At 35.3% G+C, this 72,089-nt stretch overlaps 5 protein-coding genes and 2 pseudogenes across 15 annotated transcripts; 2 read left to right on the forward strand and 5 right to left on the reverse strand.

Annotated features, from left to right (window-relative positions):
* Positions 1 to 38: 38 nt before the first annotated feature.
* Positions 39 to 2,838, reverse strand: LOC133317130 (nucleolar protein 12-like; the record flags this gene model as incomplete). The annotated part of the gene is made up of 6 exons (XM_061518956.1): positions 2,157 to 2,838; positions 1,983 to 2,041; positions 1,609 to 1,678; positions 1,368 to 1,493; positions 1,142 to 1,270; positions 39 to 204 (listed from the first exon to the last, which is right to left on the reverse strand). Coding segments are annotated over exons 1-6 (1,090 nt in total), but the record flags the coding sequence as incomplete, so codon positions are not given.
* Positions 2,839 to 8,152: 5,314 nt separating this feature from the next.
* LOC133317250 (uncharacterized) lies at positions 8,153 to 10,837 on the reverse strand. Of its 2 annotated transcripts, XM_061519102.1 has the most exons (5): positions 10,743 to 10,837; positions 10,275 to 10,512; positions 9,970 to 10,166; positions 8,947 to 9,134; positions 8,153 to 8,448 (listed from the first exon to the last, which is right to left on the reverse strand). In XM_061519102.1, exons 1-5 carry the CDS (start codon positions 10,835 to 10,837, stop codon positions 8,153 to 8,155), a joined length of 1,014 nt encoding a protein of 337 aa, XP_061375086.1. The 2 variants fall into 2 exon arrangements, with proteins under 2 accessions (XP_061375086.1, XP_061375094.1); XM_061519110.1 differs by lacking the exon at positions 10,743 to 10,837 and having other exon boundaries at positions 10,271 to 10,312.
* Positions 10,838 to 14,620: 3,783 nt separating this feature from the next.
* Positions 14,621 to 17,095, reverse strand: LOC133317185 (1-aminocyclopropane-1-carboxylate oxidase homolog 1-like). Of its 4 annotated transcripts, XM_061519040.1 has the most exons (4): positions 16,945 to 17,071; positions 16,511 to 16,881; positions 15,304 to 15,625; positions 14,621 to 14,980 (listed from the first exon to the last, which is right to left on the reverse strand). In XM_061519040.1, exons 1-4 carry the CDS (start codon positions 17,050 to 17,052, stop codon positions 14,729 to 14,731), a joined length of 1,053 nt encoding a protein of 350 aa, XP_061375024.1. In that variant the 5' UTR covers positions 17,053 to 17,071; the 3' UTR covers positions 14,621 to 14,728. The 4 variants fall into 4 exon arrangements, with proteins under 4 accessions (XP_061375024.1, XP_061375018.1, XP_061375006.1 ...); XM_061519034.1 differs by having other exon boundaries at positions 16,526 to 17,095; XM_061519022.1 differs by having other exon boundaries at positions 16,511 to 17,095.
* A 3,004-nt stretch (positions 17,096 to 20,099) lies between these two features.
* LOC133317210 (1-aminocyclopropane-1-carboxylate oxidase homolog 1-like) lies at positions 20,100 to 21,972 on the reverse strand. 4 transcript variants are annotated; one of them, XM_061519063.1, is made up of 4 exons: positions 21,859 to 21,972; positions 21,425 to 21,795; positions 20,686 to 21,007; positions 20,100 to 20,351 (listed from the first exon to the last, which is right to left on the reverse strand). In XM_061519063.1, exons 1-4 carry the CDS (start codon positions 21,964 to 21,966, stop codon positions 20,100 to 20,102), a joined length of 1,053 nt encoding a protein of 350 aa, XP_061375047.1. In that variant the 5' UTR covers positions 21,967 to 21,972. The 4 variants fall into 4 exon arrangements, with proteins under 4 accessions (XP_061375047.1, XP_061375041.1, XP_061375033.1 ...); XM_061519057.1 differs by having other exon boundaries at positions 21,440 to 21,972; XM_061519049.1 differs by having other exon boundaries at positions 21,425 to 21,972.
* Positions 21,973 to 32,367: 10,395 nt separating this feature from the next.
* LOC133317263 (1-aminocyclopropane-1-carboxylate oxidase homolog 1-like) lies at positions 32,368 to 34,520 on the forward strand (annotated as a pseudogene).
* A 73-nt stretch (positions 34,521 to 34,593) lies between these two features.
* On the forward strand, positions 34,594 to 36,278 carry LOC133317236 (1-aminocyclopropane-1-carboxylate oxidase homolog 1-like; annotated as a pseudogene).
* A 3,021-nt stretch (positions 36,279 to 39,299) lies between these two features.
* LOC133317159 (1-aminocyclopropane-1-carboxylate oxidase homolog 1-like) lies at positions 39,300 to 42,820 on the reverse strand. 4 transcript variants are annotated; one of them, XM_061519012.1, is made up of 4 exons: positions 42,651 to 42,820; positions 42,229 to 42,599; positions 40,311 to 40,632; positions 39,300 to 39,770 (listed from the first exon to the last, which is right to left on the reverse strand). In XM_061519012.1, the coding sequence occupies exons 1-4, from the start codon at positions 42,768 to 42,770 to the stop codon at positions 39,519 to 39,521; spliced, it is 1,065 nt and encodes a 354-aa protein (XP_061374996.1). In that variant the 5' UTR covers positions 42,771 to 42,820; the 3' UTR covers positions 39,300 to 39,518. The 4 variants fall into 4 exon arrangements, with proteins under 4 accessions (XP_061374996.1, XP_061374993.1, XP_061374980.1 ...); XM_061519009.1 differs by having other exon boundaries at positions 42,244 to 42,820; XM_061518996.1 differs by having other exon boundaries at positions 42,229 to 42,820.
* Between the last annotated feature and the right edge of the window lie 29,269 nt (positions 42,821 to 72,089).

Here is a 72,089-nt window from a genome sequence, read left to right on the forward strand (position 1 = left end):
TCTTCTTTCTTATCTCAGCAACAAGTGCAGCAGCCAACTTCTTTGCAACAGCTGGTATGGCCTTTTCACAGCCAACTTCTTTGCAGGGGTACTAGGAGCTGGTGATGGGTTTGGCCTTTTGGATGGGGTGGCATCCGCTTTGGCATGACAGCATGGATTTTCAACCATCAAGCTCCGTTTCTTAACAGCAAAATTAGCAGCTTCCTGCATTTACAAGACACAACTTTAATAAATATTTATAGACAGAATTCCTGGTGATAAGACTTGGAAAGAAGTTTTTGAACATTCTTTATGCCACTTTTTGCACGTGATAACATTTCCTTTGATGATAACAATCTAAGATGTCTCAAATTAGATCCAGTCAAACACCAATTTGCATATCAATACCATATGGTTTTATGCCAGTAATACCTTCAGGAATTCATTATGCAAAGCAAAAGAAAGAACTAATGGTTCCAGCGGTTTCAGCCCATGCACTGCAAGTGCACCATCACTAATTTCGCAGTTTAAAAGGTTTCTTCATCATAAGAAAATGTCCTAGAGGCATCATTCTTAAATCTAAAGGTAAAGTATTGAGAGAGTTTTCAACAATGTGGACTGAAATAGTCAGACATTGGTACCCAGGACCTGAATCAGATTTTCAAGCCCACATGTGGACTTAAAAAGTGTGATATGCAGCTTCACTCAACCATTACAGAAATTCAGTCCTATACATATCAGTCTCTAACCACTTATATTCTGAATGAAAGAAGCAACTTCCAAAAATAACATGTACCTAGTTACACAAAAAGACACAATACAATAAACGAAGCAGCCAATCTACACCAAAGTAAACAAACCCTACACTAGCAACCGCCCATTTCAATCCTAATGTTCTAGATTATATTTATATCACAAAATATATCTTTTCATAAATAGATAACATGCATTTCTAAAAGTAATCACACAAATAAGTTGGTTTCTACGTAACAAAACGAGGTCTTCATGGGCTTATCAGCCACAAACAGCCCTTTAGTTTTACCACCGAAAGGGAAAAACATGACAAGATGAATTATAACATGTTTGAGCTAAAAATGTAAAAGAGCACAAAGTAAGAAATTTTATCAAAATGCATAACTAATCTGGCACCAAAGCAGCATACCCTTGTTTTAAACAGCACATAGGCAATACCCTTTCCAACATTAAGATGAGGATCTCTAATGACTCTAACAGCTTCTATACTTGATTCCAGGTTGGATATACCACAAAATAACTGATATAGTTCTTCATCCTACACAAAAAGATACGTGAGATCCATTAGACAATACACACACAGAAATGATGTGGTTATGTGACCGCAAAAATAAATCCATTGATTGGAAACACACCTTAACATCAAATGGGAGGTTGCCCACAAAAACAGTTCTCTTGTTATCATAAAGCGAAGCAATCTTCACTTTATGTTTCTTGCGGGGTGGGCAAGCCCTATCAACACGAATGTGATTTCCTTCAACCTACAGTCAGATAATTAAACAATAGTATTAGAAAACTGTCAACTGCAGTCTTCACCAAAAATACAAAGCAAACACCATATTTGATCCAACCCAACTCAGAGGAACAAGGGCATACCACAGTCATGTTGTGGGACAAAGAAGCCTGAGCAGATTCCTCTGTCTTGAAAACAATGTATGCGTGAACACTGCAAAACACAATATTTGTCAATTAGAAATGCCTGAAAAAGGCTTCCTATGCATGAAAATGAATGTATTCTTATCAGACTGTCTGCAAGTCACTTAAGACCATTGGAAAATATAAAATCTAAGCATTAAATCAAAGCAGAATAATTTCTCCAAGCCCAAAACGAGCAGGCTTACTTGATATTGAATCCATAAAATCACACTAAAATGACAAAAAAATAAAAAATAACAGCATTCTCTCTGCAAGCAATTAACAATAATCACAGGAAGTTGCAATTCGATAATTGTTCAATTCAGACCCATTACCTATCAGCGGAATCATTTATTTTCTTCGAATGGATGGCTCCCTTCCTAGGTTTTTTGGTCTGGTTCATCAAGAAAAGTAACAAACATAAATTTAGCACCCAAAAAAAATAAAAATATATCGAAGCCTTAAAGAGTACCAAACGAAAGCAAACATTCAACAAAAAGAAAACCTACATCTTGTATTGGAACAGAACGAGTCACCAGAGACTCAACCTCACCAAATTTCTTAAACTCCTTCAACAAAGTCTTCTTTTTCAACTTGAGAGGCAAATTCCCAACTAAAATAGTCCTCAAAAGCTTATCCTCGTCATCATAACCTTCCTTTGAAACCAACATATCAGCTGGGTTATATATCATCTTCCTCTTGCTCTCAAGAGTTTTATTCCCAAACCTTTCCTTTTCATCTTCCTCTCCTTCCACCACCACACCATACTTCTTCTCCTCCCACTCTTTCTCAAGCTCTTCCCTTTTCCTCTTCTTCTCCTTCATCTTTCCCTCCTCACCTTCGATTACAACCTCGCCCTTTTTTGTTTGCGTACCCAAATTATGATCTTCCCCTTCCCCTTCCCCTTCCCTTTCATCGGAACCGCGTTTCCTCTTCTTTTCCGAAGCTTCAGTTACGGAATCCGAATCAAGAATGGGTCTTTCCTCCTTGTTATTCTTCTCCTCCCACTCTTTCTCAAGCTCTTCCCTTTTCCTCTTCTTCTCCTTCATCTTTCCCTCCTCACCTTCGATTACAACCTCGCCCTTTTTTGTTTGCGTACCCAAATTATGATCTTTCCCTTCCCCTTCCCCTTCCCTTTCATCGGAACCGCGTTTACTCTTCTTCTCCGAAGCTTCAGTTACGGAATCCGAATCAAGATATTTGATTGGTTATATGACTTATTATGGATTCTTATATGTATTAAATATAAATCATATTATATATATTAAAATTTTTATTTAATATCTAAACGTGTCCCAACGTGTCCAAATATGATATTTTTTAGAATTAACGTGTCGGCGTGTCGTGTCGTATCGTGTCCCGCGTCCCGTGTCCGTGCATCATAGGCGTTTCCTATAAGAGCATACTGTGCGACCTAGTTTCACTCTAGCAAGTAATAGTTAGGGATGACAATTCACTAAGGATTTGGATGCTATGGTTACACGAAGAATCATAATTATACAAAAAAAAGAAAGATTAATGATAATAAAAGATTAGGGAGAAAAATATTATAATAAATAATTATAGAATTATAACCGTTGATTTCTTTTTTTCTATGATTGTAATTTTTCAACATGATAATGTTATGTTTTTTTCTTTCATAAAGAGGATCCATTTCCATTCAATAACACATACACATCATAATTATTACTATGATTATACTTATTACTAATGCGATATGAATTTAGGATCAGTTTGAATTTTTTGACAATTATTTTATTTTATGAGTTGATATGATATAATATCATAGAATAATTTACAAATCCTAATTATGTAAAATATTATCCGGATTGACAAGATATGATGAGATGATTAAATTTTTTGATACGAATATGATTATTTTACTTTATGAGTTGATATGACATAATATGATACCAATAATTTGCAAATCCAAATTATGTTAAATATTACGTGGGTTGACAAAATATGACAAAATATAAATAATTTATTTATAATATGACATGACACAAATAATTTATAATGCAGATTAATTTTGGATTGATAATCATTTGATCTATAGACAGCATCGTTGTGGTAAAAGGGTTGATATGTAATACAAATTTATTTAAGTTAATTTTTGCCAACGCAAACATAATTCGAATCTAAAAATGGATGGACCTAAATATGATTTTTTGGTATCGTATTGAAAATTTTCACTCTAAACAATACTTATCAAAATTATATTCTCTTTTTATGTTTATCTCACACTAATAAAACATTGTAAAAGAGTTCATTTTCTATTATTGTTAAAGGGCTTTATATCTCTCATTTGATAGGAGAAAAGAGAATTTGTAGTTGACTCAAATTTTAAGTGGAATTCACCTATATTTCTCTCTACTTACATGTGGGCTTCACATGCTCTCTTATGTCTGTGACATGAAAAGAGTCCTTTTACAACAGATATATTTAATCCATTGTTAAATACTTAAATATCTAATTTTATTATGAAATAACGGTTTCTTACAATAAAGATAAAATGATTTCTTACGATTTTAAAATAATGTCTATTTTGAAAAAATTTAAAAAATAAAGACATTTTATAAATATTATGTGTGCTAAAATTGTAAAAGGAACGTTAAACTCATTTATTAATTATACTGGCTAAGATAAGAATAATAAAAATTTACTGTAACCAAGGTGGGTACGGTGGTCCTGACTGACTAATTATTATGCGGGTACAGTTGTACAAAATAAGATCCCTTGCAGTTGATATTTCACGGCACGCGGTTAAAAATGGTACCTTTATCGTAGTTCACTGCTATTATTACTCTTTTTGTTTTTGTTCAACAGTGCTGATTGTGTTTCTGAATAATGAACGGCTTTTTTCGAATGGAAGGGCACTATTTCAGTATTTTTATTTTTATTTTCTTTCTCACCCTTGAAAATGGGGAAAAGAAGAAGGATTATAAGAATGAAATTTGTGTTGAAATACGTGTTAGGAACACGGGAGTGGTTAATTTTTTTTTTTTTTGGATTTTATAAGAGTTATGTTGTATTAAAAGTGATTGTGTCATGTTATATAGATTCGTTTTCCATGCTTTAATTTTTTTTTTGCTTCAAAACAAGCGAACCTCATAAAATATTATGTGTGTAAGAAACTTTTTTTTCATGTTACATGAAGAATGCAAATCTCTTTTTTTTTTTATGTAATTTTGTTTTTGTTTTGTTTGTGAGATGTCTCACCACTCACCTGTAGTTGAAGTCAATGATCACCAAAGGAGGTGGGGATCTTGCACACGTTTTTTGTTTTAGCCTTTTAGGATAAGGCAACGAGAGTAATGTTTTTCTTTTATTCCGTTAAAAAAGAATAGGTTTTTTTATACTAATATTAAATTTTAAAATTTGATAACAAATTTTATCTGTTAATTTTGATTAATTAACTGTTATCATTTATTAATATTAATTCTCAATAAATGATAACCGTTGATTGATGGAAATCATAGGTTAGTATTTGATGTCGAATTTCAAAATTTGACACCTCAAAGAATACTATCCTTTTATATATATATATATATATATATATATATATATATATATAGAATCTTTTGACACCACCGTCAAATTTAAAGTTAGACACTTCATCAGAGAGTCATTATATCAAAAAAGATCAACGACTCTAATGTATAGGCACGTGACACCATTAATATTTTTTGATCTGATGGCTCTCAGATGAAGTGTCAAATTTTAAATTTAACACCAGTGTAAATTACACTCTTAATCTTAATCTTGTCCGTTGAACTCATTTATATCTAAGGGCTCAAATTTTTTAATAATGTGAGTCAATGGATACAAGTGGATCAATGGTCAAGATTGAGTGTAAGGCTTTTAACTTTTACATCGTGTAAGAATGTCCTGCCTATATATATATATGAAAAAAGAGGATCTATATATAAATATATATATGAAAAAAGAGGTAGATCCTTTGACACCTCATCAGATAATCGTTAGATCAAAAAAGATCCACGACTCTGATTTATAAGCATGTGACACCATTGATCTTTTTTTTATCTAATAGCTATCGCATGAGGTGTCAAACTTTAAATTTGACACTGGTGTCAAAAAATCCTACCTCATGAAAAAATGTTTTTCCTTTTAAATGATACAATTTATATTATTTTACTCTCACAAAGAGGTGTGACCCACGCTTTTTTAAATTGCGGTCTCGGTAGAAACTTACTTATAATTTCTAGAGTTTGAATTTGAATTTTAAAATTACTTTACAAGGAATTTTACCAAATCATTGTGATATTTGACTTGAAATTACTTAAAAACTTATTTTTCACAAAAAATTTAAGTCTAATTAAAATAAATAAGTGGACAAAATTAAAATTGACGCAAGTAGACTAAGTATATTCCTAAAATATATCCACACATTCTAAAAACTATAATACTTTATAACATTCAGAGAGATTTAATATTAAGCAAACAGATTGGCTTAACCGGAGACAAATATGTAACATGTTAATAAACAAAGGTGAAAAAAAGTAATCTATTAACACAATTTTCAATAAAAAGTAAAATTGAAGTAGTCCTGTATTTAACTGTTGTAAAAGAAAGTATTTTTTTCATTTTTCACATTACTGAAGTCCTTTGTCAAGCTTTGCAACGAATGTCTCAAGATATTTTAAATGCTTTACATCTAGTTTCAACTACAAAAGAGTTACTTCAGAAATTAAGAGAGACAGGTTGGGAAGCTTTCTTGGTTCATGTTCAAGAATTTTGCATAAAACATGACATTGACATTCCAGAGAGTGCAAAATATATTGGAAGGAGAGGTCGTGCTCGAAATGAATAAGGTGATTTTTTTACTAAAATTTTTTATATGGTAAATATCTTTTGTGCTACAATTGATTATCAATTGACAAAATTAAATAACAGGTTCAATGATAATACTGTAGAATTACTTGCTTTGAGCATGGCTTTAGATCCAAGAAACATGTACAAGTCATTTAATAGTGATGACATTTGCAAACTTGTTGATAAATTTTATTCTAGAGATTTCACAGAACAGAAAAAATTGCATTTGAAGATGGAGTTACAAGATTTTGAGCTTGACATTCCTAAACATCCAGATTTGATTAATTTATCAACTACATCATAATTATGTCAAGGGCTAGCAAGAATTGAAAAGTCCATCATTTACCCTCTTATTGATAGAGTGATTAGACTTGTACTCACTCTTTCAGTTTTTACAGCAACAACTGAAAGATCTTTCTCAGCTATGAAGATAATCAAGACCAGACTTCGAAATAGAATGGAAGACCAATTTCTTGATGATTCTTTGATTACATACATTGAAAAAGAAATTATTTTGAGTTTTAGCACGGATTCAATTATAAATGAGTTTAACAATATGAAAACACGTAGAGTAAGAGTTAAGTGAAGTGATCTTAATTTCTATAATAGATTTCTTTCAATTTTTTGCATATTAGGTCTGTATTGTATTTGAAGTAGTTTTATTTATGAAGAGGTACTTTTATTTTTTGCCCCTTCTCAATAAAATTCCTGGGTCCGCCACTGGTGCTACGAGTTCATCAATGTTGGATGTTTACCGAAGTTTATCGAATATCAACTGCTATTTCCCAATTCTAAACAACAGGTATATATATTGAGTAGGTATTGATAACGGCACAATGTCCCTTCGTAATGATATATCACATTTGTTTAAGGTCTATATGGTTATTGCTTTTGTGCTAAATTTGAAATTTGCTATTTATGTTAAGTTTAAAATTACAGGAATTTGATATTCATGAACTCATGGTTTACAAATTGAAGTTGGATGTTGTATTATTATTATTATTATTATTATTATTATTATTATTATTATATACATTCACGTGTGTTATATCTTGATATGGGTCTAACTAATTTACATATTGATTATGGATTTGGAGTTTTACGTTTGCCAAATCGATCAATATGATGATGGGTTGCTCTTTATTGTAGCCATTGGATGTAAGAAGAGGGGTCTCCATTGCCAAATTGCAAAATTAAGAAGATTATCTGATAGAAGAAACAACCATCAATCAGTGGATATTTATTTTATTTTTTTATACATAAAGGAAAACTAAAACAAAACAACTACATATTCCAAATTCTAAGGAGACTAATTCCAGTAATGTTATTATGCAAGAAACATGTGCTTGTCACACAACATCCCGGACACATTGAAAAGAGCAAGCCTAAAAGAGACACAAAAAAATAATCACATACAGTCCTTCACCCAAGTATGAATACAAAACTGGCCAAACAAAATTAGGTTTTATATACATTTAAGATGAGGAGAAATGCAAGAATATGAAGGGAAATCCTGAAATGATCTTTTGGCCTATTAAAGAGAACACTCAGGAAGCTCACATTTACCATTTTCCCAACTATGAATACAAAGAAAACTGAGCAAAGGGCATCTAAATCTGTTATAAGGACAAAGGCATATAACTTATAGGCACTTCCAAATGAACAAAAGCTACTTCGACTTCTTGGATTTCTTTACATGTTTAGAGGTTAGAAACTCAGCATCATCCTTAATGAAACTCCACCAGAGGTAGGTTAGAGGAATAGTAGTGGCATGCCAAAGAGCATGTGCATCTATAAGTCCTTGATATGGAGGGAAATCATATATTTCTAGGAGCATTGCAAGGCCACAAGCAAGAACAACAAAGCGGAGCTTCCACCGTGAGGGATGGCGACTAATAAAACCCCAAACTTGCCAAATGGTAAGTTGTGCTACAGCCATCGCTACACAAACTTTCATATTCCATCCTGTAAAGTTAGAATGAGAATGTCATAAAAAGATCACAAGAAGGGGGGAAAATAAATGGTATGAATAAGAAAAATCACAAAGACATAACGAAGAAAAACAAATTTTTTTTTTAATCTCTCTCAAATACAAATACAAATTCACCCATTATGATTCACCATGGAAACATAACTTCACTTTTCTAAAAGATGATAGCAATTTAAACCCAATCCCATCTATCCACTTCTCAAAAGTAAGTCTCACCATGACCACAAAAAATTCAAATAAACACACCAAAAGAATGGGTCGGATGAAAATATTTTTAAGCAAAGAATCCTGTCAATAATCTTGCAATGGAAGCAGAAGCCACGTAAGTGTATGGCATAGATAATTAACAAACAGTTCAAGGTGAATTTTTATCAGAAAGGGAAATAAAGAAAACATGGGCCCTTCATGTAACTCTTGGCCTCAGAATTAATTTATAATACAAAGATTACTTGAGGGATAGATATGTCACATACCGTAGTCTAGTTTAAAGACGTTGAGGAATAATATATGCGTGATCACAAAAGCTATCAAGGGAGCAGAAAGCATAACTCTGGTAGCCTCATCCCTTACATTGAAGCTTCGTAACATGGCTAAAATGAGGGAGTATCCAATGAGAGCCACCGCAGATGAGTAGTCTAGCCTCTCAGATAACTCAAAATCTCTGCATTTCAATTTAGGGAAAAATTTACGAAATATGCTACTATATTGAATGGATAATAAGACAGGTTGTTTCCTGTCTAATTGTTTAGGTAAGATTATGGGAGATATAGTTTTTAAAGAACAATAGGAGTATTAACATAAGTTAGAACACCATCAGCATTAGCTTTAATTATATATATATATATATATATATGGAAAAAGACTTCTCAGTGTTACATGAGAAGTCTCTTCTCCTACCACTCTCACTTTGATATCCGTGCCGGCCACTTTTCTATTTTCTATTTTTTTTCAAGGTGGCCCCCACTCCTTTCTCTCTCAGTAGGACGTTCAAACTTCTCATGCAACATGAGAAGTTGCAAGTCCATATATAGATATATATATATATATATATATATTATGGAGCGAGCAAAAAGATTTTTAGGTGAGGATTGTAATTTTCAAAGCAAACACATATACAATCATTACAATTTTTTAATGTGTCTGAGACCAAGCTGTAGCTTTCATTCAGTATTCAAAAGGTAGTAGTGGAGATAAACATATACTAAAATTTGACATAAGAAATACCAGTTTAAATATTTCACACTCATTTAACTGTGACTGAATTTGGGACACATAACGTGACTATGTGACCAGGAGATTCAGACTCAGTCCAATAGAAGAACAAAGAAATGCCACTTCATCAACCAACAACACTATACAACATGATTGGACCTTATCTAAAATCAATCACTCTTAAGGACAAGTACATTCTTAGAAGTTAGGATAACCAAAGCAGAATGACATTGAACATTTGGAATCAGCACAAAATACTGAAAATATCTGCATGAGTAACTTACCGAGTGTGGAAAACAGCACTCCAGAACCAGGAGTTCACTGATAAGAGCCCAAAGATATGCCACAAAACAGCATACTCGTAGGAGGCCTTCTTGCCAACTTGTTTATGAAACTTATTCTTCAGAAGAGTGAAAAAGGACTTCCAACCATAAAAATGCATTGCAAGATTGAGGGCAGAGAAAGCCACAGAAGCAGGCTCCTGAATAAATGGATGACATGTCAGATCTGTAAACAAAAAACTTTGATGTCATTGGACACCAATTCCAAAAGAAGGAGCATAGGGTGCATGGTTTCTTCAGTGACAAACCTGTATCCCATATATACGCTTGAAGGGCCATTTACCATGATATTTTACTGGACCATCATTAAATAACTCTCTCTCTTTCTCTCTATCAAGAATGCAGTTGTACCGGCAGTCACTTTGGCAATTCCATTTTTTCCATTGTACATAAAGTGATTCTAGCATGTCCCTTGGATGATTAATGAGGACTTCATCTGAAGAAAATTTACAGTATCCAGTTTCCTCACATTGTCTTACACAACTCCTGATATCCAAAGCAAAGCAAGAAACAGCATCAAAACACTTTTATCCCAAACTAGTTGAGGTCGGTGACTGATAAATCCAAATGAAGAGTACCAAAAGATTGAGAGAAAAAATGGTGGAAATAAAAAAATAAAAAATAAAAATTTCAGCATAAAATGTGTTCCAAATACAATTAACTATTGACATGGACAACTTTCAGAAGAAGACTGGAGAAAGATTGGAGCTAAGTACCTATAACGTGGATCAGCATCACCAGCACTTGCATTTAATACCCCAATAGATGATGAAATCACCAAAAAGAAAGCAACAGCATAACGACCAAACATCTGATTACATAAGATTTGAAACTCAAAGGTTACAGCTTGATCAACAAAGAAAATGCAAATCCTAACAAAGTGGTACAGGTACATTTTCTGGTCAAGCACAATGCCATGTCATAGCATAAGAACATAATCAAAACCATAATGTTTAAATAATTTGATTTCATACGTTAGAACAATAACTGATTCCCCTCCTGCCAGAAGCCCTCAATAAAAAAGAAAAGAAAAATGTTGCACTTATCATGATCAAGAGATATATGCTTCATTCAAATCATAAAAAGGGAAAACTAAATTCAAATAATGAATTTGGCCATGCATTAGACTGGTATTGCCCATAAACTAAAGTGGGGTACGAAAAAGTTTGAAACTTTTTTCATCATTTCTTTCCCCAGAAATCTAACAATTAATATTACCATTTCTTATTTTTTCCTTCTAAAAAATTAAAAACCCATATCTGAAACCCCCTCAAAAAAAAATTCTCAGTATTCAGATAGCTTTTAAATTCAATAAATAAAGATTCTGAATACCTTAACAAAGGAACAAACATTTGAGAGAGAGACAGAGAGAGAGAGAGATTACCTTTAAGGTGGTGAGAATTGAATGCAGAAAAGAAAGTGTTAGTAAAAAAATTTGAAGTGTTAAAAAAACGAGTCCAGGAATGGCGGAAACAGAGGAAAACAGGGGAAGCTGTTCCTCTCATTTTTTTAGAGGATCTCAGCCATCCATGATTTTAAAAGACAATTCAACGGTGGCTAACTTACTGCAATCTATACGACACCGTTTTCCTTTAATTGGTGAAAAGTGAAAACTAGAGGCACGGACTTGCAAGCAATAATAAATATAATTTTGATTTCAAATTTATCAGAACCGAAATTGATTATCAATCTTAATTAATATATTTGGAACAAATAAAGAGTTGAGGTATAGAATCATAATTCTCAATTGAATTAGCATTTCACTGTTTAAATATTTTATAAAGAATATCTAAAAAATAATTAAATTCAATTAATGAATAATGAGGAGAAGAACAATGAAGAGATATTTTAGAAAGAGTGGAAAACAATGAAGAACCACTGAAATATTAGAGATATTTCCTCTCTTTATATATAATAGGGTTATATTTATCTTATGTCGTAAGAAAATGGTTATCTCATATTATAAAAATAAAATTATAAGTGGGACTCACATATAAAAAAAGAGAAAAAAAAATAGATATGAAATTCACCTCCATTTTATATGTGTAGGAAACTTGTTTATCTTATTTAACATAAGATAAATATAACCATATATAATAATGCATAAAATGTTGCTTTCACTTATAACAACTGTGAAATTTCGCGAAGGGAAGAATTAGTACAAGAATTATGACTCGGACCTAGTAAATTTTATAAGGGGACGAAATTATAATATATATATTTTTCTTTTCGATTATTTCTATGAAAAATAAAATAAAAATAATATCCACAATTAAAAGTTTCTATAAATTTCGACAAGTGATCATAAATTATGTGAAAAAAAAAAATCAGAAATAACACTTAAACTTAAGCTAGTTAGTATAAAATTGAGGGGGTGATCGTCCCTCTCTTGCTCAATACTATCTATAACATATAAATAGAATATCATGGATATGACAAACAATTGGTTCACCCCTTGTAAATACTACGGTTGGCAAATGAGCAAATTCGTCGAGTTGGCGTGTAATCAGTCAAAAATGAGTTGGTTTGAGTTTGTAAAAATGAGCTGCCAACTCGTGACAACCCAATCCGAGTCTCGAGAAAAACAAGCCAACCCGCAAGTCAAATGGGACACCTCGTGGGTTGAGAAATACAATATATAATATAAAAAAAATGAACAAAACCTACACCTCATCGCCTTTTTTCCTTCTCTAAACAACCTAAGTCCCTAATCCTCTCACATCGCTGCCATTTTTGTTCGAACTCTCACTCAGAAATTGAGACGCAGTCGCCAGCCACCACCGTCTACGCTCCGTCAGCCCTGGCTTCATCGCCTTAGCTGCTCAGTCTTGGCCTTAGTTCCTGCATCGAAAGCTTCTTGTATTTTTGGTTTTTTGCTTTTCATTTTGTAACCCTTTTTCTGTTTTGCTTTTTTTTTTTTTTTTTTTTATAAATCATTCTGTAAGACCATTGGATTGTTTAAGCTGATAGAAGCCACATACTATAGGTTCATTTAAATGGGCTCAAAACGAGCCAACCCGCGAGCCATTTTGAGCCAACCCGCGAGCCAATTTTCAAGCCAACTCGTGACCCATTTTTTTAAGCCAAACAAGCAGTCATTTTTTCGAGCCAACCCTAACTCGACTCGGGTTGGGTTTTCTGGCTCAATTTTTTTCGAGCTAACCCTAACCTGACTTGTTTGGATTGCACGCAAATTGGGCTGGGTCGAATTGGGTTGCCCTATTTTTTCAACCCTAATAAATATCAAGTAACGTTTTATAGCAATATGTACTCTTTTAGCTGCAGGTTCCTATAACTTATTACTTCATTCATCCTATAACTTGCTTTTTCTGCACTTCCCCGCTATCACTCTTTAAAATTTGCATAATTGGTATTTTGTTCCAGTTTTAATTTTTTTTATTATTTTTTTTTCCTCTTTTGAATTATATAAAAATTTGTCACTATTTAATCAAAGTTTGACCAAACCCTAATCCTCGGTAACAGGGGCGGAGCAAAGGGAGAGGTGTGGATAGGTGGTATGTAAATGGGCTAGGTTGGTCAAGAGAGGCTTACGATTTAACCGATATTAGGCTAAATTCGACCTATTAAATATAGTTAAATAGAACAGATCTAGATTTTAAAAAGTCTATTTAGAAAACAGGCCCTAGTTTTTTTTTTTTACATGACGAGCCTATAAGCTTAAAGCCAGCTTATATTATAATATTATTTTAATAATTTTAAATAATAAAGTAATGTTATTTTAATTATTTTTTAATTATTGAATGTTTAATAGATTTAAACAAGCTAATAGGCCTAGGCCAATATTTTTGTTTTTTAAATATAGGTCAGACTAGACATATAATTTGGGCCAATATAAGGGTAACATGCTGGGCTAGCCTAAAATATTTTACATAGACCTGAGCTATTTAAGTTAAAGCCTAACCTAACCTATTTACGCCCTTAATCACTGGTCACCTCTCCTAGCTTTTCCCTTAAAAACACTTATGATATTTAGTTTTTTTTATTAGTTTTAATAATATTTGTAACTTTGATATTTTATTTTTGCCCCTCGTCATAAAAAATACTGAGTTTATCACTACTTGATAAGTCATTTACTCCGGTAAGTACCGGTCAAATTTTGATCAAATAAGATAGATTAATATATAATTTGAGAAAAGAAATATAATAATGAAAGAAAAATATTTGTCCTTTTAAATAATGATCATTTTAGTTAAAAGTAGTGTTTTTTATTTAAAATTTAAATTAAAAAAAATAATCCACTTTCTCCTTGTATAATTTTCATTGTATATCTCTTTCTCTAACTTAAAAGGACACAATTCTATATCCTTTAAAAGGACAAACTCCAAACTCTAATAATATATAGTTTGGAAAAATAGATAAAATAATATTTAAAAAAAAATAAGAACAAAATTGTCAATGTGGTAAAACATTAAATTCACTGGGCGTTGCTTCATATGATGATATAATCAACGCAAGCAAAGAATTCTTGTTTCACCTCACGTGTTTTAAAACCAAGCAAATGATAGAAACAGGGATGTACATTTTTTAATATCTCAGTTGCAAGACATAGGCGATGCAACAAATTTTAGTCCGAGAATAAGATAGATAATCATATTGAATTTGATATAAGCTATTATTTTCAACTTACATAGTTCATTCATTTATTGTGCTAAATAAACAACCTCAGTCCACATTATCCAACTCAAATCCTGAAATGTTGAAGAGCAGAGGTCCCATCAAGGCCTTTTGCAGTGAAGTAGGCTACATAATCTGTAACTGTGGTTTCTCTATATTTGGGAGGATTTTCTTCTGATAATAATTCTTTTATAGGTCCATAGAGCTTCGATGATGGTTTAGCATCTGTGCTGAAAAAGCATGCAACAGATATTCTTGGACCTATGTGATTTGCCAGAACTCTGTGTTGCACACTCTTGAATCTGTCATTTGTTACAAGCTGCACTTCAACAAAATTAATAATTAGCTGTATTTATATAAGTTCATTTCACATATCATAAGAATTTGTAAAATTTCAATTTCATACACGGCTTTTGCTTTATACCGGATAAAAATATTAATGCAAATAAGTATTGTTCCATAACTTATACTAGCCAATTTAATACAATTTCATACACCATAAGTCCATAACTTATACTAGCCAATTTAATATAACCATGGTAAAATTTATTAGTTTGTGACAATGAAGCTGCAGTTGCAATAAGCATTCACAATAATTGTAGCGGGAAATACACACATGTATATAAGCAACAGAAAACTTGCCTGCAGAAGATCACCAATATTAACTATAAGAGCCCCAGGTTCTGGAATTATATCAATCCACTTGTCCTGGTAAAGAATCTGGAGGCCACCAATATGGTCCTGGAGAAGCACTGTGAGAAAAGAATCATCTGAATGCTTGGTGACTCCCATAGTTAATTCAGGTTCAGGGCATGCAGGATAGTAATGGCAAAGTAAAAGAAGTCCCTCAGCACAACCCATGTCTTTTAAATGGTCTGAATGCAGCCCAAGAGCTTCTGATAGTAATTCAATGAGTGTAATCCCCAGTTTCATTACATTTGTCCCATATTCCAATAGTATATCCCTACAAGAAGATGCAATCAGGAAGCAATGAAATACCCTCTGGTAGAAATAGAAAGTTTAACTTTGGATCTTCTTTCACTTTGTAACTTAACTTGCATTGGCTTGTATAGCAGTTTGCCTAACTTCATATTACAACCTTGATTCATAATTCTTCACTTTAACAAAAGTGGGAGACACACTTTATAGTCTATTGTGCTACTTTGAGGTTCTTAGAATCTTTTTCATGAACCAAGGATGATTCTTTGTAGATTTCATGTGTATTAATATCATACAAATATAAACTTCTGAAGCTAAATATACCTCTATCTAAGTGGCCTAAAATTTTGGTTAGTGTCAAAGAAATATAATATAAACCTATTGATGAAGTGAAGTTTAAATTATTGAGTTGGATTGGTTGCTTATAGGGGTGTAAATTAGGTTTTGGATTAAATAAGTTATGTCCATGTAAAATATTTTAGGCCTGGTCTAGTCTGTTAGTCTTATATAAGCCTAAATTATAAGTCTGGTCTGACCTATATTTAAAACTTAAAAACCTAAGTCTAGGCATGTTAATCTGTTTAAGTCTATTAGACATTCAATAATTAAAAAAAATTATTAAAATAATATTACTTTATTATTAAAAATTATTAAAATAATAATTTTATTTATTTTATTTAAAATAAATAATATGATATAAACCACCCGTAAACTTATAGACCCGACATATAAAAGAAAGCCTATAACTTAATTTTTAAATAGATTTTTTTAAAAATCTAAGTAAGATATATTTAATTATATATAATAGGTCAAATTTAACCTAAATACTTGGTCATAGATAGCCTTTGTTAAACCCTGCCTATTTACAGCACTACTTGCTTATCACTTTAGTATACAAACATGGACTAACCTGCATACTACCGGCAAGTCTTCTGGTTTGGGAGTATTAGGAGCCAGGTAACATTCCAAACTATCCCTCCAATTGAGTGCTGATGAACTATACAGATCAAAGTTGCTATTATAAACAAAAGGCCTAGTCAGATCACGGGTATATAGCTCTTTTTTCACCTCACTATCTTGTTCATGAAACCTTCGCACCCCATCTTTTATGTCCTCTAGAACAGTCACAGGGATGCCATGATTAATAACCTGAAAGAAACCCCATGTCTCAGATGCTTCCCTTATTCTGCCTATGATTTCTTGGCGTGTACTTTGATCTTTGCCAACACCTGCAAGGTCTATAACAGGAATTATGTGTTCTGTGTTGCCTAAATTTGAGGCCTTCACAAATTTATCATTTGGTTGATGAAATAAGCTTGGGATCTTAGTAATCCCTTCATCAACAAGGCCTTTCACACCAGCTTTAGTATCATCAAATGCTTTGAGCTCACAAAACCTATCAGAGACTTGCTTAACTGTTCCTGCAATTTCATCTTTAGTAGAAAATTCCATATTGTTTCTGTTTCAGTTGAACCTTCAGAGCAGAACAAGAAGAGAAAAATAACCAAGAGAAAAATATCATGTAATAATTATAGACTTGGCTCTAATGGGACTTTTGACTTTTACATATGTGTACTACACACACAAAGTGAAGTGTTGCGTGGTCATCTTGGTGGCTATCCTTTTGTTTGCATGTTACCTATTTATACATCACTACTTATACTTTCCTCACTATGGTGAAGTGCATCATGAGGATAAATTTGTCCATGAAAATAGCATTTGAATTTAAGGAAAAAGTAATTAGTTTTAAATCAATTTAAGTCATTGCCAGTTGTTTTTCTCTGGTTAAATTTATTTCAAGATGAGTCACCCTTTGCCACAAGGTTATGTTGAATGCATGACTTTGAAGACTAGAGAAACCAATAATTTTGTTTTTTTTAAAAAGAAAAAATATTTGTTATTTTAAAGAATATAATTTTGTGTCATTTTAAATGAAACGATTGTAATTTAGTGTATATTTGTTGGTTCTTTATATGGAAAAAAATATCTAATGTTACTTTAGATAATTTTGTCTAATGTTCACCAAAACGATGTCGTTTTGAGGTTGAAAATTTAAAAAATTAGAATGATAAATACTATTATAACCCTGAAATAAATTAAAATTATAAATACGTCATGATTTTCGTCCCAAAACGACGTCGTTTCGACGAAAATTAGATAAAGTTGTCTAAAGTAACTTTAGAAAAAACGAACCCTCTTTATATTGTGTCTCATTGAGAATACTTTATCTCCCCTCTTCCTAATTTTGTGGAGGTAAAGAAATATAAAGCCCAACAAATATTTACTAAATTAAGATTATTTCATTTAAATATTATTAAATTGTGTATTTTAAATGACAAATATTTTTCTTTTAAAATAAATTAATAAAAGATTTCCTTTGAATCCAACCAAAAGTCTAGCAACAAATTATTGGCCTTAATCTTGAAGGCCTACCCTCAACAAACCCGATTTGTGTCCTGCAATAAGGGAGTAAGTTTTAATAAATTTATAATTTATTCAAAATAACGTTTTTATTTTTTAATCGTTACTTATTTGCCTTACCGTTATTTTTTTAGTTATTTGAATTAGTTGTATAAAATATTGATTTAAAAACCTTTGAAAATTTAAAATTTAAAATGAGAATTGTCGTACTTTTTTTTTTGATACATAGAATTGTCTTACTTATATACGTACCATTGTTTAATTCGTTCGTATTTATATACAAATTCACATCTGGTTGGGGAATTGAGGGCTTGTGCCGGATTTTGTTCAGCCCAAACTTGTCTAGTGGTTAAAACCCATTTTTGCAAATATATTAATTTTCTACTCAAATTTATTTATTTTTTAATTATTATAATTGAGTCTTTTGTCAAGTTTATTCTATCTAAAAATCTCATATCATCATTCTTTACTCAAAATATAAACGAAATTACCAACAAAGCTGGACACAATTGATAAATGGTTGAATCCTTTAAACATGTTGAGAGAGGTTCGATTTCTGATAATGTATATGAAAAATGCTTTGTTGGTAGAGAGACAAAACTCATTTCGATGATCTCTACATCTTGAAAGGATTAGTCTTCGACTGTCGGCCGAAAAATACCTTAAGGAAACTCAATATATATATATATATATATATATATATATATATATATATATATATATATATGGTTTATCGTTTCTCAAGCTGCTTGAGATAATCTTATTCCGGTTAGTAAATCACAACCGTACAAAGATGGATCAATGGTGATAAAAGAAGAGAGAAAAAAAAAAGAAATCATAACCATTCAAAGGTGAATTAATTAATATAAGGAAATAAATAAATAAAACGACGTAGTTTTGGGATAGCCGGAGATAAACTTATCTCAAGCTGCTTAAGAAATATTTTTCCCATATATATATATATATATATATATATAAAAACGAAACTAATAGATTTTTTTTAACTTAGGCTTGAAACCTGCCAATCAAAACATCGTTTTTGACCTAAAATTAGAAAATTTCAAATTTTTGTTTTCTTTGAAATCTGGCCCCACTTCTTACAAATTTTCATATTCTAAACTATTCAAATTATTTCTTATCGCAAATTCATCGTAAACCCTCAATTATTTGAGTAAAAGTTATTGGCAATTGCTGCTCGAAGACATAATATTACTATGAAAAGTTGGCAGTTCCAAAGGCAAGCCAACAATTTGTAGTAACCATGATATGCAATTTACATGTTCTTAGTCCAAATGCACTATTATGGAAAGAGAAGGGTTTTTTTTTGACTCTTTTGTCCTCATCAATTAAATAATAATCATTTTGCTCCTCCTAAAATATTTTACCCATGTCTAAATTTTCAGTGACTTTTCTAAAAAAAAAATTATCAGAACATAATCACAGTTAAATCTCTCCGTCTCTTTCCAAATATGGTTTTGTTTTGGAAAAATTGAACTCAAATTCTTTATCCGTCTACTGAGTTTGTGTTTCCAATTAAAATACACCCATTAGGTAATTTATATCTTTTTTTAAATTATATATCAATATATTCCAATTTGATCAAAATTTAACTAAACTTTAATTTTTGGTAAGTTATTTCCTTGAATAAATGGCTTATTTACTCAAAGAAATATTGATCAAACTTCGATCAAATAGACACATATTAATATATAATTTAAGAATAAAAATAGAATAGTATATAATTTGAAAAAATGGAGGAAAAAGTGGTAATTTTTCTAAAACAAGGACAAAATTATCAATCAAGCGCTATATGTGGTAAAACATTAAATTCACTGGCTTAGCTTCATATGATGATAAAATCAACGCAAGCAAAGAATTCTTGTTTCACCTTACGTGTTTTAAAACCAAGCAAATGTTAGAAATAGGTACGTACATTTTAATATCTCAGTTGCCACAAATTTTTAGTCCTAGAATAAGATCCATAATCATATTGAATTTGATATATGCTATTATTTTCAACTTACACTGTTTATTCATTTATTGTGCTAAATAAACAACCTCAATCCACATTATCCAACTCAGATCCTGAAATGTTGAAGAGCAGAGGTCCCATCAAGGCCTTTTGCAGTGAAGTAGGCTGCATAATCCGTAACTGTGGTTTCTCTGTATTTTGGAGGATTGTCTTCTGATAATAACTCTTTTATAGGTCCATAGATCTTCGATGATGGTTTAGCATCTGTGCTGAAAAAGCATGCAACAGATATTCTCGGACCTATGAGATTTGCCAGCACTCTGTGTTCCACACTCTTGAATCTATCATTTGTTACAAGCTGTGGATCAAGAAAAATAATAATGCAAATAAAAGGCTTTTTCTTTAGAATTTGTAAAGTTTCAATTTCATAAAAGGCTTTTTCTTTATACCGGGTAAAAATATTAATGCAAATAAAGTACTGTTCCATAATAGATTTGGTTATTCTCCTGTGACCTGAGATAAAGCTATATTTTGCAACCTAAAATGAGCACCACCATAACTTATACTAGTCAATTAAATATAACCATGGTAAAATTTATTAGTTTGTGGCAATGAAGCTGCAGATTCAGTAAGCATTCACAATAACTGTAGTAGGAAATTACACACATGCAAAATAGCAACAATGAACTTGCCTGCAGAAGATCACCAATATTAACTATAAGAGCACCAGGTGCTGGAGTTATATCAATCCACCTGTCTTGGTAAAGAATCTGGAGGCCACCAATATTGTCCTGCAGGAGCACTGTGAGAAAAGAATTATCTGAATGTTTGGTTGTTCCCATAGTTAATTCAGGTTCAGGGCATGCAGGATAGTAATGGCAAAGTGCAAGAAGCCCCTCAGCACAACCCATGTCTTCTAAATGGTCTGAATGTAGCCCAAGAGCTTCTGATAGTAATTCAAACAGTGTAATTCCCAGTTTCATCACATTTGTCCCATATTCCAATAGTATATCCCTACAAGAAGATGCAATCAGGAAGCAATGAAATACACTATGGTAGAAATAGAAAGTTTAACTTTGGATCTTCTTTCACTTTGTAACTTAACTTGCATTGGCTTGTATAGCTGTTTTCCCAACTTCCTATTACAACCTTGATTCATAATTCTTCACTTTAACAAAAGTGGGACACAATTTATAGCCTATTGTGCTACTTGGAGGTTCTTAGAATCTTTTCCATGAACCAAGGATTATTCTTTGTAGATTTCATGTATATTAATATCATACAAATATAAACTTCTGAAGCTAAATATAACTTGATCTAAGCGGTCTAAAATTTTGGTTAGTGTTGGGAGATATAATATAAAACCATGATGGACGTTCACTTCTAAGCTTAAGCTGTTGCTTATCAGTTAGTATAGAAACATGGACTAACCTGCATACTATTGGCAAGTCTTCTGGTTTTGGAGTATTAGGAGCCAGGTAACATGCTAAAGTATCCCTCCAATTGAGTGGCGGTGAACTATACAGATCAAAGTTGCTATTATAAACAAAAGGCCTAGTCAGATCACGGGTATATAGCTCTTTTTTCACCTCACTATCTTGTTCATGAAACCTTCGTACCCCATCTTTTATGTCCTCTAGAACAGTCACAGGGATTGCATGATTAACAACCTGAAAGAAACCCCATGTCTCAGATGCTTCCTTTATTCTGCCTACAATTTCTTGGCGTGTACTTTGATCTTTGCCAACACCTGCAAGGTCTATAACAGGAATAATGTTTTCTGTGTTGCCTAAATTTGATGCCTTTACAAATTTATCTTGTGGATGATGAAATAAGCTTGGGATCTTTGTAACCCCTTCATCAACAAGGCCTTTAACACCAGCTTTTGTATCATCAAATGCTTTGAGCTCACACAACCTATCAGAGACTTGCTTAACTGTTCCTGCAATTTCATGTGTAGTAGAAAACTCCATGTTGCTTCTGTTTCAGTGGAACCTTCAGAGCAGAACAAGAAGAGAAAAATAACCAAGAGAAGCACTCTTTTAGTCAGTGTAAGACACAATATCATGTAGTAATTACAGACACGGTTCTAATGGGACTTTGACATCCACATATGTGTAATATACTCACAAAGATAAGTGTTGCATGGTCATCTTGGTCTATGAAGCACCGATACGCATTTTCGATACGTTCTCGATGATACAAGATGTCAATTACCAAAGGATACATGTCCGATACGCGTATCCGATACGTTGAAAAAAAAAAATTAAGGAGTATCGGTGCTTCATAGATCTTGGTGGCTATCCTTGTGTTGAAGTTTTTGTTTGCATGTTACCTATTTTTACATCGCTATTTACCCTTTCCTCACTTAATCATCAATGGTGAAATGCATTATGTGGATAAATTTGTCCATGAAAATAGAAGTAGAATCTAAAGAAAAAGTTATTAGTTTTAAATCAATTTAAGTCATTGCCAGTTCTTTTTCTCTGGTTAAATTTATTTCAAGATGAGTCACCCTTTTCTGTTTTTACCGGTTGCCAGTTGGTAAGCTTTAACACTTTGCATTCTTTGCCACAAGTTTATGTTGAATGCATGACTTTGAAGACTAGATAAACTAATAATTATTTTTTAAAAAAAGGAAAAATATGTGTTATTTTAAAGAATATAATTTTGTGTCATTTTTAATGAAATGAAGGTAATTTAGTATTTATTTATTGGTTTTTTATATTCTCTTTCTTTCATAATACTCTCTCTTCCCTTCTAATTTTTGTGAAGATAAAAGAATGTAAAAGGCTAACAAATATTTACCAAATTAAAACTGTTTCATTTAAAATAATTTAAAGTTATGTTATTTAAATTGACATTTTTTCCTTAAAATAAAGATAAAGGTTATAGTTACAACCTATTTTCGTTTACAACCTCTTATAACCCTTATCTTAACCGTTGATTTCCGTCAATCAATGATTAAGATTTTCGCAAATAAAATTTATTAATTAATTATTAATTCGCAATAAACGATAACCGTTGATTGACAGAAATCAACGATTAAAATATGATTGTAAGAGGTTGTAAATGAAAAGAAGTTGTAAATGAAAATAGGTTGTAAGTAAGTATAACCTCCCCTAAAATAAATTAATAAAAGATTTACTTTGAATCTAACCAAAAGTCTGGCAACAAATTCTTGTCCCTCAATCTTGAAGGCCTACCCTCAACAAACCGGATTTGTATCCTGCAATAAGCGAGTAAGTTTTAATAAATTAATTAATTTATAATTTATTCAAAATAACGTTTATATTTGTTAATTATTACTTATTATCCTTACCCTTATTTTTTTTTTTAGTTATTTGAATTAGTGGTATAAAATATTGATTTAAAAACCTTTGAAAATTTAAAATTTAAAATGAGAATTGTCTTACACTCTTATATTCATACCACTGTTTAATTCATATGTTGTTTACAAATTCACACTTGGTTTGGGAATGAGGGTTTGGGCCAGACTTTGTTTAGCCCAAACTTGCCTAGTGATTAAAACCCACTCCCGTAATGTTCAACTCAAAGTTTTTTCTATCTAAAATTCTCATATCTTCATTTTTTACTCAAAATAAAAAAATACTAATATTTTCACCAAAAAAAAATAAATACTAATATAACATTTTAAAACTCCTAGGCTTAAAACCTGCCAATCAAAACATCAGATTTGACCTAAAATCAGAAAATTTCAAGTTTTTATTTTCTTGGAAATGTAGTCTCCTTATAAATTACTTCAAATTTCATCAGATTTTAAATTCTAAACTATTCAAATTTATTTGTTATCACAAATTCATCGTAAACCTCAAATATTTGACTAAAAGTTATTGTCAATTGCTGCTCGAAGACATTATATTAATATGAAAAGTTACTTGGCATTTCCAAAAGATCAGCCATCAATTTTAGAAGCCATGATATGAAATTTACATGTTCTTATACGTGAGAATGCACTATCACGGAAGGAGAAGAAATATCTCTAAATTTTCAGTGGCTTTTACAAGGGGAAAAATCTTTTGTCAAGGAAACCTTCTAGGATATGTAGACCTATTGTGTCTCGGAACCCGACAATTTTGAGCCCAGCTTTAGATTCAATTAGTTCGACCTTCTTTAGGTCGGCTTGCGGAAGCATTGGTGAACAATAATAGCAAATCAAATTAAAAAATAGAGATAAGGAGGAAGAGAACACCAAGAATTTTAACGTGAAAAACCTCTTCGATGTGAAGAGTAAAACCACGGGACTAAGTCCAGAAAATCGTCTACTATGAATAATGAGATTTACAAAAGATTCTCTCTGCCTCAATAACCAGAGGACTTCACTCTCTAAAGGATGGATCTATTCACAAGTGCCTCACACAAATGTTTCTCTCAGTAAAGGGGATAGAGAATTCTACTCTATAAGATATTCTTCTTCTATAGTGATGGCGTTGAGTTTCTTTCTCAGAGAATCTTCCTCTATGACTTTTGCTTTTCTCCTGCACGTTTTTTTCCTCCTTTTCTTCTTCTCTCTTCAGACGGCTCAACATCAAAGCATCTCTTATAAATAAGAGATTAGGGCACCCATTAATTTGGGCCGGATCCATCATGGGCCACAAACCCAACAAATCTCCCCCTCTGTTCCCATGAAGGAGGATATCCAAGCTTCCCTCATCCGGGGTATGGGGCCGAGGTAGTCAACCTGGCACCTGCACAGCAAACTTCAAACTTCCATATTGGAACCGTCTTGGTCATCATGTCCGACCAGTTCAAGTCGGTATGGACTTTGTCGAGCTGCAGAAACTTCTCTTCTATTATATCTCGGGTCCAATGGTACTACACATCTATGTACTTCGACCGTGCATGGAATGTTGATTTCTTCGCTAAGTGTATAGCACTTTGGTTATCACACCTTAGCACATACTTCTCCTAACTATGGCCGAGCTCTTGTAAAAAATTCTTCATCCACACTAGCTCCTTGCATGCCTCAGTTGCAGCAATGTACTCGGCCTCAGTAGTAGATAGGGAGACACGCTTTTGGAGTTTTGACTGCCAAGAAATAGCTTCCCCTGCAAAGGTAGTCAGGTAACCTGTGGTCGGCTACCTCGAGTCGTCATCTCCACCCAAGTCGGCATCCAAGTAAGCTTCTAACTCGGGTTTTCTTCTCCCAAAACACGAACATCTGTTGACCGTGCCTTTGAAATATCTGAATAGACACCTGACGACGTCCTAATGCTCCCTGCTCGGGTTTGACAGAAATCAGTGATAATTGATATTTATTACACTTATTTATTACTCTTGATTGACAATTTTAGGATTGTTTACTGTATTAATAATGGCCTTTTGGGCTAAAATGGATTTTTAGCTTTTAATTGGATTAAATTTGTTTTTATGCTAAAAATCCAGATTTATGATGTTCCAGTATTTTGGGCATAACTTTTGTTCTAGGTGTCTGATTAACCCTGTTCATGTCCCATTTTTCAGAGTACTTAGAGAGCTACAAATATTTTGAAGACATGAAAGCCAAATTCGGACAAAAAGGTGGTCGAAATTGGAGCCCAAGTCAGAAATGAGATTTTGGAGTTTTAGTTAATTAATTGGGCTTAAGTTTGGAATTGGGAACCTAATGTTTATGAGGCCTAAAGCTATTATTTATTATTTATTTCTTTTATTTCTTTTATTTCCTTTTATTCTGGATAGGATTTGTGAAGCCCGAAGCCCAGTTAGTAGGGGTTAAAAGGCAAGATTAGAAAACCTTGAGCCTGTTTGATTGTGTTCTGGTTTTTTTGTTCTTAAAACAGTTTTCTAGAATAGTTTATAAGAACTATTTTTCAGAATAAAAGAAGATTAAAATTCATTTGATAAAATTGTTTTTAAAAGAGTTTTAAAACTTAAAAAACTGAAAAATTTGCTTGGTAATTTTGTTTTGAAAACATATTTTCAAAGTTAGAAAATAGAAAACTTGTTTGATTACTATTTTTTTTGTCAACTTCATTTTATAATTTTTTAACCATACGTAAAAATTTAAATACATTTTAATAAAATATTTTTAACACCATGACAAATCGCATTATCATCATTTTGTTGCCACTATAAAATTCTCAGAAAATATAGTACCACCATGAAGGATATAATTAATTGATTTAAAAATATAACTCAAAATCAATTTGCCTGGAAGCTAACTAGTCAGCAGTTATGGGTCTATATATTGTTTGTCAGTATTTACTTATTCAAGCCCGTATCTGACTCATACCTTAATGGAAGTAAAAGCCGAAATCTAGCAATGAACCTAACCATTACCTTCTTCCTATAGGCTTAAATAGTCACACCAAGAAAAGATTTTAAAAAATATTCACCTTGAGGAAACATTGAGGTGGCGTTTGCCACTGGTCGCAGACTGTATTAGCAGCTAGGTTACCCAAGAGTGCATTAGGATTGTTAATTTGCTCTTGAGGGGGGGGGGGGGGGGGGGGGGGTCAGTCAGTCACATTGCAATTAATGAGAGAGGAGATGTTGGTGGACAACACAACAAAGGGTTGGAAGTTTTTTTTAGTGCCACATCGTTCAATTCTAGTATTATAAGATTCAATCATAATTACAAAGTTTCCATTAATGAAAACAAGAGTTCTCTGTGTTTTTCTTGTTTCCAAAACAGAGAATTAAAAAACAAAACAAAAACGCCTAATAGATGTTCTCTAATTCTTGTTTTAAAAACTAAAAAATAGATGCTGTTCTTAAAATTATTTTTCCAAAACACTCATTACCAAACAACTTTTTTTGTTTTTTTTGTTTTTAAAATTAAAAAATGATTCTGTAAAACAAAAATCAAGCAGAGCCCTTATTTTTCAGCTTTCATTCAGTTTGTGCTTTATTATTTAGGATTCAAGACAAATTTCATGTTCTTTCTTCTTTTCTTCTCTTTAATTTTTGTTTTGCACGTATCCATGTTAGGCTAAGCATTCTATAATCAATCCAAGAATTATAAATTCTATGTTTGAATCCAGAGGACCTGCGCCTCTTTTGCATTCAATTTGTTTCTCTACTTTTAACTCGGATCGAACATTACGCGATTGTGGGTGTTGAATCTGAGATCTGCGATTGCATCTTAAGAAAGAGATTAAATGTTAGATTTAACGTTTAGGTTGATTAATTCGATGATCTTAAGTCAAATGAGTTGATACTTCGTGATTGCGCAAGTAGACGCGTCGTATTGATCAAACCCTAGGCATAGTCTAGAGAGGGGTTCCTTGTACTTTTTGTTTTAGTTTTTGTTTTTAATTGAGCGATTTAGTACCTTGCAAATTCCTTGTGAGAGACGATTTAGGTTGTTCCTTATATTACAAATTCTTATTTTTATAAACCTGGTAATTTGAGTGAGTTCGACGGCTTAAGTGATTTGGCGTACAACCCCAACTGCATGAGTAAGTTCGAGCCTTGTACATATCTTGGCATGCATAAGACTGCCTACAACTGACTTATATGGGACCTTTGACATCTCTACTCTTTTTTCATCACTGGTTGGACCCTGCTTCTGGCTTAACTTGAAGTGTCCAACCACAGGAGTATTGACCGTCTTGGATTGATCCATATTGAATCTCTTCATAATTTTCTGTATGTACTTCTCCTGAGATAGCCACAACAACTTCTTTGAGCGATCCCGAACAATCTTGATTCCGAGTATCTATCTTGCTGGGCCGAGATTCTTCATATCGAACGACTTGCTCAAGGATTTCTTGAGGGTATTAATCTTTCTCGTGTCTTTTCCCACTATTAGCATATCATCTACGTAGAGCAAGAGAATGATGAAGTTGGCTTCATACCTCTTGATAAAAACACAATGGTCTGCTTGAGTCTTCGTTAAGTTGTGCCGAGTCATGAAGGATTCGAACTTTCTGTACCATTGATGAAGTGCTTGCTTCAGGCCGTACAAGCTCTTCTTAAGTCGACATGTCAGATGTTTTTTAGTTGAAACTTCAAAACCTTCGGGTTGCTCCACGTATACTTCATGAAGGAAGGCTATCTTCACATCAAGCTATTCGACCTCTAAGTCTTGAGCGGCCACTATGTCGAGAACAGTTCAGATTGATGTCATCTTCACTACTAGTGAGAATATTTCTTCAAAGTCTATACCTTTCTTCTGATTGCACCCTTTTACCATAATCCGAGCTTTATATCTTGGCTTTGGGTTGTTATCCTCCACCTTGAGTTTGTAAACCCATTTGTTCTTCAAAGCTCGTGTGCCCTCTAGTAATTCGACCAGATCAAAGGTGTGGTTCTTATACAAGGATTTCATCTCGTCTTGCATGACTCTCTCCCATTCTTCCTTTTTAGCACTGGTCATTGCCTCTTTATAACTCTGAGGCTCTTCTTCTTCTGCAATGACTATGTACTCGTTTGCAGGATATCTAGTGGAAGGACATCTAACTCGGACGGATTGCTGAGTTTGTGGTTGCTCCTCGGAACTCAGTTCTTCTATTTCACCTCGGACTTCCATATGTTCTGATTCCATCTCACCATCAGTTGTGGCTCTTCCTGTTGTCCATCCTCCTTAGTGTTTTTCTGATTGGATTCTCCCCCTGCTTCAACTCGGACAGGGGAGACGAGGTTTTTATAACGAACAATAGTTCAAACCTTGGGCTTTTGTATGTCCTCAATAGTCTAACTCTCCAAGAACAATACATCTTAGCTCCTCATAACCTTTCTGTTGACGAGGTCCCAAAGACGATAGCCAAACTCGTCCTTTGGTGAGCCGAGATAAACACACTATTTTGTCTTGGCATCCAGCTTTGCTCGTTCATCCTTGGTAATGTACACAAATGACTCACATCCAAATACTTTCAGATGCTCATACTTTTCCTTCATACCAGTCCAGACTTCTTCTGGGATGTCTCCTTCTAAAGGACTTGATGGTGATAGGTTCATCAGGTCGACTGCAGTCTTAACGGCTTCTCCCAGCATACTTCGCACTCGTTCTTCAATGGTCTGGTTCATCCTTTCAGCTATACCATTCAACATAGGTGTCTTTGGAGGTGTCTTCTCTAGCTTTATACTTGCCGCCTGACAGTACATCTCAAATAGACCTAAGTATTTTCCTTCATTGTCAGCTCAAACGAACTTCATCTTTCTATCGGTCTCCCTTTCAACCCTTGCACGAAACTCCTTGAATGTTTGGAGTACTTGGTCTTTTGAATTTAGCAAGGTCACCCACACTCTTCTTATATGACCATCGATGAATGCGACGAAGTAATATGCATCACTTAGAGATTTTTCTTACATAGAACACACGTCAGTATGAACAAGATCAAGAGCATACCTCCTTCTTTCAAGCTGATCCGATCTCTTGAATGAAACCCGACATTGCTTGCCTGCTAGACAATGTGTGCATATCACCAAGAGTTGACCTCTAAAGCTTGGCAACAATTCCTTCTTGGCGAGGATTTGCAGAACTTTCTCACTCATGTGTCCGAGTCGTCTGTGCTAGAGCTCCAAACTTGGTTCATCTTGCATTGCATTGGTCTCTCCATTGCCGACCTTCCCTTGCATAACGTAGAAAGATCCTTCTTTCTTACCTCGGGCTACCACCAAGTTACTTTTGGAGAGTTTCCATCTTCCTCCACCAAAGTAGTTTACTAGCCTGACTTCATCAAGCTTTCCTACAGAGATGAGATTGAACCGCAAATCAGGAACATGTCTGACCTCCTTTAGAACTAGTCTACAATCTATGTCGATCATCATCGTGACTTCTCCAATTCCCACTATCTTACTGGTAACCTAGTTACCCATCTTCACGATACCAAAGTTGTCGCCTTGATATAATGAAATAACTCCTTGTGGGGTGTGACTTGGAAGGATGCTCCTGAGTCCAGAACCCATGAACAATCGTTATAGGCTACATTCAAGTAGTTATCTTCAGCAATCAGGAAGATATCGACCTCGACCTTGTCTGCTACAGCCGTGGTGCTCTGTTCTTCGCTCTTCTTCTGATGATATATTGCATCCGGCTTAACATTGCCTGTCCTTTGATCCTTCTTCAAAGTTTGACATTCTGACTTCCAATGACCCAATTTTCTATAGTAGAAGCATGTGAGAGTATCTAGCCTCATCTTGGACCGACCTCTAGACTTGTCACGACCTTGGCACGTCGTTCTTCCACGATTTTCAAAAACATTTTCGTCATTTTGTTGGGTTATACCTCGCTCTTTTCTCTTAAACTCTTCACTTAGCAGGATATCTACAACCGAGTCCAGTGTCATCTTTCCTTCTGGGGTCGAGTTGCTAAGCGTCCCCACCAAAGTATCCCAGCTTTCGGGCAATGAGTTGAGTAGCAAGAGGGCATGCAACTCATCATCTATCTTCATGTTAATCTTCGTCAGTTATTTTACGATCCCCTTGTATGTGTTCAGGTGCTCAATCATGCTTTGTCTGTCCTTGTAGTCTAGCTTCACAAGTCGGTGCACCAAGTATGCTTTATTGCGTTGCGTCTTCTTCTGGACTAAGGATTCCAGCTTCGTCCACAGCTCGTGAGCATTTGTGTAGGTTGACACATGCTCGAACAAGCTCTTATCATGTATTTACAGATCATAGCAACTGCCTTCCGATTGAGGAGATCTCACTCTTTATCGCTCTTCTCTTCTGGCTTGACCGTATAAATCCTTGCAATAAAGATGATCATCCATCATGTGTTTCCAATATAAGTAGTTCTCCGCGGTGAGATTGAACATGTCACCATCATGCACTACGACACCATCCATCTGTGACCTCACAGAGCCCTTGATCTAAGAGCTCTGATACCACTATTGTGTGTCGGAACCGGGTAATTATGAGCTCGACTTCAGATTCAATTAGCCCGACCTTCTTCAGGTCGGCCTGCGGAAGTGTTGGAGAACAATAATAGAAAATCGAATTAAAAAACAGAGATAAGGAGGAAGAGAACACCAAGAATTTAACGTGGAAAACCTCTTCGATGTGAAGAGTGAAAACCACGGGACTGAGTCCAGAAAATCGTCCACTATGAATAATGGCATTACGAAAGATTCTCTATGTCTTAATAACCAGAGGACTTCACCATATAAAGGATGGATCTACTCACAAGTGTCTCACACAAGTGTTTATCTCTATAAAGGGGATAGGGAATCCTACTCTACAGGGTATTATTCTTCTTCTTCAGTAATAGCGCTGAGTTTTTTTCTCAAAGAATCTTCGTGTTTGACTTGCGCTTTTCTCTCTCTCTTTTTCTTCTTCTCTCTTCAGACAACTCGCATCTAAGCATATATTATAAACAAGAGATTAGGACACCATTGATCCGGGCCTGATCCATCATGGGCCACGGACCCAACAAGACCAATCAAGGATGAAACCCAATTTACAAATATGGCTGAATTGCCCGTGTATTAGTAACATGATATATAATGGGGATTTTCTTTGTTTTGCTTTGTCAGTTGATCACTCATTGTTAAGGGATTGTTAAAGGAAGTCGTGTTTGTATAGTGTTGAAAGGTTCCATAGTTCAACGCAACACTTTGATTTTTTACGTCCCTATAGTGTTTTTCATGCATGGAATTAAGTTTGGAATTGAGCCTTCAAATAGAAATTGGACTGTGCTTGCAATAAACTTGTTTGATATACACATTTGAATTGAAATTCTAATTCCTAGTCCAATTTCATGTAATTGAAAAATAACTATTTTATACTATTTTAAGAATTACAATTCTAATCAGTATTTATTGTTGTTGTTCATTATCTTTGTTGCTGGTGTTAGCCATGTCACTGGCATCATCTTAGTCATGCAAAATTTATGTGAAATCATGGCCAAACACCACAACATATAAAAGGGAAAAACTGAGGAGTATCCATGATCCCTCCCTGGTCACCACTTTATGTAAAGCATTAGGGATTGACCAGTGCTGATCAAACAAATGACCATCATTAAAAATATTGCACTTTTGTCAGTTTCCATGTGCCCACTTGCCAATGTTTGGAGTATAGCACATACCATATAAAAGGATTTTAAAATTGCACCCAATTGTACAAATAATATAATCCTTAACTCTTAAGCTACACATGAATGGGGAGAGAATGGTCAAGACCCAGATTAAATACTCAACATTAAAGTTTATAATTGATTGTGCTAATCTTTTCTTTAGGTAGATTGTCAAGCTTCTGCTAGCAGAAACACGAAATTCTTCTTATTTATGAAGCATCTTGGGAAAGAAAAAGGGATACCTTAGTTTACTTTTCATCATGGAAAACTGAAATGAAAATCATTTACATTCTCCCCTCTTCGTTCTATCTACTCCTCCTTGATCCCCTCTATTTTGAAGGCTTTGTAGTTGCTTTTTCCTAATAGAATTGTTGAACACAGAGAGTCTCTAAATATGGTGGCCACAAGCAAAGATGAGTTGGAAACAGGAAGTGTTTCCAGTTATGACAGGAAAAGTGAAGTCAAAGCATTTGATGATTCAAAGGCTGGTGTCCAAGGCCTCATAGAAAATGGTATAACAAAAGTTCCACCAATGTTCTATTGTGGACAGTCTTATCTCGGTGATGGCTCAACCAGTGAATCAAGTTCAAAGTTCAGTGTCCCCATAATTGATCTCATAGGCATCCATAGTGATCCTATTTTGAGAAAAACTTCGATATGCAAGTGAGAAGTGGGGCTTCTTTCAGGTCATAAATCATGGAATTCCAATAGTGGTTTTGGATGAAATGATCAAAGGAACTTGCATGTTTCACCAACAAGATGCCAAGGTGAGGAAAGAGTACTATTCCCGTGATCCCAGCAAGAAAGTTATTTATGTTTCCAATTTTAGTCTGTACCATGATCCTGCTGCTAATTGGAGGGACACACTTGGATGTTTGATGGAACCTCATCCACCAAAAGCACAAGAATTGCCAGCAGTTTGCAGGTTTTTGAAAATATTATTTTTTAGCATTACCCCTTGGTCATAATCAGACTTGAAATTGTGGAAGGATAAATTTACACCCGTATATGAATAATAAGTCTTACATTTTTTATTTTCTATTGATCTCACTTGCATCTAATAGTTTTAATTTATTAATCATATGAGCCATTAAATACAAGTGAGTTGAGTTAATCCTCCGCCTTGAACTTAATAACAATTTACTAGTTTCTAAGGAGAGTTAGATAATTTCTGATTGCTAATGATATTCTATAATGCAACTTTGGTTTTGGGAATACAACAAATCTGTTGCTTCTTAATCCTCATGTCATTGCCTTTGTAGGTGTTTAGCTGTTTTTCCTATTTATTGTATAAAATCTTGGTCCCCTTTGACTATATAGTTACTTTCTTTTGAAAAAAAAAAGTTATGATTTAAGAACATGTTCAAAATTTGTTAAGATAATTAAATGTTTTTGAAAAATAGTTCATATTATGAAAGAAATTTTTTTAAGCTTAAAAAAAATGTTCTAAAATGTAACTTTTCTATCCTTGATGAGTTGATAATATACCTGCAGAGATATTGTGACTGAATACTCCAAGAAAGTAAAGGTGTTTGCTTCTACATTGTTTGAGTTACTATCAGAGGCTCTAGGCCTAAATAGCTTGCACCTTAAAGAAATGGGTTGTGATGAAGGATTTCTTATTCTATGTCACTATTACCCAGCATGCCCTGAGCCTGAATTAACTATGGGCAATAGCAAGCACACAGACAATGACTTCATAACAATACTTTTGCAAGACCAAATGGGTGGTCTTCAAGTTCTTTATGACAATAAATGGATTGATGTAACTCCCATCCATGGAGCTCTTGTAGTAAACATTGGGGACCTTTTGCAGGTAAAATCATGATGCATAAAAATAGCATTTTCATACAACTTTTTAAATAATTTTATTGATCAAATTAAAGCAAAATGCACAGCATCACAGTTAGTTGAGTTTGCATTGTTATTGCCAAAACTCTCTAGTTACTCCATTCCATACATTAGTTATATGTAACAGGGTGGTTTTATATCAAACGTAAAAATAAGAAATCTTACGCTAATCTTAGCCGATGATCTACATACAATTAACAGTTGTAATTTATTGAGAATTAATAATTAATTAATGAATATAACTTGGTAAATTACATTCATTAGATGCACATAGATCTATGACTAAAATTGAGTGTTGTCAAAATCCTAGCCTTGTCAAAATCATCATGTTTTAGTTCACACTTCACACAATGGGTCTGACCATTTTTTGTGGACATTGTCTAAAAATGTAGCACAGGTTATACATAAGAATTGGATTATGATTATTAGTTTCACTGTTTTTTTGTTCAGCTTGTTACCAATGACAGGTTCATTAGTGTTCAGCACAGAGTTTTAGCAAAGCATATAGGCCCAAGAGTTTCAGTTGCATCGTTATTTAGAACAGATGGTGATGAGTCAATAGTCTATGGTCCAATCAAGGAACTGTTATCTGAAGAAAATCCACCAGTATACAGAGACATCTCCTTAAAAGAGTACACGACACATTATTATGCAGAGGGTATTGGAACTTCCGCATTATCACACTTCAAGTTGTGATTATGAACACTTTTGCATGCAATCTTGATGTTTTTTATATTATTCTAGTGAACTTTGGGACATGTCCTCAAGAATGGAAAACCAAAGCTATATTGTATTCTTCTCTGAAAAATTTATCCGTTTGGATTGCCAAAAAATAAAATTGTTTCTTTTTTATAATAATTATGCATCTTAGTTCTATCTACACAAATATCAATATGAAACAGCACTTGAATAGTTCTCAAGATTTAACTTGAATTGAAGAAATTCCTTATAAGTAAGGGAAATTCGGGAGTAGAAGATTAAGGGCAAATCCTAGTGTATAAAGTTTCACAACTTATGTGAGTAAGGGTGAAGATCAATTATATGTGATTTTACTTAAAACATTAATTCAACGTAAAAATTTTATATTATATTTTTCTAATAGGCAAAGAGATTATTTTTCTGACTCGAAACCGTGATCTTCCGATTAAAAAAAATAACATTATCACTGCTTCAAAACACATACACACAAAAGAATATACTGACAAAATTGATCTGTTAAAAGAGGTGCCAATGCTGCTTTTGGTTGCAACATTGTCACCTTCACCAAGTGAATGAGATGACAAAATTCTGTTTTATAGACACATCAATAAGAAAATAAAATAAAATCATTTACTATTTGATTAAGGAAAATGCATTTGTCATGTTACTTGATAAATGAATAGTTGTTATGTTAAGAAAAAGACAAGATAAATTTATTGAATAATGTGTCCTTTCACTTTTTTAATATTATATAATTTGTCTTTTTCTTAACATAATAACTATTCATTTGTCATGTAACTTCACAAATGCATTTTCCTTTGATTAATATGTAACTATTTCCTAAATTTTAACTTCAATTCAACTATATTTTGGAAATTCCTTATTCGTCAAAAGAAATAGAATAACATTTCTCGTATTTTTATGTATGTGTGTGTGATAGCCACAAATTGTATTATTTTCAAGGTTACTTTTTGTAACCATATCTTAAACCGACTAACAGTTCTTATCTTGCTATTTTTCTCTTCTTCTGCTCTTAACTCTAAAAACAGAAGGAACATGGGGTTTTATACTACGACTCTGAAAGGCTGCGTGAGCTCAAAGCCTTTGATGACATGAAAACTAGTGTTAAAGGCCTTGTTGATGAAGGGGTTGCAAAGATACCAAGAATATTTCATCATCAACCAGATAAATTTGTGAAGGCCTCAAATTTAGGCAACACAGAACACATTATTCCTGTTATAGACCTTGCAGGTGTTGGCAAAGATCAAAGTACAAGCCGAGAAATAATAGGCAGAATAAGGGAAGCATCTGAGACATGGGGTTTCGTTCAGGTTGTCAATCAAGGTATCCCTGTGATTGTTTTAGAGGACATAAAAGATGGGGTGCAAAGGTTTCATGAACAAGATAATGTCATAAAAAAAGAGCTATATACCGGTGATCAAACTAGGCCATTTGTTTATAAATGCAAAAGTTTGATATGTATAGTTCCCCAGCACTCAATTGGAGGGATACTTTTGCTTGTTACCTGGCACCTTATACTCCCAAAGCAGAAGATTTGCAGGTAAGTCCATGTTTCTATACCGTCCCAAATTTTAGGCCAGTTAGATCAAGGTATATTTAGCTTCAGAAGTTATATTTGTATGGCATTAATATACATGAAATCTACAAAGAATCATCGGCTCATTGAACATTTTGTCCTTGTTTCAATTTTTTTTTATCATTTTGCTCCAGTTTGACCAACCCCCACTCCAATAAGTGACTTACCAAGGTACACTCTTTATAGTTGTAGAGCAACAAGAGATGAAAGACTTAGTAAATATTGTGTATATATATACAGCCTGAAATACATGATGTGTGACTAAGTCCCTTATACTACTTCTACTATATACAACACTCTTCCTCAAGCTGGAGCGTATACATCATAAGCACCATGCTTGTACATATATACTTTATTCGAGGACCCCTCAAAGACTTAGTAAATACATTTGTTAATTGATCATTAGAGGGTACAAAACTGGTCATAATTTCACCAGAAAGGACCTTTTCTCGAACAAAATGATAATCTATCTCAATACGCTTGGTTCTTTCATGAAACACTGGCTTGGTTATCACAAAGGAGAGTTGCTGGTCTAGTGTCTCCAAACTTGAGTTCTCCAAGAAGTTGCTTTAGCCAAATGAGCTTGCAAGTAGTAGTAGCCATGGAGCGATACTCTGCTTCAGCACTTGATCTCACAACTACATTCTGCATTTTTCTTTTCTAGGAAACCAAGTTACCTCTAACGAAGACACAATATCCAGTAGTAGATCTCCTACTAGTAGGACAACCTACCCAATCAGTATATCAGAATATTCGACAACTTTAACAAGACCTTCAAGGCCTTTTCTCGGAGATGCCTTGACATACTTGAGAATACAAATGACGGCATTCTAGTGTTCTTGACACAGAGAATTAAGAAACTGACTTACCATACTAACTGCAAATGAAATGTCAAGCCAGTGATTGTGAGGTAGTTCAGTTTTTCAACCAATCTTCTATACCTTTTAGGATCTGAAAAAGGCTCCCCCTGATTCGGTAAAAGCTTGACATTGGGATCCATAGGAGTATCAATAGACTTGAATTCAATAAAGTAGTCTTTTCAAGAATATGCAAAGCGTATTTCCTATTAGATATCAGAATTCTATCTTCAACTTGGGGCACCTCGATTCCTAAGAAATATTGAAGTTTCCTATAAGATCCTTGGTCTGAAAATGATGACATAAATGTTGCTTCAACAGAGTAATCTCATGAGTATCCTTACTTGTGATGACAATATCATCAAGATACACCAACAAGTAGATAGACCCGAAAGCTGAATGATCATAAAAGAGGAAATTATCAGCCTCACTCCGAGTCATATCAAATTGTTGAACAATAGTGCTAAAATCTATCAAACCAAGTTTGTGGAGATTGCTTGAGACCATATAGAGACTTGCGGAGATGACAAACAAAACCCAACTCCCCCTGAGCAACAAACCTAGGAGGTTACTCTATATAAACTTCATTCGCAAGATCACCGTCAAGAAAAATATTCTTAATATCAAGTTGATAAAGAGGTCAGTGGCGGATAGCAACCATGGCAATCAAGAGGCGAACATAAGACATCTTTGCCACAGGAGAAAAAGTGTCACCATAAAGACCTTTATCTTCATTTTACCATCAGGATCAACCTTTACAACATAAATCCACCAACAACCAATAATAGACTTTCCAGAAGGAAGAGGAACCAGATCTCATATGTCATTATGCTGAAGAGCACACATCTCATCAATCATTGCCTGTCTCCATCCGAAATGTGAAAGAGATTCACCTGTAGTCTTAGGAATAGACACAAGACAAAGAAGAAAGACATGCAAAATATGATGGAGTAAGACGATGGTAACTAATATTAACCGAATACCTGGCTAAAGGGCAAGTATCACATGTACCTTTATAGAGACCAATAGAAAGGTCACTAGCCAAAGGTGGGACCGAAGCCGAGAGAGGAGATGCAGTAGGATGTGAGCCCATAGAAGTATCTGGAGAAACTGGGAGTAGGGAAGCAGGTTGCAACTCAACTGGAGAAGAGGTGACCGAAGGAGAGTCAGACACAGGGACTAGTGAAGGCATAAGGTAGTCAAAGGAGGCGACAGAGAGAGATGACAGAATAGAACCAGAGTCCACAGGATCAGTAATGGAGCCAAAAAACGGAACTGATTCAAAGAAGGAAACATCTGCCGATATAAAGTATTGACGTAGAGTAGGAGAGTAGCAACGATACCTTTTTTGAGACCGAGGATAACCCAGAAAAACACATTTATGAGACTTGGGAGCTAGTTTATCTAAACTAGGACCGAGATGATGAACAAATCACGTAGAACAAAGACATGTTGGGACAAAGGATATAAAGGTTGATGAGGGAACAAAACAAAGTGAAATACCTGTTGATGAAGAACAGAAGAAGGCATGTGATTAATGAGATAGCATACAATGAAAACAACACCATCCCAAAACATGTAGGGAACATTGCCATAAGTGGCGGACCCATAAAATTTTATTTATGTGTGCACATTTAGAGACGGGGGAACGAGGGCAGTGTCCGTTAATATTTTTTTAAAGAAAGTTTTAAATGTATTAAAAAATAAAAGAATATAAATAAGAAAAAAAAAGAAAACTTCAATTTAACATAAAAAGCTAGTAATTAAAAGTCAACTAAGCTGTTACAAAATAGATGCATGTTAATCCTTTTGAGGGACTAATGTGGGTTTTTTTTTTAATTTCAGAGAGACCACGATTTCGACTAACTGGGTCAATTTTGGAATTTCGAGGGAATCGACTTTTTTTCTAAGGGATTAAATTGTGTCGCGTAATTTTTGTTGAAAACCGAAAATGTACTTTACTCTCTTTCCCCCCCAAATTTTTATGTGTGCACTTGCACACAATTGCAAACACAAAGGTCCGCCAATGATTGCCATCAATTAACAATGCACATGTAATTTAGAAACCCTAATCTTATGTTTATATAGGAGTTCAATGAGTATTATAGCCATTTATGACCATTGGACTATTAAAATTGCAATGTATATTTACATTGATGATTATTTATATTATAAAAAAAGAGAAATAATATTTACAATGAAATATTTCTATAAGTTCGAGAAAATAATTATTAATTATATGATAAAAAAATCAGAAATAACACTTAAAAGGCTAGTATAAAATTGAGGGGGTGATTGCCCTCCCTTATTCCACCACTGGATAACAATATCTACAAAATATAAATAGAATATCATGGATATGACAAACTGTTGGGTTGTACAGTTCAATATCTCACTTGCAAGACATATGCGATACCACAAATTTCTAGTCCTAGAATAAGAACCATAATCATATTGAATTTGATATATGCTATTATTTTCAACTTACACAGTTTATTCATTTATTGTGTAAATAAACCACCTAAATCCACATTATCCAACTCAGATCCTGAAATGTTGAAGAGCAGAGGTCCCATCAAGGCCTTTTGCAGTGTAGTAGGCTGAAAAATCCGTAACTGTGGTTTCTCTGTATTTTGGAGGATTGTCTTCTGATAATAACTCTTTTATAGGTCCATAGAGCTTCGATGATGGTTTAACATCTGTGCTGAAAAAGCATGCAACAGATATTCTTGGACCTATGAGATTTGCCAGCACTCTGTGTTCCGCACTCTTGAATCTGTCATTTGTTACGAGCTGCACTTCAACAAAATTAATAAATAGCTGCATTCATATTAGTTCATTTCACATATCATAAGAATTTGTTAAGTTTCAATTTCATACAAGGCTTTTTGCTATATATCCGGTAAAAATATTAATGCAAATAAAGTATTGTTACTAATAGGTTAAGTTTTTCTCCAATCACGTGAGAGGTAAAGTTAGCTTCTACAACCTGAGCACCACCATAACTTATAGGGAAATATAAGAATCATGTTGCAGGAATGGCACTGTTCATTCCTGCAACAAGGATCCGCTTCCGTATCTTAAGGATACGATGTCGTATCCTGATTTTGGTCTGACTTTTTTTTTTAAGCGTGGGACCCACACTTGATTTGTGTGTGCAGGAAAGTGCTCTAGTCATGTCACATGACAAAAAGCGAACCCTAACTTATACTAGCCAATTTAATATATCATGGTAAAATTTATTAGTTTGTAGCAATGATGCTGCAGATTCAATAAGCATTCACAATAACTGTAGCAGGAAATAAACATTCAAAATAGCAACAAAGAACTTGCCTGCAGAAAATCACCAATATTAACTATAAGAGCCCCAGGTGCTGGAGTTATATCAATCCACTTATCTTGGTAAAGAATCTGGAGGCCACCAATATGGTCCTGGAGAAGCACTGTGAGAAAAGAATTATCTGAATGTTTGGTTATTCCAATAGTCAATTCAGGTTCAGGGCATGCAGGATAGTAATGGCAAAGTGCAAGAAGCCCCTCAGCACAACCCATGTCTTTCAAATGGTCTGAATGCAGCCCAAGAGCTTCTGATAGTAATTCAAAGAGTGTAATTCCTAGTTTCATCACATTTGTCCCATATTCCAATACTATATCCCTACAAGAAGATGCAGCCAACAAACAATTAAATGTCTTATAATAGAAATAGAAAGTTTAACTTTGGATCTTCTTCCACTTTGTAACTTAACTTGCATTGGCTTGTATAGCTGTTTGTCTAACTTCCTGTCACAGCCATTGTTCGATAATGATGGATCGAGGTTGTTGTAGAATTTGTAAGCTAACAGTATTTATAGAAGAGACAATCGTGTGTAGTGATAAATAAATCACTGTGCACAAACAATAGGGAGAGAACGAGAGAGGTGTGGGTGCATGAACATTGATAGCAAGACGGATTAGGGCTTTAAGAGACATACGTGGGTTAAGAGGGGTTTACCTGATACTGTCGAGGCCCGGGATAAGGCTCATTAAGCAAGACTGATGGATCCATTATGTGAGTCCAGAACAACCATGATTAGTAATTCTTCACATTCACAAGTGGGAGACACAATTTATAGTGTATTGTGCTATTGGGAGGTTCTTAGAATCTGATGGGCCTATGGGCTGAAAGGGAAGGGGTGATAGAATAAGTTAGTTAGTAAGGGAAATTATTTTAGAATAATACTAGAGAATATGATAAAAGGAGGGGAGAGAGTGTAGTGAGGTAGGCATGTATTGAGCATTTGGTGAGTGGGGAATTTGGGAATCTCTTGGGAACTTGATAGAGACCTGGACCCTCGAACTGGAGGAGAAGAGGCGAATTCACAAGGCATCCAGGGAACAATAGGGGTAGATGATATAGAGAAGAGAGAAGTCGTTCAGCTAACGAGAGGTGACAGAACCAGGATTCAAAGTAGGTGGACCAAAGACTATATGATGGACACACGTGGCTAACAGGTGTCAAGACCAAGAGGATGGAACCGCTCAGCATATATGACTTGGGCTGAGTGTAGTCATTAAATCAGTAAATGTATTTGGGCCTTTGTAATTAGTAGCCCACTTCGTAATTCTGTTGAGTATAATAGATGAGAAGGTTACTGTTAGGGGTTTAGCTAAAATCTGTAACAAACTTTGTCTTCTTCCTCATCTCTTATTTTCTGGAGTGATCAGCAAACTCGAATTGCTGAATTATATTTGACGTTTGATTTCTTGATTTCCTTGTGTTTGAGAATCCATAGCTTGAGGCTATTAGAACTCTTGGAGCCTAAAGTAGTTGGTTCTAAGGGAGAGTTGAGGTCTTTTGGTGTTTTATTCTCTATTGTATTGTTATTCTTTTTGTATTTGTATAGTTTGTAATTTCAGTTTATCAAAGTGTATTTTCCCGGTCACACAGTGTGATAGGTTGGAGTCGTTTCTTTGGAATCAATAATTAGGGAAATTGTCATCAATTTGTAGTTAATTGATTCGAATCAATGAAATGTTATTGCTGTCATTATGGAAATGTTGCTGTCCTGTTTATTTGTCTCTATTGAGCTGAACAGGTGCTGTTAAATAATCCATATACGCATAGGTACCATCAGAATCTTATTTAAGAACCATGGATGATTCTTTGTAGATTTCATGTATATTAATATCATAAAAATATAAACTTCTGAAGCTAAATATACCTTGATCTAAGCGGCTTAAAATTTGGGACAGTATAGAAACATGGACTAACCTGCATACTACTGGCAAGTCTTCTGGTTTTGGAGTATTAGGAGCCAGGAAACATGCTAAAGTGTCCCTCCAATTGAGTGCTGGTGAACTATACAGATCAAAGTTGCTATTATACACAAATGGCCCAGTCAGATCACGGGTATATAGCTCTTTTTTAACCTCACTGTCTTGTTCATGAAACCTTCGCGCCCCATCTTTTATGTCCTCTAGAACAGTCAAAGGGATGCCATGATTAACAACCTGAAAGAAACCCCATGTCTCAGATGCTTCCCTTATTCTTCCTATAATTTCTTGGCGTGTACTTTGATCTTTGCCAACACCTGCAAGGTCTATAACAGGAATTATGTTTTCTGTGTTGCCTAAATTTAAGGCCTTCACAAATCTATCAGGTGGATTATGAAATAAGCTTGGGATCTTTGTAACCCCTTCATCAACAAGGCCTTTCACACCAGCTTTTGTATCATCAAATGCTTTGAGCTTACACAACCTATCAGAGACTTGCTTAACTGTTCCTGCAATTTCATGTGTAGTAGAAAACTCCATAGAACAAGAAGAGAAAAATAACCAAGAGAAGCACTCTTAGTTGGTTTAAGACAAGGTTACAAAAGGCAACCTTGAAAATAACACAATATCATATGTAGTTATTATAGACACGGCCTTAAGGGGACTTTGACATCCACATATGTATAATATGCACAAAAAGACAAGCGTTACATCAGGGATTGGCAAGTGCTGATCAAACAAATGACCATAAAAAAAATGCAAATAATACAAATAACGCATACCATATAAAAGGATTTTAAATGTGCCCACTTGCCAATGTTTGGAGTATAACGCATACCATATAAAAGGATTTTAAAATCACACCCAATTATACAAATAATATAATCCTTAATCTTAAACTACACATGAATGGGGAGAGGGTGGTCAAGACCCAGATTAAATACTCAATATTAAAGTTTATTATTTATTGTGCTAATCTTTTCTTTAGGTAGTTGATTTATTAAATCCAAGTTGTCACAATAATTTAGTTTTCTTATATGTAAAGCATCTTGGGAAAGATAAAAGGATACCTTAGTTTATTTTTCATCAAGGAAAACTGAAATGAAAATCCTCTTCATTCTATCTACTCCTCCCTGATCCCCTCTATTTTGAAGACTTTGTGTGTTACAAGTCTCGGTTGTATGAGTAATTAATGTGAGATGTATATGGCCTTGAGCACTCTCACTCTTTGAGCTAGCTTTTAGGTTGGTGACCTCAATGCCCGTAACAATTGGTATTTCAATGAGAGTTGAGGCTACGGAAAGGGCTACCTATAGGCTAAATTAAGGTGTTATACCTCTCAAAGGGGTATTGTACTGAATACTAATAAGTGAATGAAGCTGCATCCCAAGTCGAACGACGCCAAATTTAACGTGAGCCATCAAACTCACGCAAACTAAATAAACAAGTTCAATAAAATTTGTAATATAATGGTGAACCTGGATTGTATTTCATTCATGGATTTTACACGAGTCTATATCACTGGTTAAAACAGAAAATTAAGGGGGATTTTTTAAATTTTTTTGATTAAAATAAACAAGTAAAATGAGATTTTTTAAAGTAAAGGCAATCAACCAAGAATTAGGATTCCATGGACATTCGTCATTGAATGAATAATTACCAATTTTGTTATTGACCCTAAACAAATCGGAATCCCTGCATTCGTATAGAAACCCCTCTCTAGGCGATAGCCTATCTTTTAGTTGAATATGGCGCATTAATCAACCTATAACCGATAAATATAAAGATTAATCTTTTTCCAAGAATGCAATCACGTATCTCAGATTCAACATCCACAATCGCGCAATGTTCAATCTGAGTTGGGAAAGGAAAAAAAATCGGTCAAAGGGGAGGAGTAGGTCCTCTGGATTCAACCATGAAATCCCCTTGGGTTGATTAAAGTGGCGCTTAGCCTAGCATGACTAAGTAAGGCAAAACGAAACTGATAAAGAAGAAGACGAAGAGCATAAATGTAAAATTGAGATCTTCTCCAATGTCGTCAATCGTACAAATCTAAAACGAAGACCGTCGAATGTTTCCTAATTTCGCCCTTTTAACCCACATTCAAACTGGATTAGGGCTCCACTAAATTCGGCTCATAATTAAAATAAAATAAAATCAAAGTAATGGCCTTGGGCCTCGTGTACAATGGGTTTCTCAAGACAACTAAAAGCCCAACTAATTAAATAAATTCCAACACTAACGTCCTACTTGGGCTCCAACTTCCACCATCTTTTTCTCCTAGTTGAGCTTTCATGGTTGCATAACATTTGTAGCCATTTGAATAATCTGCAAAAAGAGACAAGAATGAGATCAATCGGACACCTGTAGCAAGAGCTATGATCAAAGTACTGCAGCAACGAAAATTTGGAATTTTAGGACAAAAACGAATTAAACCCAATAAAAAGCCTAAAATCCAATTTAGCCCAAAAGATCATTATTTACTCACCAAATAATCCTAAAAATAATAATTAAGAGTAACAAATAAGTGTAATAAAATATCAATTATCAAATCCCTCAACACTTATTTTTTTGCACTCTTGAATAAAATCAAGACTTGAAATAAACCAAGAGAAAATAAAACCAAAGACTAAAAGATTAACATATCCTTTCTAACAATTGCCAAGAATACAAAGATATGAACAAGGATCACAATGCTTCAAAAGATCAACCAATGAAGATAAAAATTCATTCATCTCAATTTACAGAACCTAGTAATCTCAATTGATAATGCTGATTATGCAATATGGTCTCTCAATGGATGCTATCAATCAATCTCTCAAGTGTATGAGGTAAATAAGTGTATCACTCAAATTTTATCCAAGAAAATTGTCCTACCATAGGTTTGCTCAAGTTCTATTTGTCCAGTACTTAAAAAAATGCATCGGCAAATCAAGAAGGCTTTTATTCAAGGTTGTAATGGTGCTAGAGTGAAGATGTGGATGAGTATGGGAATGAGAGGCTAAGCAACCAAGAAAATTAAAATAGCACTAGTTAAAAACTAAATTAACGAAACATAACTAAAACAAAAAACAAAAACAAAAATAAAGCAAGGGAAAAACAAAGATGAAGAGTAATAAAAAACACAAAGTCACTCGAAGGGAAAAGGGCTACCACAGAGTAAGTGGACGTTGGCCCTTAAAGGAAGCGACAATGTTATGAGTCCCTTATTAGTTGTATGAACAACTAATGTTGGGTTTATAAGGTCTTGGACATTCCCACCCTTTGAGCTAACTTTTGGGGTGTTGAACTCAAGGTCCGTAACATTATAGTTGCATTTTCATAATAGAATTGTAGAATATAGAGAGTGTTGCGAAATCGGTAAGTATACCGTTCGTTTCAAGTGATAAAGTGATAAGTAAGATATCGTTCTCTCGAGGATTAATGCACCAAATATTAAATTAACTATTCCCCTTGAATTGGAAGAAAAGAATTCAGTTTGATTGTGAAAATATTTTGTGAGTGTAATTTAAAAACAGAAATTTAAAAACAATAATATTCAAAAGTATGCAAGAAAAGATCAAGAAGTCAAAGAAAATATGAGTTATGAAAAATTGTAAAAGAACTGTAGCCAGGATGCACTTCACCTTCGATCCTCCCTTATATTCCTAAATTGAATTTTATAATTAACTAATTTATTTTCTCAGACAATTCATTATTTTCCTATTAAATAGTTGAACCCTAATGTCTTAGTTATTTTAACCCTTTAACCCAATTAGAATCCTAGTGTCCTAGTAATTCCTCTTGAACTAAGCATTAAACAAATGAATTATAAGTCTACAATCTATGTAAGTCTGCATTAAGCAAATGAATTATAGGTCATGCACAAATTGTTATTCTACCCTTGTCCAGTTTAAAATCCCAATATGTATATTGTGAGTCCTAACCCTCAAAACTCTATAATAGACGATCAATTCTATCAAGGATATGGAAAAATTAACACAGGAAGAATAAAACTAACTAAACTAATTAATTTATAAAAATAATATAGAAAATATAAAGGATTCACATTGGGTTCGTGATCCCAACTACAAAAAGAAATTAGTCAGACATATCTGGCTTTAACAAATTAAAATAATAAAAATTGTTCATAAAAACAATAAAGAAGAAGAAGAAGATGAAGCAGAGTCTTCGGTCTTCAACTTCGTTGGTATTCCTGATCTCCAGCGTGAGCCTCCAAGAATTCTATCAATTCTCTCCAGCAAAAGATGATTGTCTCTAGGGTCTGAGTCTTTATTTATAGACTTTGCGCCCTTGTCTAGAAATCTTGATCATATCTTCAATGTGTATCTTGGGTCCAATCTTCTCTGATATAATCTGAGATAAGTTACTGATTTTCCCGTACCTCCCGCGCTATTAGCGCCAGTTTCGCGTTGATAGCGTGGGAATTTTATTTAGCATACTGCAGCTCCGCGCTGACAGCGCGGTTGGCTTGAATAGATGGCACTGCTAGCGCTAGTGCCACGATAGTAACGTGGTGGTTCTGGATCAAAAAGTTCTTCTGGCGCTACTAGCGCCAGTTCCGCACTAATAGATCGGGGCTTCATATTTGCTCTTCCAATTTGGGCTTCTTTTTGTCCTGTTTTTCTACAAAATTATAAAAAAATCAGTGACAAGATATCTGATTGAGATTTATCAATTTAATATCAAATCTAGCCCTTTTTATCCAAGATTGATCAAGATTCTTTATCTTTTTGGCTTAAGATCATATATATGCTGGAGACATATCAAACAATTCTTAGATTTGAACGTTGCTGTCCTCAGCAATGTACCAGATCAAAAATAGAAGTAAGGATAATTTCTGTGAAGAGAAAAACATGGAACACAATTATCTTAAGAGATCAGACTGCTATGCATGTATAACTTCCTGTTAAAACTTCAAACAATGCTTTTCAGTTTTATCAAGAAATTCGAATTATAACTTGAATGTTCCTCACTAGATAAATATATAACTCTCATCACTCTAGTGTTTGATGGGTTCACACGCATTCCATCATTGTAGTAGTAATTCCATAAGCTTGATCATATTCTCAAGTTCCTAAGATTGAGGAACCCATTTGACATGCATAGACTGATCAAAAGGTCTTTGATAAGTTATAACTTGGCCTGGTGTGGGGGTAAGAATCTTTTGGACAGAGACTGGTTAATTTGAGAGACTGAAATACTGAGATTTTTGATAATACTTCCTTCTTAGTCTTTAATTCTGTCACTTTTCGTCGTTTCGGGATTCTTATTCCATTTTTCACTACTTTTTTTCTTTTCTTTCCTTGTTTGCAGATGTTTTCTTTCTTTTCTCTTTTGAGCTGCATTTTTGCATACCATTCTTCTTTTTCCTTTTTTCAACTTACTAAACTTTTCTTTTTGAGAAGTACCTTGATTTTTTTCTTTGGATCAGCATTTCAATCTCCTTCAAGGTATGTCAATGGAGAAATGGTTAAATAATTTTTATCAGGTTTTTGAATAAACTGGTCTAAGGCTCAAAAGGGTTGAATAATGGAAATTTTCTAGGTAGTCTGTTTGGCTCTAAGTTAACAAGAATAAACATGCCTTTATCATATCAGTAATGCATGCAAGCTAGAGAAACATATCAAGTTCTAGAAAACTACTACAGTGAGGCCTCTCTGGAATTTTTTTTACTGTTTAGGCTCAATCCTCACAAGTTTAATTCAAGCTAGAATCTAATTTCAAAATTTCACATCAAGCATTATCTAAAAATTATTCATTAAAGCAGTTATACAAACGAGCAATCATCACTCTCAGATTATCTAAAAAAAATTTAATGCGCCACAGATATCAAATGTGCTTCTTATGATTGAATCTAATTAATTACTGAGTAAGCTTTTGCAAAACCTAGGAACGCTTGTTCAGGAATTCAATAATTTTTTTTTGTTTTTCTAAAAAAAATTGAATAATAAAAAAATCTGAATTAAAAACAGCAGGATAAAATTAAAAAAAATTGAAAGGTTAAAGTATCTCCCCTTTTTAACAGAAAAAAATTCTGTTAGATGTCTCTGTTGTGCAATTTTGCAGTTAGCAGGTATTGTAACAACCCGTTGTACACTGGTGATGTTATCATTGCATATGGTATTAAGCACAGTTACAATCACAGTCATTGACTTAATTAAATTACGGGTAAACTTTTTCCTTTAATAAATCCACATTGTTAAACAATTAACCATTTCCGTAATTAATTAAAACAACACTATAATTGTAAATGCAATACTTGCGGAAGCATAAAACATACTAATTATAATCCCTCCATGTAATACCATTCATTTTAGGTTTTAAAGACACTTATTTTCAAAATTTACACTGTGGTAATCGATTACCACTCTTGAGGTAATCGATTACCAAAGGTTCAAAACGAGACAGTAGCTCAATTTGGGCTCCCCTGTTTCTGGTAATCGATTACCTTGAGATTGGTAATCGATTACTGAACTAGGTAATCAATTACCAATGCTCAGGTAATCGATTACTTTGTTCATAGTGGCTCAATTTTCGCGTCCTCTATTTCAGGTAATCGATTACCAAGGAAAAGTAATCGATTACTCTGCAGTAAAAATGACAGATGACAGCTTTAAAGACACAAAATGAGTTATGTAACTTACTCCTAACACCTTGATACTTAATATACACCTTACCCAAGTACTAATATAGGCTCTAGACCCTTCCATCATGCATATTCATTATGAATGAACCCATTACAACAATTCTCAATATCATAACCATTTTACACAACAAATGGTCTATTTGCAACCCAATTCTTCCAATGCCTCAAAATACAATTATGTGGCCATGGACAAGTCACATGCTCACTCAAAATACAAATATGATAAGAGGCATAACTATACATCAATTTTAAAGGACTTAACATATAGTCATGAACATACAAAAGCAAGGCAATATCCACATGCAACAAGTTCATAACCTAAGTCCAAAATATTAAATACTATGCTATGTGCATCAAATGGAATCCTCCAACATACTATGCCCTCCAAATGCACCTCACGCTTAACTCCTCCATGCTCAATATAACCTGAAATGATGTCACCAAACGCGGGGTGAGTTATACAAATATATCTCAGTAAACCAAGGGTACTAGAGGATCACTCCACCCCATGGCTCACTCAATGTGCATACAATGATCATCATATAAAATGCATAACATACAAATATCACACAACAACTGGGCACAAATCCAAGGACATCCACATCAGGATTCCCTTCAAGGACCCCATCATATAACTCCCGAAACTTCCTGGTGCCTCTCCCAAGGATGAGACTACCCCATGGCAAAACCCAACTGGAACTCCTCATGAGCCCTATCCAGCGAAAGTCCCTCGTTTGGATCATCCTGGTACCGCTCCCAGAGTTGGCCCCACGGTAAAACTCGACCGGAATCCCCAAAGGATATCTCCAGCGGAAGTCCAAACCAACACACATCTACTGGCCAGAGATCACAATTATATCATACAACATGCTCCAAGAATGTCACACAATCATGTCAATAATACATGAACATACATTTATACATAATCAAAGGCATCAAATCCAACCACAACCTTCCACTAGGTGTGGTGGAACACACGAGGGAATAAAACCCAAGTTCCAAGGGTTTACCTCCACTCCGAAGCCAATGCTCCCCAACGTAAGCTCCAAGCTTAATTCTCCTCTATTGAGTCCGAGAGAGGAAACCTATAATGATCAATCAACATGATCATCAATACAATTTCAAGACAGCAATTCACTTTCAAAATACAATAATTCTCAACAAAACAACTTAGGCCTAATGGCCAACTACATTTAATCCAATTACTTCAACAATTTTAGTCATTAAACTAAATCACCATTTATGCACTAAGGCATCACTCATTGGTTATACCACATTTTCACATCATTTTCCTTTTTTCCTTCAATATGGTTGAAATCTCACACACACAACACATCCAACATTCCTCCTTTCAACTTCACTACCTCAAACCAACCTACCATTCATTTAAACACCAATCACAATCATATAACATCAACTATATCATTTTTACATCATCAAACCATCCATGACCTCAATAGGTCAAATTCTTCATGCTAGGGTCCCAAAGGATTTTAAATCCAATTCAACACTTACACATGTCATAAAATCCTATTATTAACCTATACCAATGGTCCATAATTCAATTGTTCAATTACACCACATACCAATTTCATAAAGTCTTGAAACTCATCACAAAATTGCCTAAGTTATAAATTTACAAATCACTATAATTTTCATTGCATCAATCATCATCATTTATCATTCTAAGCATTTAATTCCAAAGACGACATACCATTTAATGCTCCTAACTACCATAACTCAATTTACAACTTCAAAACCCTCATCCAAATTATGATCTCTTTGAAAACTAAATGAGAATGAGAAATCTTACCACCAATAGCTTCCTAGGATCCAAGGGAATGATCTCCAAGCAATGAACCAACCCAAAAGTCACCAAAAATTTCCCAAAATCCCCAAATTTTTGTGGCTGTTTTAGGGCATTATATCCCTCCACAATGCTCCCCACAAGATGTACTCTATATGGAAGTCACTCACAAGAGTATGGGAAATAACTTTGTAGTTGGAAGTTTTTGCTAAAAATGACTCTAAATCAAGGTTTGTGTTTGAAAAGCTCACTTGCCCTTTAATGGTGGAGAAGGTCACGATGGAGGAGGAGAAGAAGTAGGAGAGAGAGTGTGCAGATTTTTCACTTAAAAAGGTCACTTACCCACTTAAGTCACTTAAGTGGGTCCCATACGCCAATTAACTTTCTTAAATTATCCAATTTAACCCACAAATTCATAACCTACGTATTTTTCTCATTATCATCATATTTTTACTTCCTAAAAACACTGATAATACTTTCGCGCTTATCGGTACAATTATACCACAGTATTTTATATTGGAAAAATCACTATTCATCAAATTTTCTGAAACTTGCCTATCCACTCGATTTTTCGTCCTGAATCCATTTCCGGCATTATTTTTATCATTTGAGACCTTCTACTCAATTTTTCTTGTCTAGGGACACGTGTTTGGTAAATTACCATTTTGCCCTTTTCACGCAGTTTGACATTAATTTCAGGATTTTCACTAATCCTTCCCTTTTAAATCACCTTTCATATATAATAATACATTTATAAAATTCTGAGGTGTTATAGGTATCGCATACGGTATGCGCCCAATTCCCAGATTTAGAATGTTGTTGTCCTCATCAATAAACTAAACTATTCGAGTGAAGCTAATTCTGTGCAGGTGGAACACACACACCTTTTAAAAATCAGAAGATAATCATAATTCATCATGTAAAAAGGGAAATAATCCAACCATAATATCCAAATAAAATACTCAAAATAGAAAAATAAAATGCTAAGTCAAATAAATGGTGAAGTGTGTGTGACATGGAATGCAAAAATAACTATGAGTCCTCCATGGTATCATCTGCATCATTAGTTGCTGCAACTGGAGGCTCATCTTGCTCCTGTGGTAAGGTAGGTGGTGAAAACTGAGGCCGAAAGCTAGTGGTGTCAATCCCTCTGTCTAAGCATATCTGCTCTATCATCCTCATAATGTAATCATTTTGGACCATCATCCGCTGTGTCTTTCGGTCCAAAGTCTGGAGGAGGAGAGAATCCGTAGAGAGGGCGACAGCTGTTGCTGGTGCTGGCTCAGGCTCATGCTCAGGGGATGCTTGAGGTGGTGGTGGTGGTGCAGGTGGGGCTCCATCTGGTCCATGAGAAGCTCTACACAGTGCTTGCCGGATGGACTCGTTACTCATGGTGGTCAAATGATTTTGAGTCATTTGGGTATGGACCTTCACATCTCGCAGCTCTTCATCAGGTATCTCCACATCAGGTATCTCCACCCTACCTGCAAGCATAGCTGTGTAATTAATGAGCTATGTGCTAGGCGGGCATCCGCCTTCCCATGAGTGATGACATATACTATCCTATCAGACAAGATAGCTCCAATGTTGAGATTTCCCTCCCCCGTAAGGGTATACAACAATACTGCTCTCTCAACATTCACATCACTCAGATTAGTCGAGGTGATGACAATGGAATTAATAAAAGTATGCCAGAAAATAGCCTCCCCATTAAGATCCAGCCTCTCCAACTTCTCTGGCACCTCCGGTTGACCACTCTTTGACTTCCAGCCGAATGGGGGTGAGTGATGGCAGTCCTGATTCTCTCTGCTATATCTGGCATATCCTCCCTATATAGGCCTCTTCCTTCAGAAGGCTGCAACTTGTTGAATGTTTGCTGAAATTGGCAGCTCTTTGTCAGGTCATATGTGGTTTGAAGGAAGCTCTCAATGGCTGCTGCATCAAAAGGAACTTCCTTTCCTCTTATCCGGCTTTTCTCGGTCATTGCCACAGTCTCCTTATCATCATTGGCACAAAATTCCTTCATAATTGTGCTGGAGCTGGGCTCGGGGAAATCTACCAAAGTGTGCCACTTCCTCCTCTCAATTGTTTGCCACACTGGACAATCCATATCTAAGGTATGGCTGATTGGCCTCTCTGATATTATTTTCTTGGGCAGGAACCACTTGACATACCGGCCTTGGTGGTCAGGTGACAGGAACCGAGTGCTGTCAAACTCAGAAGATGAAGAGGCCCTAGGCCTCTTGGTACCAGATGTACTGCCAGCTTTCTTGCTCCCAATGGTTCCCTTTTTCATATTTTTCTCATGTTTACTCTACAATCAGACAATCCCACCAAAACATGATAATAATATAAATGCATTTGATGAGACCTAATAAACTCCAAATAAAAGGAACCCTTAAAGGAATAAATTATTAAGCATATGATTACCTCCCACCACTAATATTACTCGAACCTCCTCTACATAGTGGTGCTCCACAACTCAGCTAGGACCCACTGTTTCGTTGAGTAAGAGTAATATTAGAAGTGTTAGACACTTAGGGTGCTGGTTAATACTTAACTGAGACATAAGTTGCAGGCTCAGCCGGGCTTATGTGCTTAGGGTAATAATGCTAGGTTGGTTGCATGAGATGCACCACTAAGTGACAAGGAGTTGTCAACCTAATGTTAAGAGAGGGTATGAGATATTGTTGATGAGGATCAACGCATTATTTAAATTAATCTTACGGTCACAGACGGGGGTTAAAATAGATAATCGCACTCTTAATCTCACTAAGGTAAAATCTAAAAGTAGATTAACCCTAAGTCAAATGGGAAGGGTCATTGACTTAGATAAAATAGTGGGAGGGGCAAATTATTTAAAGTCTTTAATAATTTGTTTATACAACATGTCTAAATATATTAATTAAATCATCTTTACATCTTTTTCAGTTTTTAGTATGACTAATCCACTGTCACTGCGCTCAATACTCGATACGAACAAACTAACCGGTTCAAACTTTATGGACTGGTATCGGAACTTAAGAATTGTTCTTAGGGACGAAAAATAGCTTATGTCCTAGATTCTGCATTACCCGTAGCTCCTAGGGAAGGGGAAGATGGGCTCGCGGAATTTGATTTCGAGGCCCACAAACAACACATGGATGACAATGTGTTGACTGTCTGCATCATGTTGGCATCCATGTCGCCTGAACTGCAAAAGCAGCATGAGCATATGGATGCTCCCTCTATTGTCTTACATCTCAAGGAGTTGTATGACATTAGAGGCAGACATGACAGGTATGAGGCCTCTAGAGAATTGTTCTCATGCAGGATGTTTGAGAACATGTTTGTGAGCAGTCATGTTCTTAAGATGATCGGGCTCATTGAGAAGCTAGGAAATCTAGGCTTCGTGATGGATGCCGAGCTAAGTAATGACTTAGTCCTGACCTCGCTTCCACCTTCCTTCAGTCAATTCATTATGAATTACAACATGCATGTGATGCTTGTGAGCTTGCCAGAATTGTTAAGCATGTTAACAACTGCTGAAGTGTCTATCAAGAAGGATAGGACACATGCTCTTCCGATTGGTGGGCCTAGCAAGGCAAAGGGTAAGGGCAAAGAGCCTGCGAAAGGAGACTCCCTTAAACCCAAAGGAAAACCCAAGAAGAAGAAAGGCAAAAAGAAGGGTAAGAGTGCATCTAAGGACAAAAGTGATGCTGAATGCTTCCATTGTGGCAAGAAAGACCATTGGAAGAGGAATTTTCCAGACTACCTGAAGAGTGTGAAGGACAAGAAGCATGGTGATGCTTCTACCTCAGGTACTTTCATGATTGAGATAAATTATTCTTGTGCTAATCCTACCTCATGGGTATTGGATACCGGTTGTGGTTCTCATATCTGCAATATGTTGCAGGTGCTTAGGAGCCCAAGGAGATTGGAGAGAAACGAGGTGGACCTTTGCGTTGGCAATGGAGCAAGGGTTGCTGCTCATTCTGTTGGAGATGCCGACCTTATTTTGCCTACGGGCCTTTTATTGCATTTGAATAATTGTCTTTATGTTCCAAACATTTCTAGAAACATTATTTCTATTTCTTGTTTTGAACAAGATGGTTTTACTTTTAGTATTAAGAATGGTACATTTTCTATCATTTTAAAGGATATTGTTTATGGTACTACTTCTTTAATAAATGGATTGTATGTTATGGAAATGGGAACTGAAGTGCTCAATATAGCCATGAAACGACCTAGGATAGATAATCAATCTTATCTTTGGCATTGTAGACTAGGGCACATAAAAGAAACAAGATTGTCTAGGATGCATGCAAATGTATACCTAGATTTCATGGATTTGGAATCCTATGGACAATGTGAATCTTGTCTAGCTGGGAAAATGACTTGTCACAAGCCTAAAGGGCTTGAGAGTCATAGGGCTAGTGAGTTATTAGAACTCATTCACACTGATGTTTGTGGGCCAATGTCTATAGAGGCTAGAGGAGGATACTCCTATTTCATCACCTTTACTGATGACAAATCAAGATTTGGGTACGTGTACCTAATGAGATATAAATCTGAAACCTTTGAAAAGTTCAAAGAGTTTAGGAATGAAGTAGAGAAACAGCGTGGCAAGATGATTAAGACATTACGATCAGATCGTGGTGGTGAATATCTGAGCCATGAGTTTCAGGATTATCTGGGAGAAAATGGAATTCTCTCGCAGTTTACTGCACCTTACACAGCACACCAAAATGGTGTCTCCGAAAGGAGAAACAAGACCTTGTTAGACATTCTCAGGTCTATGATGAGTGAGACTCAACTTTCAAAATCGTTTTGGGGATATGCCTTAGAAACAGCGGCATACCTTCTAAATAGGGTACCGTCTAAATCTGTTCAGACCACACCATATGAGATATGGAATGGTAAGAGACCCAACCTGAGTTACCTTAGGGTATGGGGATCGCTAGCTTATGTCAAAGCGTTGGCATCAGACAAGCTTAGTGCTAAGAGTACTAAATGTCTATTTATGGGGTATCCCAAAGGTACTAAGGGATACTACTTTTACTCCATGGATGAACACAAGGTGTTTGTGTCAAACAATGCTGAGTTCCTTGAGAAGGATTTGATCTCTCAAGGAGCCAGTGGGTGTAAGATTGATCTTGAAGAAGTTCAAGAACCACATGAACAGATTCAGGAATCCGAGTCTGCTCCGCAGGCGACGTTCTCCAATGGAGAAGTAAACACACAACTCCGTAGGTCAACGAGGGTCATCCATCCATTGCCATTTACACATCATATGGCTTATTTTACATCATAAGTCTCTAAATGCCTTTAAACAAAATGTGTGGCCATGTACAAGTCTCATGCTCACCAAAATACCAATATACACAATAGGCATGAAATATAAACCAATTACTAAAGACTTAGAATATAATCATGAACACCACAAAAGCATGGAAATCTCAACAAGCAATATGTTCATGATCTAAGTCAAAAATGCTAAATGTAATGCTATGTGCATCAATCATGCTCCTCCAAAATTCCATGCTCTCCATATGCACATCATCCTCAACTCATCTACTAAGCGGACCTTTTGCCAGAAGCTCCTCTATGCTCATTATAACCTGAAATGATGTCCCCAAACGCGGGGTGAGATATACAAATATATCTCAGTAAAATGAGGGTACTAGAGGATCACTCCACCCCATGGCTCACTCAATGTGCAACAAATAACATCATGTAAAATGCATAATATACAAAATCACCAAACAACTGGGCACAAATCCAAGAACATCCACATAAGGATTCTGTTCAAGGACCCCATCATAAAACTCCTGGGAAGTTTCCTGGTGTCTCTCTCATGGATGAGACTGTAACAGCCCGTTGTACACCGGTATTGTTAACATTACTTATGATATTAAGCGCAGTTACAATCACAGCAGTTCATTTATAAAAATGCGAGTAAACTTTTTCCGTTTAATACGCAAGTATTTAAAACAATAAAAAGCGTAATAAATAAAAGTTGTGACCGTAACTGTAAACTATTTACGGAATAATGATTTAAACGAATTTTATAACATATATTACATCTCTCAAGTCACTAAGGGGTTCCCATAAACCCACTTAGCCCAAATCTCACTTTTATGTTTTCTACCTATCCGAACATGGTTCGCTCTTTAATTTTTTGCGGGCAAACATCATATAACAATTCTCCCATCTTTTAGTATGTTATTCTAGACTCAATTAAATTTCTAGGAAGCTATCACACGAGTCATAAAGTTCTCGTTTTCTCCGGATATCGCAGTTTGAAGTTGGACAAGCAATTCTGCCAGCCAACCCCAAAACAGCTCCAAATATCCTTCACTAAAACAATTACTGCAGAAAATCCACTCATCCAATTTCTCTCAAATTTTTATACAACAAACTAGACACCTCAACCTTTAAATTGATATATCATACACATAATTTGACCAAGAAATGAAGCATTAATTAATTTCCCAGTTTTGGTCCAGAACTGCCCAATTTGCAGTAGCCCACTGTACAGTCTGAGTTCACTGCCTCCTACAGCCCTACTCCCAACCCAGAGTTTTCTAAAATTTTAACACGAGATAGAGGACATCTCAAGCTTCAAAAAAGAGTATGTCACGTTCCTATCGGACCTCTGTGGAGGGAGATATGGTCTCCCAAAGTTCGCCTAAATTCTGCCAATTTCTAGAAAATTCGCCAGAGTTTCCTTTGTTTTTCCAACAATCCCAAAATTTGCAAAATGTTCTAAGACCTCAAATTGTACGTAATATTCATAAGGTGGCACACACAAGAACCAACAATGCCTTGGGGCTCTTACAACCCATCACAGTTTATATTAAGTTACACAATTCATATCATATTGCTTACTTTATTAACACAAAACGTATTTCAATCACCAATGTCCATTTGATGCATTTGCTAAACATACACATAATCATAATCCTAAAATAGTCCTATTTCCCTTCCATCATATTACATGCTACCATATTACATCAAGTATTCAAGTACAAATTACAACTTCCAAATGAAATACTACACTTTATAACCCATAATCTTTAAATACAAGATAATGATTAAACCTCAAAATGACATATGCAACTAGACTTAGACAAAATGACATGAACAAATAGGAGAATAAATCTCATCCTAAATTTCATATGCAATGTTCGTGCCCTAAGTCTAGCCTAGGCCCAATGGCCACCAAAATGCAAAATGAATAATCCTATGTCTCAATCATCCCATGGGCTTCTTGCCCACCGCTCCTGCACCACTGCTACCTCCTGAAATAAAGTCCTCGAGACGGGGTGAGATATACGAATATATCTCAGTAACCCAGAGTTTTTGGAGAATACTCCGCCCAATGGCTCACTTCGATGTTTATAAGTAACATAAAATAACATCTTGAAAATGGGATAAAGCAAGGGATTTAGAGAAATCGGGGAGTATAGGAATACAAAATACGACGAAGCTGGAATGGTCAATGCCAAAACCACGCAACGTCTAGCCTATTGGCTCGGCATATAAGCCTACGGGTTTCAACCAAGGCGTGTTCCCAGAACATCAAACCAAGGCATCCTTCATCCATATCCACCCGAGACTTCCTAGTGTGCTCCTATCCGGATCACACACCACGACCCTAGGTCAACTGGAGCTCCCTCTCGGAGACCTATCCAGTGGAAGTCCGCAACGCCCGAAGACAAATTGTCTACTGGCCAGAGACACGGTACATCCTATGTACCAACACACATACTAAATGCATGAACATTTTATCCTACATTACTTACATACACTTCCTACCATCACCCTCAACGGGCATGGTGGAACACACAAGGGGATCAAGCCCCAGTACCAAGAGGTTACCTGTATAATCCTTTCCACGTAGCTCCAATGCAATTTATATTCCGAGCTTGTTTCACGACAGAAATGCCTCAATCCCACTTGGTCTGGGACTAAGGGCAACCCACCGAGCTCACAGTTCGGGGTTCAAATCCACGTTCGGCAACCTACAACGACCATATACGGATCGTCAGAACACATCAATTCTATCAAAATACAAAAACGCCAAAAATCCTCCCCCACCCTAGGTAGGTTCGGCCATTATAGTGCATTTTTACAATTTATTTTTCTAAATTTTCTTTCTAATTTTTTTAAGCACTCTTAGGTTACCAAATTGCCATTTTAGGTGCCACTTTTTATTTTACATCATCCTAACATCATTTTGCCCAATTATTTCCTTCTAGGGGCAACACCCACTCAATACACTCCATTATTTTTCTATTGGTTCTCCAACCTTCCAACCACCACACAACCCATCTAATTACCTTTTAACACATAACACATCATCCAAATAATTTTAACGACATCAATTCCCCATTTATTCCATTTAGGCCGAATTGTACATATGTACACCTCAAAGGATTTTCAATCCAATTCAACTATTCCACACCTCATACAATCCTATTATAACATCATACAACCATACAACAACTCACCAACAAAATCCTAACACAATTCCAAAACACAAAGTCATGGCATCATCCAAAAAATTCCCAAGTTAAAACTCATTTTTCACCAATAATTTTTATTGCATTTATGGCTCCAACACATCATTCTCGCCTAATACACATTTTCAATTTGAGCTCTCTAACCCCATCAACCACACATGCAAGCTCTAGGGTTCTTGAAATTAAATCCAATGAATCAACCAATTAAAAGTGTAGAAACTTACCCACAATCAAGGCCTAGGACTCCTCCACACAATACCCAAGCAATGGAGGATCAATCAACTCCAAAAACATCAAAATCTTCATCAAAACCGTCACCTTTTTGGCCAATGATCTTTCTCTACAATGATCCCCATGAGAAACTAAGGGTAGAAATGTGTTCCTCTAAAGATTTTACACAAGTTTGGCTTTGGAATCACTCAAATCCATGCCCTAGAACTCAAGTTATGTTGGTTTGAAGCTTTCAAGCTTTTCTTTTTCACCAACAATGGAGGGCCACTAAATTTGCAAGGAGGAAGGAGGAAGATGATCCAAAAATCTGATTTTTCAAATGTGCTCATAAGTCACTTAAGTGGGGGTGGGTCCCATAAGTGCCACCTCACTTAAACTCACTTAAATTCACCACTAATCTTCCATTAGTTCATAAACTATTTAGAAACTCAAATTTTAACATTAACCATTGTCTTTTAAGTGCCCTTGATCAGATGAATCCGAAGTTTTCTGGTTGTTCGGAGAAATCGCAATTTTAAGCAGTTATGCGCGCCGTGGGCATGCTTCCCCAAACACACTAATTTCCATCAATTTTCACCAGAAATCATATTTCCTAGTCCTATGTATCGTTTATAGCTTATATCCAAACATAGAGCTCAAAATTCAATCGTCACGTTTTACGGTTCAACTATACCGCAGTATTTTTACCCGGTAAAAACACTATTCAACGAATTTTCAGAAACTTGCCTAACCACTCAATTTTTCGTTCTGAATCCATTTCCAGGGTTAGTTTTCTCATTTGAGATCTTCTACTCAATTTTACTTTCCTAGGGTTACGTGTTTGGCTAATTACCGTTTTACCCTTCCTTTGTATTTTGGCCTTAATTTTAGGATTTTCATTAATCCTACCATTTAATCCTTATTTTCATATATAATTATACGTTCTAGAAATATGAGGTGTTATAGAGACGACCCTATGGAAAAACCAAACTGGAACTCCTCATGAGCCCTATTCAGCGGAAGTCCCACGTTTGGATCATCCTGGTACCACTCCCATAGTCGGCCCCACGGCAAAACCCGGCTGAAATCCCCAAAGGATATCTACAGCGGAAGTCCAAACCGCACACATCTACTGGCCAGAGATCACAAAATTTCACACACAACATGCTCCAAGCATGTCACACAATCAAGCAATAATGCATGAACATACATATTCACACAATGTTAAAAACACAAAATCCAACCACAACCTTCCTCTAGGTGTAGTGGAGCACACAAGAGGTTAAAACCCAAGTTCCAAAGGTTTACCTCAACTCCAAACACAATGCTCCAAAACGTACGCTCCAAGTTTAATCCTCCACTATTGCGTTCGTGAGAGGCAACCTATATTGATCAACAACCATGATCATCAACACATACATTACCATAAATTTAAATACACAACAATAATTTCCCACCTAATTTGATAGGCCTAAAGGTTTTCTCACATTCATTCCAACTAGCTCAACCCTTTTAATAATCCATCTAATTCACTAATCCACCAATCATGCACCAAAGCATCAAACCTTGCTTAAACCACATTTTTCACATCATTTTTCCCAAAATTCTTTCTATGGTTCGAATTCTTCAAGAGGCATAAACCAAGACTCTCAATTCAATTTAACACTAACACATATCATATAATCCTATTATTAATTCATACCAATGCCCCATAATTCAATTATCCAATCCCATCATCATGCCAATTCATAAAGTCTTGAAAACTCATCACAAAATTACCTAAGTTAAAATTTCCAAATCAAAATAATTTTCATTACATAAATCATCAACATTTATCATTCTAAGCCTTTAATTCCAAAGGAGACATACCATTTAATGCTCCTAACAACCATAACTCAACTTACAACTTTAAAACCCTCACCCAATTTATGATCTCATGGAAAACTAAATGCGAATGTGAAATCTTACCGTCAATAGCCTCCAATGGTCCAAGGGAGTGATATCCAACCAATGGTTCAACACAAAAAGCCCCAAAATTTCCCAAAAATACCAATATTTTCGTGGCTGAAAATGGAGGATTTCTCCCTACACAATGCTCCCCACAAAGTGCACTCTACATGAAAATAACTCACAATCTCAAGGGGAACAACTTTGTAGTTGAAAGTTTCTCTCAAAAGTGTCTAAAAAAAATTTAAAAATCACAAAACCTCAAACCCTCTCCAATGGCAACTCACACGACGGATGAAGGAGAAGGAGGAGGGAAAATTTTTAGAATTTGTGTCTCACTTGTCCAATTGTCACTTAAGTCACTTAAAGTGGGTCCCAAATGTCACTTAACTTTCTTAAATCACCTAATTTAACCACAAATTCATAACCTATATACTTTCTCGTTCACGTCATATTTTTATTTCCTAAAAATACTGATCATATTTTCACGCATATCGGTACAATTATACCGCAGTATTTTACACTGGTAAAATCACTATTCATCAAATTTTCCGAAACTTGCATATCCACTCGATTCTTTGTCCTGAATCCATTTCCAGCATTAATTTTACTATTTGAGACCTTTTACTCAATTTTTCATGCCTAGGGTTACATGTTTGATAAATTACCATTTTGCCCTTTTACGTATTTTGGCCCTAATTTCAGGATTTTCACTAATCCTTCCCTTTTAATCAACATTATCACATATAATTATACATTTAGAAATACGATGTGCTATATTCACCCCTCTTTTTAGAAATTTTATCCGCAAAATTAAGTCATACATGTTCGCTAACTCAGGATATAGCCGGAGAATCTCATCATCCCGTTCCCAAGTAGCCTCCTCAAGTGTACGACCTTTCCACTGAATCTTTAACATGGGAGTTACTTTGCTTCTTAATCTCTTTTCACTGGGCTCCAGGATTTCCATAGTACCGATGGGAGTCTTCAGGTTCTTCTGAATTTCAATATCATCCGATATCACCACTTGTGATCATCCAAAACGTAACGTTGCATTTGCAAATTTTCTCTTATTGACCAATTTATTCTCACTAGTTAGGTTATCTTACCCATAGAGCCCATAATTTCCTTTGGAAGGTGTGCTAACTTAGTTAGCTTATCAACAAATATCCACATAGGATCATATCCACTATAAATCCAGGGCAATTCAATCCATTATTTCCCTAACGTTAAATTCATGCCTCTCAGGCACGTATCATTCTCTGGCACATTTCAACCAGAAATTATCCTCAATTGAGTTTTAGTCCTGCAAATTCTAGAATGTTTCCCTCATTTTGGTATATGCATATCAAGTTCATAAATATCTTAGTCCACATTAATCATATAGTTTACGCTCATGGTAATTTCATTCTTTGAGGGAATAATCCCTATTTACGACCTTTAGCCACAGGTTGCACACACATATATTTCTACCCATGTTTTTACTCCTAAGACGTGCAATTCCACTTCTGCACCCAATACAGAACGGGCACCATTTATGTACCTTAATATCGCATCTCACCTTACAGGTTTACTATCTTCCACCAAAACTCATTGGCGAATCAATTTCCCAACATATTTCACTGTTATCTAATGGACCACTCATTATAATTTATAGATCATATTAGCCATTCCAAAGCCTTTAACCACAATCCACTCATGAAATTCTATATGTAAGGCCATACCTACAATTTCCATCAATTGTTCATTCCTTCATCAACTTAGCCATCTCAAAGCTTAACATACAATCCATCGATGATTTTCAAATTAAAGGCATTGTGCCTAAGATTTTCATCAACAACTATGTTTACATATCGTTCTCTACTCATGCTATATATTTCACGTATATTTCATTCCTGTATACCTCAATTTTATAATCATTACATTTAACCATTGATGTGTTGTTCGAATATATCATACCATATCTCTTGCAAATAAATCCCATCATATAGGGATTTTTAAAGCCTACATATCCTGTCATATGAAACTAAATCCATTATTGTCATTACCTTTATAATTCAACATCGGTGGGTATACAAGTCTCTCAGAATATTCAAGGCTACTACAAGGACATGACCATACGCCATTACTACCTAGCCAAAAACAACATCAACATGGTGCATCTTCAACACATATTCCACCATAGGTTGCATCTACACATATACAATACTCCACAATTCATGGTACCGGTAAAGCCAAGCTATCATCCTATCATTTAACCCAACGCAATTCCAGTTACCAGCTATTATTACACATTCTTACTCGACTCCATCACAATTACCTTTCATTAAAGGCTAATAGGTCACCGCCTCAACTTAAAATCTTGATCATCATTAGCTTTCCTATAAGGACATTTACTCAATCTGTCAACACTAAATCAAGTTATTATCTCTTTTCACATAAGGCGAGAATCCCAACAACTTTACAACATCACTTGAAGCCGAAAATTATATCATCATACTTAATTTACACACGCAACAGTGTGCTTTCAAGATCACACCTCAGAAACTCCTACACATTATGCCTCACATCTTATATCCAATTTGACACTTTATTGTCCACTTACAAGTACATGACATCACATATTGCATTAGTTGTTAGTATATGGATGTCCTAGAGACAATCTTTTGACTAGATTAGGACATATGTGGACCTTTTTATATTGTCGTAAATAAATAATAAGCACTCTTTATCTTGTTTCATATTTTGTCCCAATATTATTGTTAATATATTATATGAGTAACTGGATAAACCCCTTGGAATAAAATAGGTATCTATTGAGTATCTGTGATGAGATCACGATCATGAGGATTTAAGGATACCAGATGTTTATTCCTAATTTTATGTTCCTAGTCTAGAGACACTGAGAATGGGGATCAGTAATCTCGGGTAAGACTAGCATGACTTATCTACTTGTATTCGGATACAAGGTAAAGACCTCATGAGCTACAGATATGGAGATGTCTTAGCTAAAGTCGTGGGTGGACCTATAAGGGTATAGCTTGCACTGAACAGACCCACAAAGAGACTCTATGAGGAAATCTTACAAAAGTATCATTAGAGCAGTCTCTTAATATTTGGGTATGTCTTTCCTTAGACCATAAGTTGTCACCTCGACTGTGTTCTAGAAGGCATGTTTTGATTGTATACCTCGTCTGCCTGAAACATGGAGACTCATAGGTATACTTTTGGGCATGTCCTGAAAGAGCACAGGCCTAGGGTGATAAGCTGAAGGAATTCGTCAAATCTCTGTAAGGGATTAGGTTATCTGTAAACCGGAGAAATCAGGATGACATTTACAAGACTCGGGAATCTATGCATAGTAAAAGAGATCATGAGATGATCTGCCTTTAGAGTCAGTAAATTGAAGATTCCCTATTTCGAATTAAAGCTTACCCTAAACCGCAAGGGTTGATATGTAACCTCACCCTAGGTTTAATGGGAAGGTAACCGAGACAAAAGGAAATGCATACGACAACCAAATATGTGTAATAGGATGATCAAGTCATTAATCTAACTAGTTCTGGGGCAACAAAGCATTGCTAGTGCTATGTGTTGTCATTAAATGGGTTGTGGGCTTGTTGGGCCCAAGCCCATTTATGTCAGTGGCTATGTTGGACCTAATGGGTCACACACTAACACCTTATTGTCATGATGATCTAGCATTAAAGGTATTTGGGCCTAATAATGGTTGTTAGCCCAAGAAGAAGTTTGGAAGCCCACCTAAAAAGGAAAAGGGCGCATGGATCATGTAATGGACTTGGATGTTGTAACACCCCGTTACCGGACCGGTGTGTTATCAACAAATATGATATTAAGCGTAGTTACAATCACAACGTTTATTTGTAATTACGGGAAAACTTGTTTCTTTTTAATATCATTTGTACCTTTGAAATAACTGTGATCGTAACTCAAAACTTATAGCGGAATTATGAATACACTAGCTTAATACCATGTAACTTACATTTAAACATGCTAAGTGGTTCCCATAAACCAACAAAGCTAAAGACTTATTATATTCATGTTTAACACTAATTTTCTTTGCCTTTTTATTGACTCTAACAATTTTGATACCTCTCAAATGCTCCTCATTCATTAATATGTTATAGGTTTCTTCTTTAGCTACATGTGGGTTCAAATTGCGCTCAATTTGGAGCACCGTAGCCCAAGTTATGAATTTTCAAAGAAATAGATGCTGAAAATCCCCAGGACCCCCACACTCATAGCGTGAGAATGCCCCAGGAGGTAGGGAGGTTGACGCCCATTGCATGAGACTGGTGCCCATAACGTCAATTCTACGGCCTCCCCCTGATGGTTGGCGCCCATAGCGTCAACTTGACGCTAAGAGCGCCGCCGTTCTGGAGCAAGCACCAAAACAGGGCAATTTGACCTCTTTTTGTATTTTATCCATAACATTAGTTATACTACTCATATTTACGCAATCTTGGTCTCATTGGAAAGCTAATAGAAAGATCTACAACTTTCAAGAAGGCTAAGAGGTACAATTCCATCATCTATGAGACGAAAATTTGGCAGCACCTTGTTTATTTTTTCAACATTTCCCAATTCTTCAATTATGTACCTAATTCAATTTCATCACAATCTACACTTGACTACTTCCTAGCTCAACCAATCCATAAATTTATAAACCATTCCATCAATTGAAACTTGCATAGAACATCATGTACAACAATTGTTTCTTAGGCATAATACAAGTGGCAATTATCATGATTTCCAATATCATAGCCATTTTAACATCCAATGATCTAGTTACAACATAAGATTCTAAATGCCTCAAAATACAACAAGTGTGGCAATGGACAAGTCCCATGCTCACCAAAATACCAATATAAACAAGAGACATAATGTACATCAATACAAAGACTTAGAATCTAATCATGAACACCACAAAAGCATGGAAATCTCAACATGCAATATGTTCATAATCTAAGTCCAAAATGCTAATGTCATACTATGTGCATCAAATAAACTCCTCCAAAATGCCATGCTCATCATGATCCAACTCCTCCATGCTCGCTATAGCCTAAAATGATGTCCCCAAACGCGGGGTGAGATATACAAATATATCTCAGTAAACCAAGGGTACTAGAGGATCACTCCACCCCATGGCTCACTCAAAGTGCAACAATTAACATCATGTAAAAATGCATAACATACAAAATCACAAAAACTGGGGACAAATCCAAGAACATCCACATCAGGATTCCGTTCAAGGACCCCATCATATAACTCCCAGAATCTTCCTGGTGCCTCTCCCATGGATGAGACGACCCCATGGCAAAACCTAACTGGAACTCCTCATGAGCCCTATCCAGCGGAAGTCCCATGTTTGGATCATCCTGGTACCGCTCCCAGAGTCGGCCCCACGACAAAACCTGACCAGAATCCCCAAAGGATATCTCCAGCGGAAGTCCAAACCAACACACATCTACTGGCCAGAGATCAAACAATTCACACACAACATGCTCCAAGCATGTCACACAATCAAGCAATGAACATACATATTCACACAATGGTAAACGCGCAAAATCCTACCACAACCTTCCACTAGGCGTGGTGGAGCACACAAGGGCTGTTAGGGGCGCTGATTTGGTGTGATTATAAGTGTCATCTAGTCAACCAAATAAGCTCCAATCAGATTTGGTTGGTTGAGAGAATCAGTGAGTGAGTTGGTTCAAATTTGAATGCAACTGCTCAACGTATCTGGACCCCTTTTGGGGCTGAATGGGGCGCAAAGATGGCTGGCTATATGATGGCTATTAGGTCAGAATTTTGACTAGATAAAGATCTAGTCTCATGAGGATTGGATGGTAGGTTGTTGGGAATTTTGAATTGCAACAACTCCACCCTTTCTCTCCTTTTATGTGCGCCATTTGTGATCAGAATTTTAAGAAGAAAATCTGATTGCATCCTTGCTTCCTCTCATCCTAGTGATGCGCCATTTTTGTTAGGTTTTTCCTTAATTGTTTTTGGAATTAACCTAGCCTTTTCTAAGAGCATCCATGCCCCACTTTTGTGAAGTTTTCATGCTGAAGACTTCACTCTTCTAAACACCTTTACCTAGCCTCCTCCCTCACACATTGGACGCCTAGCAAGCTTTTGTGGTGATCAATTGGTGGCTTTTCAAGAAAAGTTTTTGCATCATGACGTGGGGTGGTGTGGATCAACGTTAGAGGGTTTGAACCCTTCAAACCTGACACTGATCTCCTTGGTATTTGAATCACAAACAAAGGTAACATCATGCTGTCTTAAAGCATGAATCTTGATTGCATGTGTTATTCCGCTTGAAAAAATTTATTTTTCCCTCTCACATGCTTCGACCTTCAAGGTCATTTTTCTTTCATTATTTACATGACACAATCTTAGTCGTGCAGAAACATACAATATCTCACTTATACCAGTCATCTCATCAATTCGGGATACTTCCAAGGATCATAGTCCTTATAGAAGATACAATAGTCTCCGGGAATATAATCCGCACAGAGAATACCATAGTCTCCAGGCACATAAGCCGCACAGAGATAGCAGCAACCTCCAAGCACATAAGCCGCACAGAGATACTGTAACATCCCACACAATTGGGGAAATACATAAAATATTATAGGGCATAAGAGTGAATGTGTGACAATTCGAATCTCATGTAATATGTGTTGGGCTTTCGAATTATATGGTTATTAGCATGAAATTAAGATTGAGCTAGGGAAATTACTTGAATTATAATAATATGTGAGAATTTATTTTAGGCATGTGAAGCCTTAGAAAAGATGTACGAATTAATTATAGCAAATTGTAGAAAGAATTAAATATAATTACAAGACTTGGGAATTTATATTTTATGGGTAAGTACTTAAGTTAGCTACATTTTGGGCTTGTATACTTTTGACCTTAATTGATGTTTGGCCGAAGCTTTAAGGCTTTAGGAGGTAGCCTTGGTTCAGCCCAACTTTTGTGTTTTACCTAACCCTTAGGCAACCCTTGAGTGGTAGTAACAAACACTTGGCAAATCCTATTTTAATCTCTCTATTTGTGCACATAATGGGAAGCCAAAGACAAAATTCTGACTTGCTTTTGTTAATCAAACTCAATCCAGCCTATGCATGTCTCCTAGCTTCCAATTGGTTGCATGCGTGCCACTTGGCTCTCCCACTCACTTGCTTGTACTTCATGTGGCAACCATAAGCTTTCCACCACCCTTGCATGCGCTTAGAGTGTAGAGAAAGCAATCAGATTTCTTGTTATGCTATCTAACTACATTTTCCTCACATGTACGCATGGGACTTGTAAAAATGAGAAAAGAAAAATTCTGAATAAGCCTGTCAAAAGAAACATAACCAGCCCTTCCACCTATCCTCTCTCATGCGCAAGGTTTGTAACAAAAGGTAGCTGATTGCTTGTTAAACCAGCCAAATAATACAACTTTAAGTACATGCAGCCAATGGTAGACAGAGAGGTCAGTTTGCATGCGTTATTATCGGGTAGAATTGCCACCCAAATCTTCACCCCTTTGAGCGCCTAAGTGAGAGAGTGATATAATACAAATTCTGATCTTTGATTTATTTTAAGACCAGCCAACTCAACTCCATCTTTGCACCTTCAAGCGCTGATTGAGCAGAGAAAGATCTCACCATTCTTCAACCACTTTCTCAACCTTAGTGACTAGAGACTCAAAAGAAAAACAAGACATTTTCACTTTCCTTCCCCTCACTTCTCATGACCGCGTATGCCCTTGAATGCATACAAAAAGGAAATCTAAAAATCTTATTCTCCTCTCATCTTCTTTCTTCCAGAAACCATAAGCCTTGGAAAATAATCTGAATTTTGTCTATGATAATGGGTTTCTGCTCATGGTCTTGCTTTGTTGAATACTTTGTTTTGGAGAATTATTGGTTATTCAGCATTCTGATATTGGAAAATCCATGAGATATGTATCTTGGTTATGTATATGGGTTCTGTTTTGAACTTGAAATGCTGCTTATTATGTTTTGATTATTCTGCAGCATCTTGATATTGAGCCCATAAGCTATATGAAATCTTGAATATTATCTAGTCATGCATGTACATTCATAATTTTATTTGTATGTTGCGTGTGAACCATGACATATCATACATGAACAAGTTTCATGTTTGTAACTGGAAATGTTTTCGAAAACTATGCATACGTTTGAGCACGCATCATGTAGGCATCCCTGCGGTACCAGGGTATGGGACACTTGGCTTCAGTCTGTTTAAGTTACAGTTGGGACCCTCTGAGGAGCCATTAAGGGAGGGACCTCCACTGTACTTGTGTGTACAGGCACGACGGTGCTGTACATTTTAGGCGTTGTATACGCATCTTGACTAGTATATTTGGTGTTATATACGCATCTTGATTAGTATATTTGGCGTTATATACGCAATATGATAAAGTTTAGTATCTGCTGGATTTAACTTGATGATGCGACTGTTTTGTAATTCTGTATTTAGTTAGTATTGTTGCATTACTGGTTTTGTTGCCACACTACTGGGATTTTTCTCACCCCTTTGGGGCTGCTGTTATGTGCTGTTATGATTATAGCAGGAGGACAGAAGAGCATATGAAGTCATGATTATATGGATATCTGCTGTTATGTGCTGCTGTTAGGATTTTTGTTGTTGCTGTTTCTTTGATGGATAACTGTCTTAATTTGAGAAGTTTGGATTACTGTTGGATTATTATTTTACTACGATTTTAAGACTTTTATGATCAGTAAAAATTTTGGAACCAAATTCTAGAAACGTTTTGCGAAAATAATGTCTGACGTTTTATTTAAGTGTTGGTTTTTAAACAGTCTTGCGAGCACTTTGCGAGTTATGTTTCGAGGGGCAAACGAACTCCGAATTACTATTATTTTATATGCACGCGAAGCCCCAGACGTGCTCTTTCTAGATCATATGGAATATGTTTTTGAATCGTTGGAACTGATTTTTTAAAAAAATTTAAAGACAGAAACGTCTGCACAGGAAATTACTATTTTCAGCAAGTTAAGAAATTTGAAAGCATACTCTGATTTTTGTAAGGAACTCGATTTCAAATTACAAGTTTTAATTAGCAACATTAAATAATGATTTTTCAGTACTTAAAATATGACAAAAGAACTCTAATTCCGCTTAGCAAACAACTCTCTTGGAGGCCTACAAGGGAGGGTGTTACACTACTTGGTATCAGAGCAGTTTTGATTCAAGGTGTCTGTGTTTGATGAAATAGTTGTTGTTATGTGGTTGCTGAATTTTTGTTGCCTGGTTATATTGATTATTTGAATGTATTCGTTGCATTGTTGCTGTTTGAACTTAGCTGTGAATGGGTTACTGGTTCAAATTACCTGATGTTGGAGGTGTGATGATACTGGTAGTACACTGTATTAAGCATGGCTGTGCCCATTCCCTTGCTAGGTGGTGAGCCTGATCAACTCACTGTCGTACAAGTTGTGTGTGCACAATCATGGTTATCACGGAGTACACTTGTGCCTGAGCACTCAGTTTGAAATAGTGAATTGCTACTTGAATTAGTGATTGATTGAAAATTCTGCTTCCTAGGGATTATAATGAAGGTTCTATAAATATATACTTGATGTAAAGATTTTGTGGTATTCTGAGTTGTGGATGATAATGAATTATCTTTAAATAAAGATTACTGTCACATATTTGTTTTTCTGATTTATGACTTGCCTTGTGATTATGGCATACGGCTGGGTAATGGAAAACTGTTTTATTTTTTTCTAATCCTGTTGGGTCTCATAACTGAGTAAGGGTAGCAGTGATGTAATCATGACAATTTATGTAGTTATTTAGCCTTACGAAGGACTTGTTATTTGACCTGAAAACTGTATGTAGACAAACTTACGTAAGATCACTTATCAACATAGATCCAGTTAGTGCCCTTAGAAAGTAGAGTTAGAACTAATTAAGGCTTTAACATGTGTGGAATCGCTGTCTTTTATAAATCTTCTAATGGTGAATTGGCACTAGACATAATTCTTGAGAAAGAAGCTGTTAAACAAAGTGGTGATGTGTAGGGTAGAGTACCTGACCCCTGTCTCTGTGCCCTCTTGCGTGTGATACTTGTCATTTTACTTCTTACGTATTGGATTGCTTGTGTGATTTTGACCACCTTTAGACTTGCATGTAAATTTATTGTCTCTGATTATAACAACGGATTTCATGTGGCGATTGTTTGAAATTATCAGTTTAGATCTTAAACATTTTATTGGAACCGAATGCACAATTAAGGAAAGGATATCTGAATTGAAATTAGAGTATAGTGGACTAAGCGGGTAAATTGTGATTACATAGAGCTACACCTTGTTTAGTTTTTTTTTTTTTTTTAAATGCTTGATACTTTGTTAAAATTAATCTTTGAGTAAGCATCAGTAGGTTCTAACTGGTTAATAAAAATGTTGTCTGACCATGCATGGGTATGGATAATCTGCACAAATGGTACACTTGGATTAGAAAGGGATATTAGAATTTGACTGTTTATCAGCTTTAACTATTATGAGCTCATACCTGCTAATTTCATTAGAATTATGGATTTGAAAATGTGATGTTTGCTGGTACATAGGATTATAAGTTTGGTCTATTTTGTGAGCACTATAATATCAACTTGGTCAAATCAGTTCGTTGCACCTAATAAATATATGCATTTAAAACGTCAAACACTGGTA

Source organism: Gastrolobium bilobum, unplaced genomic scaffold, assembly GCF_033153095.1.
Source record: "Gastrolobium bilobum isolate Gb01-03AN ecotype WA unplaced genomic scaffold, APGP_CSIRO_Gbil_v1 utg58662, whole genome shotgun sequence".
Classification (NCBI taxonomy): Eukaryota; Viridiplantae; Streptophyta; class Magnoliopsida; order Fabales; family Fabaceae; genus Gastrolobium; species Gastrolobium bilobum.

Excerpts from the sequence above, each read along its gene's own strand:
- LOC133317250 (XM_061519102.1), bottom strand. The coding sequence starts at position 10,837 with ATGTTTGGTCGTTATGCTGTTGCTTTCTTTTTGGTGATTTCATCATCT. Across the intron at positions 10,513-10,742 it reads GATGCTGATCCACGTTATAG|GAGTTGTGTAAGACAATGTG; the intron begins GTACTTAGCTCC and ends TTTGGATATCAG. Across the intron at positions 8,449-8,946 it reads CGTCTTTAAACTAGACTACG|GATGGAATATGAAAGTTTGT; the intron begins GTATGTGACATA and ends CTAACTTTACAG.
- LOC133317185 (XM_061519022.1), bottom strand. The coding sequence starts at position 17,052 with ATGGAATTTTCTACTAAAGATGAAATTGCAGGAACAGTTAAGCAAGTC. Across the intron at positions 15,626-16,510 it reads GACTTGCCGGTAGTATGCAG|GGATATACTATTGGAATATG; the intron begins GTTAGTCCATGT and ends ATCTTCTTGTAG. Across the intron at positions 14,981-15,303 it reads ATATTGGTGATCTTCTGCAG|CTTGTAACAAATGACAGATT; the intron begins GCAAGTTTTCTG and ends GTTGAAGTGCAG.
- LOC133317210 (XM_061519049.1), bottom strand. The coding sequence starts at position 21,966 with ATGGAGTTTTCTACTACACATGAAATTGCAGGAACAGTTAAGCAAGTC. Across the intron at positions 21,008-21,424 it reads GACTTGCCAATAGTATGCAG|GGATATACTATTGGAATATG; the intron begins GTTAGTCCATGT and ends ATCTTCTTGTAG. Across the intron at positions 20,352-20,685 it reads ATATTGGTGATCTTCTGCAG|CTTGTAACAAATGATAGATT; the intron begins GCAAGTTCATTG and ends CTTGATCCACAG.
- LOC133317159 (XM_061518996.1), bottom strand. The coding sequence starts at position 42,770 with ATGGAGTTTTCTACTACACATGAAATTGCAGGAACAGTTAAGCAAGTC. Across the intron at positions 40,633-42,228 it reads GACTTGCCAGTAGTATGCAG|GGATATAGTATTGGAATATG; the intron begins GTTAGTCCATGT and ends ATCTTCTTGTAG. Across the intron at positions 39,771-40,310 it reads ATATTGGTGATTTTCTGCAG|CTCGTAACAAATGACAGATT; the intron begins GCAAGTTCTTTG and ends GTTGAAGTGCAG.